At 39.9% G+C, this 72,089-nt stretch overlaps 1 non-coding gene and 1 pseudogene across 1 annotated transcript; both read left to right on the top strand.

Annotated features, from left to right (window-relative positions):
• Positions 1-33,392: 33,392 nt before the first annotated feature.
• LOC118652406 lies at positions 33,393-33,583 on the top strand. The gene has a single exon (XR_004966633.1). It is a non-coding gene; the product is annotated as a U2 spliceosomal RNA (small nuclear RNA).
• A 5,439-nt stretch (positions 33,584-39,022) lies between these two features.
• Positions 39,023-58,425, top strand: LOC118650495 (annotated as a pseudogene).
• Positions 58,426-72,089: the final 13,664 nt, after the last annotated feature.

Below are 72,089 nucleotides of genomic sequence, written 5' to 3' on the forward strand. Positions count from 1 at the left end.
GTGGACATTCCCCGAGGGCTCCCAGGTTGCCAGAGGGATGTCTGTCTGCCAGCTTAGGCCCTATCCTCTGAGGAGTGGGCCTAAGCCAGCAGATGGACATCCCCCGAGGGGTCCCAGACTGCGAGAGGGCTCAGGCCGGGCTGAACGACCCCCCTCCCGAGTGCACAAATTTTTGTACACCAAGCCTCTAGGTAAGCCAATATTCCTGATGAATGTAGATGTATCAATTCTCAGCAAAATAATAGCACATTAAATCACACATCATGACCACATGGAATTATCCCTGAGATTCAAAGATGGCCCAAACACACACATCAATGAATTAATCTGATATACCACATTAACAAAATAAAGAATAAAAATTATATGGTCATTTCAATAGATATAGATAAAGAGTTTAATAAAATTCATTACCCTTTCATGATAAAATTACTTAACTAATTAGAAATAGAAGGAAATTTCCCCAATGTAATAAAGGCTACACATGAAAAGCCCATAATTAATATTAAAATCAATGTTGAAAAACTGAAATGTTTTCTTCTATAATCAGGATCAAGGCAATGATGCTACTCTTGCCACTTCTTTAACATAATGGAAGTCTTAGCCAGAGCAATTACGCAAGAAAAATAAACAAAAGAAAGGAAGAAGTAAAATTGTCCCTGTTTGCAGATGATATAATCATACATATAGGAAAATCCTAAAGACTTTACTGAAGATTTGTTAGAATAAATAAAACATTTTAGTTAGAACTAATAAATTCACAAAAACTTGAGGGATACAAAATCAACAGGCAAAAGTCAGTCATGTTTTATTCACTGGTAATTAACTTTCTAATAAGGAAATTAGGAAAACAATTTCATTTACAGTAGTACTAAAAAAATAATTTACTTAGGAATAAATTTAAATAAGTAAAAGACTTGCACAATGATGTAAGAAATTAAAGAAGACAAACTAAAATGGAAGAACATCCTGTGTTCATGGATTGAATGAATTTATATTGTTAAAGTACTTATACCACCTTAAGCAATCTACATATTTGATGCAATCTCTATCAAAATCCCAAATACAGCTTTAACTGAAATTGAAATAAATCTATCATGCTTTCTGACTTAAAATATATTACAAAGATAAAGTAATTAAAACAGTACAATACTGGCATAAGTGCAGAAATATGGACAAATGAAGCACACAGAGAGCCCAGAGAAATAAAGTCACCAATATATGGTCAAGTAATCTTCAGCAAGGTGACATGACCCCATTGAGGAAGGAATAGTTTTTTGAACAAATCTTGTTGGGAAAACTGGATACTCACATGCAAAAGAATAGAATTTGATTCTTTGTACAATAAGAACAAAAATCAATCAAAATGAGTTCAACGTAAGTCCTGAAACTGTAAAACTCCTGGAAGACTTTTGTAACATTAGTCTTGGCAATGATTTCATGGACATAACATCAAAAGCATAGGCAATCAAAGTAAAAACAGACAAGTAGGAGTACATAAAATTAAAATGCTTCTGTACAGCAAAGGAAACAATCAACAGATTGAACAAGCAACCAGTAAAATGGAAAAAAATTTTGATAAGAAGTTAATTTTCAAAATATACAAAAAATTCCTACAACAACAAAATACTAATAACTTGATTTTAAAATGGGCTAAGAAAATGAAGAGTTGTTTCTCCAAAGGAAACATACAAATAGATGGCCCATAAACATGTTTCACATCACTAATCATCAGGGAAGTGGAAATCAAAACTATAATTAACTATCACCAGACACTTTTCTGATTGATAAGAAAAGAAAGAGCCTGGCCAGCATGGCTCAGTGGTTGAGCTTCGCCCTATGAACCAGGAAGTCATGGTTCAATTCCTGGTCAGGGCACCTGCCCAGGTTGCTGGCTTGATCCCCAGTAGCGGGTGTGTAGGGGGCAGTGAACCGATGATTCTCCTTTATCATTGATATTTCTATCTCTCTTCCTCTCCCTTCCTCTCTGAAATCAATAAAACTATATAAAAAGTTTAAAAAGAAAGAACAATAGAGGAGAGTGAGAGAAAGAAGAAAGAGAAGAAAAGAAAAGAAAAGAAAAGAAAAGAAAAGAAAAGAAAAGAAAAGAAAAGAAAAGAAAAGAAAAGAAAAGAAAAGTGTTAGTGAGAATGTGGAACAGTTGGAACCCTTGTATGCTATTGGTGGCAATGCAAAATGGTGCGGCTGCTGTGGAAAACTATATAAAGTTTCCTCATCAAATTAATAGTAGAACTACTATGTGATCCACCAATCCCACTTCTGCTTATTAATACAAAAGAATCAAAATCAAAACCTTAAAAAGAAATTGTGATATCAACATATCTATATATCTACAGTATATAGTTATAACCTTAACTTTGATAAAGTTAAACAAGTAAGACAGAAAAAACTAAGTTCTGAATGATCTCACTTATATGTAGAATGTAAAAATTTAAAAATCCAAACTCATAGAAGCAGAAGGTAGAATAGTACTTGCCAGGTGCTGGAGGTGGGGAGATGAATAAGTTCTGGCAATATAACGAACAACATGGTAACTATAGTTAACAATATTGCATTGTATATCTGAAAGCTTTAAAGAAAGAATATCTTAAAATGTTCTCATCACACACAAAACATTGCAATTTTGTTAGATGATGAATTGTTAACTATATTATGGTAATTATTTTGCAATATATACGTGCATCAAATATTCACATTGTACCCCTTAAGCTTACACAGTGTTATATGTCAATTACATCTCAAAACTTGGGGAGTGGTGAAAGGTTAAAAATGAAGATATATCAGTGTGAGGCAAATTATGTGTTAACTATCATAGCAGAATTTGTCATTTTGTTAATTAACTATTCCAACTCATTTGCTATAAAGGTCTCAACAGTCAACCAGCATGGTTGATCAGCCAGCCAAATATTTACTTTATGTCTGTATTTTATTAACTGAACTGTGAATAGTTATTATGAACAATGATATTTATGTCAAGGAGAGATATTATAAAGTCTCTAAAGAAACAAAAGGTGAAGGTGTGACAAATGTTTATATTTATATGTTCTTACTAGAGGCCCAGTGCACGAAATTCATGCATGGATAAGGTCCCTAGGCCTGGCCAGCGGTCAGGGCCAATCAGGGCTTTCTGGCTGCTTGCCGGGGCTTTTCTTCCCTGGCTGCTGGCTGCTAGCCTGGGACCTTCCTTCACTCCACACCGCCCCCTGGTGGTCAGTGCACATCATAGCGAGTGATAGAACTTCCGGTCTCTCCGTCAAACTCCTGCAAAGACACTTTGCATATTAGCCTTTTATATACAGTATATAGATGTCAACCATATGTGCCAACATTCAAGAAAATTACCCTAATTTTCTATTATTTTACATTTTCTGTTATAAATTTATATAATACATATAAATATTACATGAAGTACATAGGCATAGTACTATTTATATAGTGTCAATCCTATATAATAAAACCCTAATATGAAAATCGACTGAACAGAGGAACAACTGGAGGAACGACTGGTCTCTATGATGTGCACTGACCACCAGGGGGCAGATGCTCAAAGCAGGAGCTTCCCCCTGTGGTCAGTACACTCTCACAGGGGGAGTGCTACGCAGCCAGAAGCCAGGCTCATGGCTGGTGAGTGCAGTGGCAGTGGCAGGAGCCTCTCCCGCCTCCACTGCAGATGGACAGTAAGGAGAGAGGGGTCCTGGACTGTGAGAGCCCTGGACTGCAAGAGGGATGTCTGACTACTGGCAGTGGGACATCCCCCGAGGGGTCCTGGACTGCGAGAGGGCTCGGGCTGGTCTGAGAAACCCTCTCCCCCAAGTGCCCGAATTTTGTGCACTGGGCCTCTAGTGTTAAATAAAATATTGTTAATTAAAAAAATTGTTAATTATCAAATACTAGAGGCCTAGCCACAGTCTGGCCTCCCTCTGCAAGAGGCGACCAGGCGGGCCAATCAGGGGACAGCACTGGCCCGTGATTGGCTGGTCAAGCCCTCCCTATCACTCCTCCACCACCACTGATTGCTGCTGCCCCCTGATCACCATTCCCTCCCTCTGTCTGCTGGCATGTGCCTTGGCTGGCCTGGCACCACCTGCTCGCCGGCCCCACACCCTGCTGGCCAGTTGTTCCACTGTTTGGTTGATTTGCATATTATGCTTTTATTATATAGAATTAATTGAGAATTTACTATGTGCCAGTTCCTATATTAGGCTATTATAGGTGTTGAAGATACAACTTCTTATAGTCTTTTTCAAAGCCACCATCCTTATTATTGAGACCAATCATAATCAGAGACCATATTATTAGTAAAACTACAGGCCCATTGCAGGAAGATTCCTGCAAGAATAGGGCTTCCTGAGACCAGAGCGAAGCAGAGAAGGGAGCGAAGCCTGCCCAGGCTTCCTTCTCCACTGCCTCACTCCCTCCCTTCGCCGCTTCGCCCTCGGCTCCCTCCTATCTCTGCCTCCTCGGCTCCCTCCCATCTCTGCCACCTCGGCTCCCTCCCTTCTCCACTGCCTCAGCTCCCTCCCTTCTCCACTGCCTCACTCCCTCCCTTCTCTGCTACCTCACTCCCTTCCTTCTCCGACACCTCAGCTCCCTTCCTTCCCCACCTCCTTGGCTCCCTCCAATGTCCTCTGCTTCTCTTCCCTCCCATGTCCACTGCCTCGCTCCCTCCCTTCCCTGCCACTTCGCTCCCTACTGTGTCCACTGCCTCAGCTCCACTCCTGTCTCTGCTACCTCCAATATGTTCCCTTCTCCGCCCCTTGGCTCCCTTCTGCAGTGCTTGGCTTCCTTCTACACTGTCTTCAGTCTTCTCTGGGTGCCTGTGTATGCAAATTAACCACCATCTTTGTTGGGTTAATTTGCATACTTTTCTGATTGGGCGGTGGGCGTAGCGAAGGTATGGTCAATTAGCATCTTTGTCTTTTATTAGTGTAGATTCTTCATGTGAAGAGGAGGGGTGGCAAGAAAATGATAAAACAATTATATCAAGCTATATAAAGAGAGTGAGAGGAGGTTGGAGAGTTAATTGGAGAAATGTCACTAAAGTAGAACTTGAAATCCTACAATGGACCTGTCAGCATGCACACATGACAGTACAAGAAGGTATAGTTATAGCATTCAATGATTCTGTTTATGTGAAACTTTACATGGGTGTAAAACCAAGTCATCAGAGCCCCAAGCACTAACTTGGGTACACACATATTTAAGATATATATGTTCATTATCTTCTAGACATTACAACCAGGAATGGTGAGCTCTGAAACAGCCAGTTTCTTCAAGCATGTCTCCAGCTTGTCAGCCAGAATGTTGCTTTTGTTTTTTGCTGTTGACAATATACATAGATTCCCTTCTGTTACCAGAAAACAATGCCCAGTATAGAGCATTTTTTTTATATGCCTAAAGTCTGCCATTAAGTCAGCAAATAATTACATTAAAAATTCCAAAGTTTCAATATTTCAGATCCAGTGGCAGATAGTAATTAGAGATGCCTTGAATTTAGGAAATTGTTACCTGGGGGGTTAATACATCATCACCACTTGAAACAGTGGGAGTCCAACAACACAACTCCCACTCTAAATAAAAATTTACCACTGGAATATAGTTTATGGTTACCCTACATGGAAACCAAACCATTAGTATAGAATTAGGAAATGCTCTGGGAATGTGAATGGGTTTATATGTAAAGCCAAATTATTTTTTAATATTATGCCTATGAGTAAGATTTACTTTAAGAGCACCAAACAATTATCACCCAAGCAGGCAAATTAAAATTATGTTCTATTTTTTCATAAAGTTGACAAGGGGAGAATGTTTTTTCTGAGCTGTAGAATATGAACAAGAGCAGAATGGCTGTGATTACAGACCTCCTATCTTTTGAGGGACTGATATTATTGGCACTCATAAAAATCAAGTCTAAGAGGTGACATACACATGAATAAATCAGCATATCTTAATTTCTCTGAAAATCATTGCCCTTTAACCCCATTTTCCTATTGAAAAAACACACACTTAGATAATTTATTTGTATAGGTCCTAAATGTGATTATTCACTCAAAATCTAAAAGAGGTTGCTTGTTAAAGATTCAAATTTAGTTATAATGGAGAGGATTTTGCCTGTTTAACAAGCTCCAAGCAATGCTATAAGCAAAAAGATCTTTTATAGATGGTTTTTATTAGGGTGATAATAATGAGCTTTCTATTTTATTGATTAAAATAAAGAGCCAAACAAGTTAGCCAATATGAAGGTTATTATTTCTACACTGGGAAACATTTAGACTTTTCTATGGCATAATTAATATGTAGATGATTTCCACTTCTTTTCATACTCATGAATTTTGTCTTCAAAAATTTCTCATAAAGGTTAATGCTATTATTGACAACCAACTTATCTCTAAGAGAAAGTTAGCAGATTAATAAAATGTCTGTAAGTGTTCTGAGCCCTTCAGAAAGACTTTCTCTGAACTTGTAAATGTTACATGGGTTTACATTTCAAAAATGAGAAGATAAACTAATAGGCAAGGCTCACTTTCTTTTTTTTATCAATATATAATTCTTCTAAAAAATGTTTTTATTGATTTAAGAGAAGAAGGGAGAGAGATAGAAACATCAATGATGAGAGAGAATCATTGATTGGCTGCCTCCTGCATGCCCTCTACTGGGGATCGAGCCCGCTACCCAAGCAAGTGCCCTGACCCCTAATGGAGGAATTGAATGGTGACCTCCCAATTCATAGGTTGACCCTCAACCCAATGAGCCACCGTGGCTAGGCAATATATAATTCTTAAAGTCCAATAATATTAACTCATAATTCTAAAGACTTGGAATTGTTTGATTCTGTTGTTGATAGAGGCAAGGAGATTCATTCATTTGTGAATATTATTGGTGCAATATAATGGACTGAAGCACCAGAGTAAAAAAATTATATCACCATAGGCAACCAAAGACATTAAAGCAATGTGTTTTACTTGGATTCAAATCCTTTACAGAGGATTATCCTATATAATAAAAGCCTAATATGCTAAGTGTTCAGTCGATCGGTTAGCTGTTCAACCAATCAAAGCATAATATGCTAATGATATGCTAAAGCTGCTCAACTGCTCGCTATGATGTGCAATGACCACCAGGGGGCAGACAGTTGACTGGTCGACCAGTTACTATGATGTGCACTGACTACTAGGGGCAGACGCTCTAACTGGTAGGTTAGCTTGCTGCTGGGGCCTGGCCAATTGGGATTGAATGAGACAGGCTGGATATGCTCTGGAGCTCTTCCATGGTCCCTCCCTGACTGGTCAACCTCCAGCATCCCTCCCTAGACCCAATCATGCACTGGTGGGGTCCCTCAGCCTGGCCTGAGCTCTCTTGCAATCCAGGACCCCTGGGGGATGTCGGAGAGCTGGTTTCGGCCTGATCCCACAGGCTAGGCCAAGGGGCCCCACTGGTGCATGAATTCATGCACCAGGCCCTCTAGAATATAATAAAAGGCTAATATGCAAATTGTCCCCTCAACCGGGAGTTCAGCCGGGAGTTCGACAAGAGGGCAGGGCCAGCCGGCCAACTGCCTGGGGCCCCTTCCCCTGGCTGGCATGGCCCAATCAGCCTCAATCCAAGTGAGCCAGCTGTACTCCACCTGTGCACGAATTCATGCACTGGGCATCTAGTATGCTAATAACACATAGAACTTATCCTTGCATCACATAATACCATGTCATTAGTCTTATTCTACCCACTGAGAAGACAGGGATTGATTCTGCCATGTCACATAAAACTAAAGAGAATCGAATCAGCACTAGAATCAAGATGTCTTGCATTCCAATTTCAATTTGCTATGTTTGTGCCATATTCTAACTTCCTATAAATTTTGTTTTTACCCTTTTTAGGCTTTTGATATATACTAACTTTATGGCTGCTTCTAGAATTATACTATGTACTATGAATAATTCACTATATTTTCCAAAAGCTGAGCACATGACTGTGCATAAAAAGTTGTAATACTCTTCTCTCTATCTTGTTCCTAACAACCTTCTGAGCTAGGTACCACTGCATCTGCTCATTCTCAATTTCATATTTCAAATTTTTTCTTCTTCAGATTTTATTCATTGTATTTATATCTGACTCAAAGGAAATTATTGATCTTGGCAAAAAATAAACCTGGCCTTAGGTTGAAGAAGTTAGACATATGACCCATTAAGTCTTACTGGAAAAGAGATAGAAATAAAACAGATTAGACAAGATACTGAACATTTATTCTAGTTTGGTAGCTGAATTGAAAATCAAATTTAACCAGATTAAACAAGTACTTATGAAATATTTACAATGTTTCCAGTACTGTTCTAGGCTTTCTGAGAACTAGGAAAACAAAAACTATTCTTTAAAAAAATGAAAAATTTTTATAATCAAGACTTGACTACATATTAACAACAAAGACACCGCATAAGCAAGAGCTAAATTATATAGAACATACCACAGTGCTGTATCTTGAGAAAGTAACTTTCTGATCCATTACTGATAAAACCTCAGTCACAAAATGAAGACTATTAAAAACCAAAGTTGGCCATTCTTCACTGCATATAAATTTCCATTGTGGAATTTAAAAACCTAGAGCCAAAAAGAAGCCATTAAAGCAAATGGTGTAATTTCCTTTGAAGAAGCTCACAGCCATTTAGAGATCTTTTTATTTTTCTAAGCTATTTCTCTGAGGGAGAATTGAAGTATAACTCTAAATTAGTCATAATTTTTCTCAGTATGAATGAAAGAAAAATATTAATTGTGACTTTAAAAGTATTTGACAAAGTATAATTAAATATCAGTTTCATGGGCACAAGATTTGGAACATCATTACTTTCTTCCAGCCTGACTGAGTACCCATTGCATTCCAAGTAGAAACTGAAGGAAAACTGTCCCTATAGGAAATTCTTCCACTTTACCCAATCACAGACATGTAATTTTAGAAGAAATAAAAGCTAATACAGTGGTAGGCTACAAAAATTAGTGAAATAGACCGGCTTGTGTAGCTCAAGTGGTTGAGCGTTGACCTATGAACCACGAGGCCTGTGTTCAATTCCTGATTAGGGTACAAGGAAGGTTGTGGGCTCCATCCCCAGTGTGGGGTGTTCAGGAGGCAGCCAATTAAGGATTCTCTCTCATCATTGATGTTTCTATTTCTTTCTCCCTCTCCTTCCCTCTCTGAAATCAATAAAATATATTTTAAAAAATTAATGAAACACCAGATATATCCAGTGTCTAATATTTACTTTGCTGTTGCCTATCAGTGTGATCTCGGACACATTATATTATTTCCACATCTATAACTCTATGAGATCCATGTCTGGTAGTATAGCGGACTAAATTTAATGAAGACTCTTCCAAATAAAATGTTGGAATATATATATTTGAAATCCTAAAAAATGTATCCTGCTATTGACTAAGCAAGAAATCTTCTTAGGCAGAAAACAGGGTGAAAGATAACATTTTCCAGGGAGTCACCTGATGAACCTAGAGTTTTGAGTTTTGCTTTTAATTCTAGAAAAAGTCTAGAACAGGTAAGATAAACATAGGGCCCATCATAAGTGGGGAATCTCAAAATTAAAAACTGTATAAAAGTCTCATTGTCTTTATTCTGAGCCATAAAATATCTCAAATATTCAAAATATTAGTATCTTATGTTTACTTATAAAATTTAAAAAATCCATAATTTAACAGTTATCTATAGCAAATTTTAAATATACTTCCAAATAATTCATATATGGGTTGTCCATATAACCAACTTTGCCTAGAATTAACCTGGTTTGTGTCCATTGTGTTCATATAATAATGATACATCCTTATATTTGACTTGTCTATTTTGCTTTTGTTGCCTGTGCTTTTGGTGTCATATCCAAAAAATAATCATTGCTGAGACCAACCTTAAGGAGATTTTTTTCCTATGTTTTCTTCTAGGAGCTTTATGGCTTCATCTTACACTTAAGTTTTTAATTTGTTTTGATATAATTTTTGTGTATGTTCTAAGGGTCCAATTGTACTTTTCTGCATGTAGATATCCAGTTTTCCCAACATCATTTATTGAAAAGACTGTCTTTTACCATTATGTATTTTTAGCACCCTTGTCAAAGATTAGTTGACTGTATATGCATAAATTTATATTTGGTCTTTCTATCCTGTTCCATTGGTTTATATGTCTGTTCTTATGCCAGTAACATACTGTTATGATTAAGATAGCTTTGTAAATTATTTGATTAATCTCTTCCCATTTCCCCCCACTCCCCTACCCCATAGATATGTCAGTCTGTATACATATATGCATAACGAATGGACACAAACAATAGTGTGGTGAAGGCCTGGAATGGGGCAGGGGTTGGGAGGAGGAGGGAATTGGGGTACATCTGTAATACCGTCCACAACAAAAAAGAGATAGCTTTGGAATGTATTTTGAAATCAAGAAATTTTACCTCTTTTTTTAAAACATATTTTTATTTATTTCAGAAAAGAAGGGAGAGGAAGAGAGAGATAGAAACATCAATGATGAGCGGGAACCATTGATTGGCTGCCTCCTGCATGTTGGACTGAGCCGCAACCCAGGCATGTGCCCTTCACTGGAATTGAACCTGGGACCCTTTGGTCTGCAGGCCAATGCTCTATCCACTGAACAAAACCAGATAGGGCAGGAAATGTTTTCTCTTCATCTTTGTTCTTCTTGCTCAAAATTTCTTTGTCAGTGTTTCTCGTAGTTCCACATGATATTCTGGATTGTTTTTCTATTTCTGTAAACAGGCCTTTAAAATTTTGTTAGAAAATTTATTAGATCAATAGATAACTTTGGTTAGTATGCACATTGTAACAATGTTAATTCCTCCAATTCACAAACATTGGATATCTACTTATTTTTTATTTTTTTAAAAATATAATTTATTGAGTTTTTACAGAGAGGAGGGGAGAGGGATAGAGAGCCAGAAACCTCGCTGAGAGAGAAAAATCAATCAGCTCCCTCCTGCACACTCCCTACTGGGGATATGCCTGCAACCAAAGGTACATGCCCTTGACTGGAATTGAACCTAGGACCCATTAGTCCCCAGTCTGACTCTCTATCACTGAGCCAAACCAGCCAGGGCTGGATATCTATTTATTTGTGTCTTCTTCAATTTCTTTTAGCAATGTTTTATAGTTTTTAGTGTATAGAGCTTCACTTCCTTTGTTAAATCTGTTGCTAAGTATTTTATTCTTTTTAATGTTACTATAAAGGGAATTGTTTCCTTAATTTTAAAAAATAGTTTTATTTTAGTGCATAGAAGCAATATATGCTGTTTATTGATTTTATATCCTATAACTTCATTAAATTTGTTTATTAGTTCTAACCAAATTTAGAGGAGTCTTTATGTTTTTCAATATATAATATAATGTCAACAGGAGACAGATTTTTACTTCTTTCTTTTTAATCTGACTGTCCCTTATTATTTTTATTGCCCAGTTGCTCTAGCTAGAACTTCCTGTCTTGAATAGAACTTGTGAGAGTGTGCATTATTGTCTTGTTCTTGATCTTAGAGGAAACTCTTTGAGCTTTTTAACACTGAGTATGATGTTATCTGTGGCATTGTCATATATGGCCTTTATTATGTTGAGCTTTATTCCTTTTATACATAATTTGTTGACAGTTTTTATCCGGAAAAGATCTTGCATTTTTTAAATAGTTTTTCTACATCTATTGGGATGATCATGTGATTTTATATTTTATTTTGTTAATGTGGTATATTTCATTTATTGATTTATGTATGTTGAATTATCTGTATTCTGGGGATAAATCCCACTGATCATAGTGTGCACTCCTTTTTAAATGTGCTGTTCAATTCAGTTTGCTAGTATTTTATTGAAAATTTTTGCATTTATATTTATTAGGGATGTTGGCCTGTAATCTGTCTTTCTTTTTTTGTTTGTTTTGTTTTCTTTTGTTTTGTTTTGTAGAGGCCTTGTCTGGGTTTAGTATCACAGAATGCTGTGTGTTGTTTAATTTCCACATACTTATAATTTTTTCATTATTCTCCATGTTACTGGTTTCTGGTTTTATAGTTTTCCAACTGTGGTTGGAACATATATATAAAATTATTTTAATCTTCTTAAATTTGTTAAGACTTGGTTTTTACCTAATATATAATCTATCCTGTATAATCTTTTCAAAAATTTTCAATAAAATACTAGCAAACTGAATTGAGAAGATGTGCATATCCCATGTGCCTCTATCCTTACAAAAGCATAGACTCCCTTAATTTCAACATCATTCAACAGAATGGTAAATTTGTTACCAAGGATGAAACTACATTAAGACCATAGTTTAACTTAGAAGACCATAGTTTAACTTAGGATTCACTCTTTTTTGTGTGTGCATATTTTATGGTTTTGGACTAATACATAACATACTAGAGGCCCAGTGCACGGGTGGGGTCTGGTAAGCCTGGCCCCAATCAGGGCAGATCAGGGTCAAGCCTGTTGGGAGGAGGAGATGGCAGGAGGTTGGCCGGCCTGACCCAATCAGGGCCCGATCAGGGCCGGGCTGGCTGTGGGGAGGGGCCATGGACAATTGGCCATGGGTGATTGGCTGACTGGCCTTTCCCTCGATTGGGGTTGGGGGTCCGATTGGGGGTGGGGCCAGCAATGGGGAGGGGCTGTGGGTGGTGGGCCAGCTGGCCCTGCCCCCAAATGGGGTGGAGGGTGCCAATTGGGGGCCAGCCACCTGGGGGAGGGGCTATGGGTGGTTGACTGGCTGACCCTGCCCCTGATCAGGGTGGGGGGGTCAATCTTGGGTGGGGCCAGGTTGGGGGAGGGGCTGAGGGAGGTTGGCCAGCTGGCCTCACACCCTATTGGGGTGGGGAAGCCATTGGGGCAGGGCCAGCCAGGGGTAGAGGCTGCAGGCGTATAGTGGTGGGGCAGGTTGATCAGGGGCAGGGCTGGTGGGGGGGAAGGGTGAGGCGGAGGGTGTTTGGCCCACTGGCCCACCCTTGATCACGGTGGGAGAGTCCAATCAGGGACGGGCTGGCTGGGGGGAGGGGCTGTGAGAGGTGGGCCAGCTGGCACTGCCCCCAAATAGGGTAGAGAGGGCCAGCAGCCTGGGGGAGGGGCTATGGGTGGTTCACTGGCTGGCCTTTCCCCTGTTAAGGGTGGGGTGGGCCGATCTGGGGTGGGGCCAGGTGGGGGAGGGGCTGCAGGAGGTTGGCCAGCCGGCCCTTCACCCTATTGGGGTGGAGGGGCAATCATGGGTAAGGCCAGATGGAGGGAGGGGCTGAGGGCTGATCAAGGTGGTGGGGGCCCATGGAGGTGGGATCAACCAGCCCTCCTCCCTATTGGGTGGGGGGGTGATCAGGGACGGTGCCAGCCAGGGGGAGGGGCAGGAGAGTGGACGTTAACCCACTGGCCCACCCTTGATCAGGTGGGAGAGTCCAATCAGGGGCAGGCCAGCCGGGGGGAGGGACTGCAGGAGGTGGGCTGGCCAGCCCCACCCTCTGATTGGGATGGTTCCCTGGCCATAGTGGGTGTCATAGCAACTGGCCATTCTGGTCATTATGGTGTTATGATTGCTGGCTTTTTATATATATAGATATCCTTCATTAAAATATCATATAGAGTATTTTCACTGCCCTAAAAATCCACTGTGCTTTGTCTATTTGTGTTTCCCCAATCTCTACCCCTGGAAAATACTGATCTTTTGTTGTTGCTATAGTTTTGCCTTTCCCAGAATGTCATTTAATTCAAATTATACAGGATGTACCCTTTTCATGTGGGCTTTTTTCACTTAGTAACATATATTTTAGGTTTCTCCACATTTTTTCATGACTTGATAGTTAATTTATTTTTAGTGCTAGATAATACCACTGTTTATTTATCCATTCACCCACTAAAAAACATCTTAGCTGTTTCAAAATTTGGCAATCTAAATATAAAGAGCCAGGGGCCATCACAATCAAACAGACAACTGAACAGATGACCAAAAAGGCTGAGTGGGGCAACAAGGGCAGCAAGGGCCAGGGAGTGACGACCACATGACTGAGCAGCAGGCTGTGTGGGGTGACCAGGCTGGCAGGCAGAGGCTGTTAGGGGTGATCAGACTAGCAGGGGGGCCAATAGGGGTGATCAGGCAGGCAGGCAAGTGAGCAGTTTGGAGCCAGCAGTCCCAGATTGTGAGAGGGATGTCTGATTGCCAGTTTAGGCCTGATCCTGAGGATTGGGTCTAAACTGGCAGTCAGACATCCCCCGAGGGGTCCCAGATTTAAGAGGGTTCAAGCTGGTTTGAGGGGACCCCTCCCCCCGTGCATGAATTTTGTGCACCGGGCCTCTAGTTATGAATAAAGATGTTATAAACATCCATGTGTAGCTTTTGTTTTGTAGACAAAGATTTTCAACTCCTTTAGGTAAATACCAAGGAGCGCAATTGCTGAATCATATCATCAGAGTGTATTTACTTTTGTTTTTGAATTTTGACAATTATAATGGGTCTCAGTGGTTTCTCTTAATGTCTAACCTATTTGGGTTTGGGGGACATTATGGAACTGTACACTCATTTCCCTCCCATCTTTGGAAAGCTTCTATTGTTAATTTTTTAAAATAGCTTTTTGCCCCTTTCTCTTTCTCTGCTCCCTCTGGGGTGCCCACAATGCATATATTGTGTATTTGTTGTCATAATTTCCAAGAAGTTCCACAAGCTTTCTTTACTCTTTTTCATTCTTTTTGTGTTTTATTCCTCTAATTGGATAATTTTAAATGATCTCCAGTTTTCTGATTCTTTCTTCTTGTTGTTCAAGTCTGTTGTTAAAGCTCTGTTGTATTTTTCAGTTCAAACATTGTGTTCTTAACTCCAGAATTTCTATTTAGTTTCTTCTTATGGTTTCTCTTTGTTGAAATTTTCATTGTTTATATATTGTTTTCTTGATTTTTTAGTTTTATATGTATGCTTTTTTTAAAGCTCAGTTTCTTTAGGAAAATTATTTTTATTTCCTTGTCAAGTAGATTCTCTTTTCTTTGGGGTCAGCTACTGGGTCTTTATTTTGATCTTTTGATGGTGTTATTTTTCTTTGATTATGTATTTTGAAGTCTTGCATTGCTCTCTTCACATTCAAAGAAGTATTCCCTTCTGCCAGTCTTTACTGACTGGTTTTGGGAGAAAAAAACCTTTAACATTCAACCCAGAAAAGATTTGAGGACTTTCCTGATGATGTGCACACCCCAAACCTCTTGTTTCCTCTTAGAGGAATAGTTGTAGGAATGTGTGCCTTTTCTTGATCCCACAAAATCAGGCTGTTCTTAGACCCTTCCATTTATTTTTTGCAGTGCAATACCCTGGAGCATTTAAAGTTGTGTACCTTCTCCTCATCCTGCAGAATCAAGCCAGCTACTGATATCCGTATGCTATCTGGGGTGGTTTGCATGTGTCTTCTGGGGAAGGAAGTTTGCATTAGCTATCTATGAAAGATTGCATATGCCATCTGTCTGTGGAGGTTGTGTGCAATCTTATGGTAGGCATATTCTAATCTTCATTATTTCTATTCTTCTGCTGAATTTTGTTCTTATTTTTCTAGTTCTTTAAGATGTAATGTTAGGTTGTTGACTTGGGATATCTCTTGTTTCTTTTTTTTTTAATTGAAATTCTTTATTGTTTAAAGTATCATATAAGTCTCCTTTTTCCCCCATTGACCACTCCCTACACACCCCAACCCCCAGAACATGCCCTCACCCCACCCCATCTGGATCCATTGGTTATGCTCATATGCATGCATGCAAGTCCTTTGGTTGATGTCTTACCCCCTCACCCCCAACCTTCGCTCATAGGTTAGACAGTCTGTTCCATGCTTCTATGACTCTGGTTCTATTTTTGTTCATCAGTTTATGTTGTTCATTATATTCCACAAATGAGTGAGATCATGTGATATTTATCTCTCTCCAACTTGCTTATTTCTCTTAGCATAATGCTCTCCAGTTCCATCCATGCTGCTGCAACTGGTAAGAAGTCCTTTTTTACAGCATTGGAATATTCCATTGTATAGATGTACCTCCCGGCCCATGGAAGTGCCTGATACCTTCAGCTGCCTCCTTTCTCTGAGATGAGTTGGTCACCAACTCCTGCAAGACTGCCTCCAAGGCTGTGTGTGCTTTCCTCCCTTCTCACCTCTCCATTTATTCCCAGTTGTCCACCTTTAGATGCCTCAATGCACGGGTCTCTCAGGCTGTTTCTACATTGAGCAGGGATTCCTTTGTTGACTTAAATTGACTAACTTGTTGAAGTTTCAGGGGGAGAAGATGAGGGAATCTTCCATGCCACCTTTCTTCTGATATCACTTGAAAATCAATGTTTTTGTGAGGGCTGGAATCACCTATTCTGCCACCTTGCTGATATAATTGCTTAACAATTGGGACAGTATTTTATAATAAAATTGTCCCAGGTTTTTCAGGACCTATAATACTTTTGGTGCCTACTTCTAATTGCCAGCAGTGATCTCCATTTGTAACAACACAAAATATCAGATGTATTTCCACTGCCCCAGTTAACTCACTGTGAGAAAATATTGGACCTGTGGGCACAGAAGACTGTTGTACTAGGAGACTAACACAAAAAGTTTATTACAGCATTGTTTACCATAGCAAACTGATACCAAACTAAATGTTCATCAAACTTAAAATAGACAAATTGTGTTATATTCACAGAATTGGTTAGGATACATATTTGATAGCTATAACAAAGGCCAAATAATGGTGGCTTAATCAAATAGAACTTCATTTCTTCCTCATGCAACGATTGAATAGAGACAGCCCAGAAATTGTATGATGACTATATAGTGTTAGGCCTCTTTTATTGTAGCTCTTACATCTCTAAGGTGTTGACCTTTTCTCCATGGTTCAAAATCGCTCACCACTACATCCTTTTTATATCCAATGAAGTGAAAAGGGGGAAAGAGGAAACAGAGGGCATGCTATTGCTCATATCACCTTTTTTTTTGTTTTGTTTTTGTTTTTTACATCATATGCTATTGTATGAAGATGTTTTATATATATTGAAATGGTCACTTCAGTCAGTGACTCATTACTTTTTGAAGAATGTCTTTGGTTACTACATCTGTATTTTTATAGGGGTTTTGTGTTTCTCCAATGTGGCTTATAAATGCCTACTGCTAAAAACAGTTGGCATTTATAAGCCACTTTCCTGACTTAGGTTCCTCTTTCCTGACTTAGGTTTGCGATGTTGTACTGGTTTTTTAATGTATTCTAATCTCTCTTCACTTGTCCATTCTTTTTGTACTATTCTTTAGCTGGAAGAGTGGCTGTTATGAGAAGAGTAATACATGCCCCTCCTTCTAGTAGGAAAAGTAACTGCCTTACTGAGTGGAAGTGTCATGGGATAGTATGGGACATGAAGAGAAAAAGAAGTGCAACGAGTAGCAATTCTCTATAACTTTATCTTGGTAATGCTAACTCTTATTAGTCTTTCTGATGACAGGAAAACCCTCCCTTCTTGCCTCCCACACAAAAACTTGCACTTGAATGTTTATAATATCTGCTGGGAACTCCACCAACCTTTTTTCAAAACATGTGAATTCTTTAGGTCATGAGGAGAGTTTGAATCATTAAGCACAACGAGCTCTGGAGCAAGTGATCACAGTCTAGATGTCCATGCAAGCTACTGGTTTTGTATTCTTGGTCAAGTTTTTTGACCTTTATCTACAGCTCATGGTATTCATATGTATAATGAAAAAAATATTAGCATGTATTTCTTGATATTAGGATTAATAAAAAATAATACATATAAAACGTTTGGCATGTTCCTGGCCCATAATAAGTACTAAATATATTCCAGCTGCTATTATTATCAACCCCAATTTATACGTGGAGCTAAGGATAACTTGCCCAAGTTCTCACAGTGGCAGAGCAAATTTTGAACTGTGGTCTAACTTCAAAACTGTGTTATTTTAAAAATGTTGCACTGCCATATTCAATGTTCTGACTAGCTCCAGAACATTTGCTTTAACCATTTTACTGTGGAAACTTCACTAAGCCACCTTATTTCTTCTGTATTTTTTCAGAGAATTTCCAATCTTGTATTATATTTGTAGTCCCTTTGTCTATCCAAACAGTAAGCCAGATGAACCAACACTGGACCTGTGAGTATTTGAAAATTGCATAGTATATGCATTTGCTTAAGCTTAAAAAAAAACAAAACACACACACACACAGTTAGACATCTTCAATATCAAAATTGCTATTTAAATAATTGAGTATTATAAAAATATAAAAATAAAGTGAAAATGATACTATAAAAATGAAAAACTTTACATACACACGCACGCGTGCACACACACACACACACACACTCACAAATCTGTATTCTTGTTTTAAGCTTTACAATCTCTATAACACAGGATATCATATGAGTGTTTACCAGTGTTGGACTACTTGCCAAATTACCCAATGCAGAGTATAGTTTATATAATCTTTTTTTTTTTTTTTTGCTATTGTTAATGGTATATGCATAATGACAATGTTATTTTCTATTTGGTAAAATTATTTTGTATGTGTTAGTCTTACATCAATAAACTTGTTACTCACTATCATTATAAGAATACAGCATTTATTTTATTATTATTTCAAGTAATATATATATATATATATATATATATATATATATATATATTCATTTTCAGGCAGTTAAAGTCCATCACTTGAATTTTATGGTTTGCCCTGACCTTGCCAAATGTTGTTAATTTTGTCCATATTACATTTTAGATCCTCCATGTGATTCCAGAACTTAGTGGAAGTTAACAAATTTTTAATATAACTTTAACCCTTTCTTCCTCCTTGTTATACCAGATACTACACACAGGTTTGATTTAAATGGAATAATTATCTTCACCCTTCTGCAGTGTCTCCACAGCAGGCTTATTTTTAGTTCTCACTGCAATGTTCCTTAACCATTGTTTTACATGCTTTTCCTCACTACCAGACAATAAGCTCCTTGAGATTGACAGTTTAGCTTTACATGTAGATCTCTAGTATCTTACCACATAATCAGGCAATTGTGCTCCTAGCACTCAAGTGATTTGAAAATTCCCCCACAAAAACTTGCACCTGAATGTTTATAAATAGCTGTATTCATATTATTAAAAACTAGGAGCAATCAAGATGTCTTTCACAGGTATGTAGATGAACAATCTGTGGTACACATGGACTGCAGAACACTATTCATTGATTTTTTTTTTTTTTAAAAAAAGAGCTATATACACCATACATTAAAAAAAAAAAAACCTCAAAATGGATAAAGGACTTAAATGTAAGACAGGAAACCATAAGATTATTAGAGGAATCCACAGGTAGCAAAATCTCAGATATATGCTGAAGGAATTTCTTCACTGACACAGCTCCTAGGGCAATGGAAACTACAGGGAAAATAAACAAATGGGACTATATCAAAATAAAAAGCTTCTGCACGGCAAAAGAAACCATCAACAAAACAAGAAAACCCACTGCATGGGAGAACATATTTGCCAATGAAATCCCCAATAAAGGTTTAATCTCCAACATTTATAGGGAACTCATACAACTTAACAAAAGGAAGATAAACAACCCAATCAAAAAATGGGCAAAGGACCTAAATAGACACTTTTTGAAAGAGGACATACATAAGGCTGAGAAACATATGAGAACATGCTCAAAGTCACTAATCATCTGAGAGATGAAAATCAAAACGACAATGAGGTACCATCTCACACCCGTCAGAATGGCTATTATCAACAAATCAACAAATGACAAATGCTGGAGAGGATGCAGAGAAAAAGGAACCCTCATTCACTGCTGGTGGGAATGCAAACTGGTGCAGCCACTGTGAAGAATAGTATGGAGTTTCCTCAAAAAACTAAAAATGGAACTTCCGTTCGACCCAGTGATCCCACTTCTAGGAATATATCCCAAGAAACCAGAAACACCAATCAGAAAGGATATATGCATCCCTATGTTCATAGCAGCACAATTTACAATAGCTAAGATTTGGAATCAGCCTAAGTGCCCATCAGCAGATGAGTGGATTAAAAAACTTTGGCACATCTACACAATGGAATACTATGCTGCTGTAAAAAGGAAGGAACTCCTGCCATTTGAAACAGCATGGATGGAGCTGGAGAGCATTATGCTAAGTGAAATAAGTCAGTCAGAGAAAGATAAATATCACACGCTCTCACTCATTTGTGGATTATAATGAACAACGTAAACCAATGAACAAAAACAGATGTAGAGACAGAGAAGCATCGATCAGATGCTCAAAACTCGGAGGGAAAGCAGGGGAGGGTGGGGTGAGGGGGAAAGATCAACCAAAGGACTTGTATACATGCATATAAGCATAAGTGATGGATGTGGACAACAGGGATTGAGGGTGAGGGCAGGATTGGGGGGATGAGGGGGACATTGGGGGATAAGGACACATTTGTAATATCTTATTCAATGAAGGGAAAAAAAATAAAAAAAAAATAAAAAAGAGCTATACCTCTATACAATGATATAGATAAATTTTAAATGCATACTGTTAGTGAAATAAGCCAAACTGAAAAGGCTACGTAGTGAATGATTCCAATTACATGATATCCTGTCAAAAGGAAAAACTATAGAGATTGTAAACAGCAGTAGTTGCCAGGAGCCCAAGGTTGGGAGGGAGGGTTAAATAGGTAAAGTTCAAGGGATTATTTTAGGGGTGAAAGTATTCCACAGACAACTCTACTAGTGGATATATGACACAGCACATCAGTCAAAACCCAAAGAACTTTACAACACCCAGAGTGAACCTTAATAAAGAGAAATTTTAAAAAGTCATTCAGGAAGTTCAAGGAACTCAGGGTGTGAACAAAGAATCTAACTGTATTACACATGTGGGTAACAACTTCACTGAAGGGAGTGAAGGAAAAAGGTAGTGAAATAATTAATGTTGGAAATGAATGTATTCTTATAATAAGGGAAAAAAAGAAACTACATCATTACTATCTTTTGTAAAGTTATTTCTTGTGGTGATACAGTTTAACAATTTTGAAACCATTATACATGTACACTGGAATTAAACAATTAAGCAAATAGATGGTATGGAGGGAGCCAAATTTCTCACTGTTGGAGTGAAAATTATAAATAAGTAGGGGGAATAGATAAATATGGTAATGGATTAGAGTCCCAGAAAGTAGGCACTCATGTTTAGCTTAATATAAATACAGATGGTTACATATAGAAATATTTTAGATGTATGTATATACACTTGAGTTAATATCTATAATAATAAAAGTGTAATATGCTAATTAGGCTGGACGTCTTTCCAGAGGAAGCTGGGGCTGCAAAAGAAGCCCGGGACCTGGGTGCCAGAGGGAAGCCAGTGCTGGTAGCTGGGGGGAGGAAGGCCTATTCTTACATGAATTTCATACATTGGGCCTCTAGTAAACACATATATTTCCTTGTTATATCAATGAGAGAGCCTAAAAATGATATGTCAATAGCAACAAAACATATCTAGTGTTCAGATCTTGGTTTCTTAAGCCATTCTTTGAAAGTAAAAATGAAAACATGACTTCTTAGATAAATTACTGAATCTTTGAATTTAGATCTGGGGCAGGAAATACAGAAGATGATCCTGGAATATCTTGTAATATCACACGCACACACATACACACACACATACACACACAGTGATGAGAGTATGTCAAAGAGACAAAGAATTCCCAATGACCAAAGCTGGAATAATTTGAGCAACAAAATAAATAACTCAAAATAAACATCTATGGGTCCATACTGATGTAAATGAATGGATGAATGAATGAATGAATGAATGAACAGGGCATAAGATATAAATCTCTCATACAGAATAATTCCAAATATTTTATGTTGATAATCTACCTCAGAGGAGGTGAATAATAACTCCCCCTCTTTAAATGTGGGCAATGAATCGTGACTTCCTTTCAAAGACTACAATATGGATCTGGAAAAAAAAGAATAACTTTACAGTGGAAACCTGACAATCAGTACCTCATTCATTCAGATGCTTGATAAACTGTGACGAGAAGGTCACTTTACCTCTGTTTTCTTCTTCCCCCAAGCCCATAAATCCAATCTTCTCAAGAGGAAAATGCTAAACAAATTCCAAGTGAGGGACATTTTATTAACTACTTGACCAGTGCTCCTCAAAACTGTCAATGTCATCAAAAATTAGGAAAGTCTGAGAAACTATCACAGTCAAGAAAATATTTAGGAGACATAATGAGTAAATGTAATATGGTATTTTGGATAAGGCCAGAAAAAAGAGAAAGTACAGTAGGTTAAAAACTAAGAAAATCTGTATGAAGAATGAACTAAATTATAAATTTGTTAATAATATATCAATTTTGGTTTATTAATTGTGACATTACTATAATATGTTAATAATAGAGGAAACTGTGTAGAGTATATGGAATCCTCTATACTATTTTAATAATTATTAAGTAAATTCAAGATTATTCTAAAATAATTGGAATTTCTGGAGCAACAAAGTCGAACCTATTCCTATGCTCTCTTCTTTATGAGACAAGCTGTTATATAGACTTAGACAGTGTGAAAGTAAATAAGTAAATAAGTAAGTAAATAAATAAATAAATAAATAATTAAATAAATACCAATAGAGCATACTTGCATATTTTTAACTCCTCTGTAAGTATTATGAAAGTGAAGAATTTATCTTACCAGTGCATACTCAAAATAATTTCTAAAAAGTGCCTGGCATTTAGTGAATCCTCACTAAATACTTGCAGAATGAATACTTGAAAAAATTAATAATATTTGTAACATTTTAATTATCAATTATTGTGAAAATAATGACAATATCATGTTTACACTCTCCATTTCTTTCTCCTCTCAATATTTATTTGTTATACTATTAGTTTTTATTTTGTAAAGTTTTACACTCTGTTCTGTGGCCATAATTTTTAGAGTTGTTTATTTCTAATTATTTTTATCTTTTCTGTTTCTTTCTGTATCATCAGCTTTACATTGGTTCACAATCAAGTAGTTATTTTAAAAAATATTTCAAGTATTGTATATCCCAAGAGTTGCTTTCTTTTTTTTTTTTATTGCTTAAAGTATTACAAAGGGTATTACATATGTCTCCTTTTTTCCCGCTCCCTTGACAATCCCCTGGCGTCCCCTACCCCTCAGTGTCTTATGTCCATTGGTTATGCTTATATGCATGCATATGAGTCCTTTGGTTGATCTCTTACCCCCCACTTCTGCCCCCCTACCCTCCCCGGCCTTCCCGCTGCAGTTTGACAGTCTGTTTGAGGCAGCTCTGCCTCTGTATCTATTTTTGTTCATAAGTTTATAATGGTCTTTATTATCCATGGATGAGTGAGATCATGTGGTATTTTTCCTTCATTGTCTGGCTTATTTCACTTAGCATAATGCTCTCCAGTTCCATCCATGCCATTGCAAATGGTAAGAGTTCTTTCTTTTTTACAGCAGCATAGTATTCCATCGTGTAGATGTACCACAGTTTTCTAATCCATTCATCTACTGATGGGCACTTAGGCTGTTTCCAGATCTTAGCTATGGTGAATTGTGCAGCTATGAACATATGGGTGCATATATCCTTTCTGATTGGTGTTTCTGGTTTCCTGGGATATATTCCTAGAAGTGGGATCACAGGGTCAAATGGTAGTTCCATTTTCAGTTTTTTGAGGAAACTCCATACTGTCTTCCATAGTGGATGCACCAGTCTGCATTCCCACCAGCAGTGCACGAGTGTTCCTTTTTCTCCATATCCTCTCCAGCACTTGTCGTTTGTTGCTTTGTTGATGATAGCCATTCTGACGGGTGTGAGATGGTACCTCATTGTTGTTTTGATTTGCATCTCTCTGATGATTAGTGACTTTGAGCATGTTTTCATATGTCTCTTGGCTTTCTGAATGTCCTCTTTTGAAAGGTGTCTGTTTAGGTCCTTTGCCCATTTTTTGATTGGATTGTTTATCTTTTGTTAAGTTGTATGAGTTCTGAGAATGTCCACTGAAAGATATGTCACTGAATGTCACACTTCCTCAAAAGTTTGGAAAAAAAAAAACTTGACCCACTTTTCTAGCATTAAAAGTTTCTGTGGAGAAGACTGAGAATTTCCTGATTTTCCCCTTCTGAATTTTATATCTTCCCTTGCTGTCTGAAGAATTCATTTTATGTCCTTTTGTCTGTTTTGAATGTTCTGCCCAGCTTTTCTGGAGCACTGAATGCACTCTTAAATCTATAGGTTCTGTTCTTCTTTCATTTCAGTGAAATTTTATATATTTTCTTAGATTTCATTCTTCTTCCATTGAAGGCTTTTTATGTCAGAAGCCTTAGTTATCCATACATGTAGTTTTTACCATAGTTTTCCATAGTTGTGTTAGTTTTCTCTACTACTTTAATTTCATTCTTTTTAATCTATACTTTATGTAATATCTCAAGCCTTTCTTTTGTGTCATAAATTCATTAATAGCTATGTGTAAACTTATATTTTGTTCCTTGATGCTTATACTCTATTTATTGGTTCCAGAATAGAATATTTGAGTTCTTACTTGATTTCCTTAGTGCAGATATTTATCTTTTTTTCATCATATATTTTAAATTTTATTACATCATATCTGAACTCTCATTTTACTGAATTTGTCCTCAAGAGGTTTTCAGTCTAGTGGATGAGAAACATATGTGTACAGACACTTATAAGACAACATGAATATTCAGAAATAAAAGATATGAAGATAACTGTGGACTAACACACAATATTCATGTGTTTTAGGTGTGTAGTTGAAACAAGTTTTTGTTTTGTTTTGTTTTCATTTTTTAAACATTCTAAATTTTTAATTATAGTTGATATACAATATCATATTAATTTTACTTGTACAACTCAGTGGTTAGACATTTATATAACTTATTAATTGATCACCATGATAAATCTATTATCCACCTGGCATCATACATAAGTATTACAATACTAGAGGCCCAGTGCATGAAATTCATGCTTGGGTATGGTCCCAGGGCCTGGCCTGCAATCAGGGCCATCTTCCCCGACTGCCTGCAGCTGACCCCAACCCCTACCACCACCCACCCCTAGTTTCCCATTCGCCATCAGGTAATCAGAGCCTGCAAGCCAGGGGGAGGAACCAAGAGGTCAGCTGTTCTACCCATTCACTAGACTCACCACCTGTTGCCACCCACCACTGGTTCCCTGTTCACCATCAGGCATTCGGAGCCTGACGGCCAGGGAAGGGACCAAGAGGTCAGCTGTTTCTGCCTGCTTGCTGGCCCTGCCCCTGCCATGGGTCACCCTCTGCATGTGTAGGGACCGGCGTGGTGGGGACCTTGGCCTGGCACTGCCTGTGTGCCCCGCCACCTACCCTTGGTTCCCTGTTTGACATCAGGCAATTTGGAGCCTGCCGGCCAGGAAAAGGTACCAAGAGGTGTTCAGTGTGTCTCATAGTGACTGGTTGAGTGGTCATGCTGGTCGCTTTTCCATTAGGGTCAATTTGCATATTACCTTTTTATTATATAGGATAGAGGCCCAGTGCACTGGTGGGGGCTGGCCAACCCTAATGGGGGCCTTGGATCAGGGTCGGGGGGAGTCTCTGTTGGGGGGCAGGGTTGGCCAGGGAGAAGGGCTGAGGTCAATCTAGTCTCTGGTCGTTCTGGTCATTCCACCATTTCGGGCGTTGGGCTTTTATTATATAGGATTCCTATGCTGTACTTTATATCCCTGTGACTATTATTAACAAACAATTTGTGATTTTTAAAGCCTTCATTTTTTCATGCAGTCCTCCCATCTCCTTCTCACCTGGAAACTAACAAAATATTCTCTATATCTATGGGTCTCTTGCTGTTTTGTTTGTTTATTTCATTAGTTTTTTAGATTCTTCATATAGGTGAAATCATGTGGTATATCCCTTTCTCTGTCTGACTTATTTCATTCAGCACAATACCCTTTAGGTCCATCCATGTTGTTGCAGATGCCAATATTTCATTCTTCTTTATGACTGAGTAATATTCTGTTGTATATGTGTACCACATTTTTTTATTCATTTGTCTATTGATGGGCACTTAAGTTGCTCCAAATCTTGGCTACTGTAAATAGTGGTGCACTGAATATATAAGTGCAAATGTCATTTCAAATTAGTTTTTTGGATTTCATCAGATAAATACCCAGAAGTGGAATTGCTTGGTCCTTCTTTGCCTTTTGTTATAGCCTTTGTTTTAAAGTCTACTTTGTATACCCCAGATTTTTGTTTGTTTCCATTTTATAGTTAAACAGAAAGTTGGAACTATCTTTTTCCAGCCCTTTACTTTCTGTTTGAGTATGTCTTTCCATCTTGTGATTCACTTGTAGACAGCATATATATGGCTCTTGTTTTCATATCCATTCAGCCACCCTATGCCTTTTGATTGAAACATTTAATCCATTTGCATTTGAAGTAATTGTTAACAGACATGTATTTATTATCATTATATTATTCATACTAGTAGCCCGGTGCATGAAATTCGTGCACTGGGGTAGGGCGGGAAAGGGGCCCCTCAGTCTGGCCTTCACCCTCTCCAATCTGAGATCCCTCAGGGAATGTCCAACTACCTGTTTGTGCCCACACTTTTAATAGATAACAGCTCCATTGTTGTTTCTTTCTTATGCTTAAAACCATTGGAATTAGTAGGTATTCAAAGTGTGTATACATTTTGGGGGGACACCCTGTATATCTCTAATCAGCGGTGAAAGAAACCAACAGCAGATTTAGAACCCCCAGACAGGGAACCTCGCTCACTCACCACATGTCTCCCCACTTCACTTTCCACCTTCGTGGGCAGCAGGAGAATCAACGCTTTCTCTCATTAATTCGGAAAAGCATGTCCTGTCATCCGCTGCCTGGCAGGAGTGAGATGGCCCTAAGCAAGCGAGGCTCAGTCAGGGAAGCCTTCGCTCATGGGTGCTGGGACCCAAAGTGCACATTCCTCCTCTACAGTCACCCTGACTATCCAACTGTTTAACTGAGAGGACGGAATTCCTCTCCACCTCTGGGTTCTTTATCTTGAACGCTGACCGAAGGCACCTCAGCGAGGGTCGCCCATGCCCACCAGGAGTGTCTATCTGCACCTGCTCCTGCCTCAGCACCTGCATTAACCCCCCAGAGGTGATCTCATAGCTGCACTGGCGTCTGTGGGAACAGGCATCACCACTCCGCCCTCTCACTGTCATCTCACAGGCACCCACCCTCAGCACCCAGAACACCCAGACACTCTCCAAAGGACGTGAGAGCATCAGAGGGGATGTGTGCACATCCTGTGGGGGTGTTAGGCATGCTGGGTTGATGGAAGTGCGGTGGAGAGGCGGGGGGAACTTGTGCATGCCTTGGTTTGCAACTCTTGCAGGCGTGGGAGGGTGACAGTGTGCTGGGGGATGTTCGCACGCGGGGGGGGGGGGGGGGGGATGTGCACACCAGAGGCCTCTGGGTTGCAGATCCACAAACCCCCATGGTGCGGCCAGGAGGACGTCAGTCTGGCCCGCCATGGTGGCTGTCCCTGCGATCCTGCACCTTCTGGGTCAGGAGGCGGATCTTGCGCAGCCACTCCTGGGTGCTGATGGCCTGCAGGCGCTACTTCAGCTCAGCCTGCAGGCTCCGCTTGGCGTGCTCACAGCTGTCAACCCCGCCATGTGGGGAGTACAGGCCACTCTCAGCCGGCCTGTCTCCCCTGTCCAGAGGCTCTCTGCGCTGCTCACCTGCCCAGAGTGACTGGGGCTGGGCGGAAGCCAGCCGTCCTGCCCTGCCCAACCCCAGCCGATCTGCCCCTGTGCAAGCTGCCGCCCTGCTGGGAAGGTTCACGGATCCAGGTCCCAGGACCACGGACAGCCTCAAGTGCTGCCCCCTGCCCGGCAGGGTCACAGATCCGTGTTTTGGTCCCGTGGACAGCCTCAAGCACTGCCCCCCGCCCGCCAGGACATGTATCTGGTTCCCAGACCACGGACAGCCTCAAGCACTGCCCCCAGCCCAGCAGGGTCACAGATCCAGGTCCCAGGACAGCAGACAGCCTCAAGCATTGCACCCCGCCCGGCAGGGTCACAGATCCAGGTCCCAGACCGAAGACAGCCTCAAGCACTGCCCCCGCCCTGCAGGGTCACAGATCCAGTCCCGGACCGCGGACAGCCTTGCCCACTGCCGCCTGCCTTCAGTATGCAAATTAGCCACCATCTTGTTGCTTCAGGGTGGGGTCCCCACTGGAGTGCCTGGCTAGTCTGGGTGAGGGGCTGAGGGCTGTTTTCAGGCTGGCGGGCAACTGACGCTCCCAACCTCTCCTTCTTTTCTTTTTTTTTTTTTTTATTCTGGGATTTATTTACCTTCTATGGCTGTCACTGGAGCTGAGAGCCAGCTTTAGCTCTGAGGTTCGGCTCTAGCTCTGAGACCTCGGCTGCTGAAAGCAGGTACTTGGTTTGTTCTATAATTGAAACACTGTTGCGGTCCTGCTGGCTGAAGCCCGGCTGGCTGAAAGCAGGTTTCTTGAGTTTGTTTAGGTTCTATAATTGCAACATAGTTGCTTAGACTGCAGCTCAGAGGCCAGCAGTGGCAGGTGGGGAACCTTGGCTTCCTCCTTCACTGGAGCAAGCAAGCCTCCTGTTCGCTTCAGCTGCCTGGCTGCTGGCCGCCATCTTGGTTGGCAGTTAATTTGCATATCCTGCTGATTAGCCAATGGTAAGGGTGTCGGGGTTATGGTCAATTTGCATGTTTCTCTTTTATTAGATAGGATGATAGCTTTGCAAGTAGAGTAATATTGGTTGTAGGTCCTTGCTTTTCATTTCTTTGAATAGTTCATGCCAATTCCTTCTGGCCTGCAAAGTTTCAGTTGGAAAATCAACTGACAATCTTGTGGTAGCTTCCTTGTAAGCCTGTAGCACTTTTCTCTTGCTGTCTTTAAGATTCTTTCTTTGTCTTTAACCTTTGGCATTTTAATTATGATTTGTTTTTGTGTGGACTTCTTTGGGTTCATCTTATTTTGGACTCCCTGGACTTCCTGGTCTTGTTTGTCTATTTTCTTTGCCAAGGTAGGAAAATTTTCTGTCATTTAAAAAAAAACCAGGTTTTTAATTCATTATTCTTTCTCTTCTGCTTCCACACCATAATTCTGTGAATGTTGGTTCACTTGATGTTGTCCCAGAGACCCCTTAAACTATTTTCGTATTGTGTGTGTGTGTGTGTGTGTGTGTGTGTGTGTGCGCGCATTTCTTTTTGCTCCTGTGATTGGGTATTTTCTGCTACCTTATTTTCCAAATTGCTGATTTGATTTTCTGCTTCATTTAACCTGGATGGTTCCTTCTAGTGTATTCCTTTTTGTTATTGTTAATCCTCACCCAAATATATTTTTTCCATTGATTTTTTAGAGAGAATGGAAGGGTGGGAGAAGAGCGAGAGAGAGACATTGATGTGAGAGAGACAGATTGATGGTTTGCCTCCCACATGCACCCCTATTTGGGCTGAGGATCGAACCTGCAACCCAGGTACATGCCCTTCACTGAGAATCAAACCTGTGTCACTTCAGTGTGCAGGCCAATACTCTAACCACACTGGTCAGGGCCTTCTAGTGTATTCTTTATTTCAGCTATTGTATAATTCATTTCTGACTGGTTCTTTTTTATGTTTTCTAACTCAATTTTTATGGTTCCTTTCAGTTTGTTAAAGTTCTCACTGAGTTGTTCTCTTCTTCCCCTAAATCTGTTGAATATTATTATAACTAGTGTTTTGAACTCTGTATTTGGTATATTGTCTTCATTTTGTTTAGTTCTTTTTCTGATATTTTCTCCTGTGTTTGTTTTTATGTATTTGTTAAAACTGCTATGTCTCCCAGCCTTGGATACAATGGCCTTGTGTAGTAGGTGTCTTGTGGTACCCAGTGGCACAGTGTCTTCCATCACCACAGAGAGTCACTCTAGATGGGCCCCCTGCCATGTGGGCTGTGTGCAGCCTCCAACTATACTAGTAGTTGAACCTTGATTGCTGTTGGTACATCAATGAGAGGGATTGACCCTCAGCCTAATCAGCTTTGAAGACAAACCATGACTACCAGGAATAGCTGCTGTGCAGGGGCTAACTCCCTGGAGCAGGACATGTTTGAGAAAGGTGCTGGTGCTCACAGAGTCTGCTCCTTGAGTGTGTCACACAGGAGGTGGTTGGGTGGTGCCTTAGCGCATGGGTGTGCTGACTCTGAGTCCTTCCAGGAGGTATAGGCCAAGGTCAGCCACTACCTCTGCCCTACTCAGAACCACCTAGTATGAGATTCAGATAGCTGCCACTTTTGCTGGACTTGAAGGTGCCCACAAGAGATCAAGTTGCAAACTGAGGCCAGCTGTTGCTAATGCTAGGCTTGGGGGTTGCTTAGCAAGTTGTACAGGGCTTGCTTAGTCTTAGTCTAAATGCTACTTATTTGGGGTTTGTGAAGCTTTGAGAAATTTCAGGTAAGTCCACAGCATGAGATAAGGCAGTACATTTGTATGAAACATCACTGGAAGTGGCTTCTGTGAACCAGAAACTTAGGTGGGTGGAAGCTCAAGGAATAACCAGGGAAGGGAAAACAGTGTTATCCAGTTTTATGGAGATTCAGATGTGCTGCCCACCTGTTTATGCATGGGGAGGTCTCAGTAAAGGAACAATGGCCTCTCCCAGCACTTTTGTCTAGGAAAAAGCTGCCCCTCCAGCCCTAACCCTGAACCAGACAATTCAGTTTCTCCTCCTATGTCCATCCCTGGCACCCTTTGAGCTGCTGCCCCAGTGCTCAAGTTTAGAGAGTGTATGTGAGGCTAAGTAAGTTTATATGCATGCTCTTTTAGAGTAACATCTGGGACTCCTGCAGCTTTCTGTCTCACTCAGCTCCCATCTCTGCTGATTTTCACAACTAGAAGTTTTGAGAACTTCTCTTTCTGGCACTGGGGCCCTGGGCTGGGGATCTTGGTGTGGAGTTGGGATTCTTTGCTTGTTAGGGAGGGGGCTGTCCTCTACAGCCGATATATCTCCTAATTTATGTGTGAGGAACCTGATAATTCAGTATCTCTGCCTCTCTTACCAGTCTTCACTCTACCGCCTGCATATGCAAATTAACCGCCATCTTTGTTGGGTTAATTTGCAGAGTTGCTCTGATTGGCTGGTGGGTGTAGCGGAGTGACACCAATTTGCATGTTTCTCTTTTATTAGTGTAGATGTGTATATTACATATTCTAAGTGAAAAACAACAGATGGCATGAATAAGATTAACAGATTCTGAAGTACTCAAGATGAGAGCTACAGACTAGACCACCACTGAAACATAAGTTTGACTAAAGGTTTTTCACACATTTCTGGCAAAAAGTAATTGAAAAGTTTGTAACACAGTACATATTTTTATTAAATTTATGTATATAATTATGCTCAAATTAAGCATATTTTTCTTATATAGATTGAATTTTCTTATTCTCAACTATAATAGCTGACATTTCTTGAGTATTTCTTTTATTTCAGATAGTGCCATTCATTTTCATTGTCTCAATTTTCAAAGCTCCCGAACTATTATTCAAGTGTATATCTAGAAAATAAAAGAAGTAGGATTTAAACTTAGGTATGTTCTACATTAAATATCTAGCCCTTTCTACTACTCTATGTTGCTGCATTTAACATTTTTTGTGGTCTTCATCAAGAGCTGGATTAAGAATTTTTCAGATATTGTTATAAATATTTAGGCTGGATATATCCCAATTACTCATGAAATAAAAATGCCAGTGCCCAGAGTAGACAATGCAGGTAAAAAATGCTTCTTATAAAAGTTTAACTCTAGAATTAGTTCCTATTACAAAGGTTTTGGTCTATTTCTCTAAATTCATCTTCCATTTGCCCTATATTAATATTCTGCTGCAGTTTTGCTGCCTAGATGACATTCCTTAAATACTTTTATTTAATCTATAATTTTGCTCATGTTTTCCTCCTTATCCGCAGTGCTCATTATCCTGAATTCTTTTTGTTCATCTCTTACATAGAAGTCCTTCTCTGCCACTCAGAGACACAATGATCATGTATTTAGGGCACTATTCATCAGCATTGCCCACCTGGTAGAAAACATATATGCCTTTTGTTTAGTACTTGCCCTTTTATATATACACTAGTGGCCGGTGCATGAAATTTGTGCGGAGGGAGGGGGCTCCCTCAACCCAGCCTGCACCCTCTCCAATCAGACATCCCTCTTGCAATCTAGGACCGCTGGCTCCTAACTGCTCACCTGCCTGCCTGCCTGATTGCCCCTAACTGCCTCTGCCTACCTGATCACCCCTAACTGCCCTCCCCTGCCAGCCTGATCTCGCCTCAACTGCCCTCCCCTTCTGGCCTGATCTTGCCCCCAAATTCCCTCCTCTGCTGGCCTGATTGCCCCTAACTGCCTCTGCCTTGGCCCCCACTAAGCAGTTAGGGGCAATCAGGCAGGCAGGCAGGCGAGCAGTCCTGGATTGTGAGAGGGATGTCCAACTGCCCCTTTGAGGGGTCCCAGTTTGGAGAGGGTGCAGGCTGGGCTGAGGGACACACACTCTCCCTGCCCTCTCCCTGCCCCCCCGCCGCCCCATGTATGAATTTCATGAACTGGGCCTCTAGTAAATAATGAAATGTCAATAAATGCATATCTATCAATAATCATTTTAAATGAAATGGATTAAATGATTAAATCAAAGGACACAGTGTAGCTGAATGGGTAAGAACACAAGACACACATATATGCTGTCTACAAGACACTCAGTTTGGATCAAAAGACACACAGAGACTGAAAATAAAGAAATGGAACAAGCCCTAACCGGTTTGGCTCAGCGAATGGAGAATCGGCCTGCGGACTGAAGGGTCCCGGGTTCAAGTCCAGTCAAGAAGCATGTACCTTTGTTGCAGGCACATCCCCGGTGGGGGGTGTGCAGGAGGCAGCTGATCAATGTTTCTCTCTTATCGATGTTTCTAACTCTCTATCCCTCTCCCTTCCTCTCTATAAAAAATCAATAAAATATATATTTTTAAAAAGAAATGGAACAAGATATTTTATGAAAATGGAAACAAACAAACGAACCAAAAGCTAGGTAGCAATCAGACAAAATTGCAAAACAAAAGCCATAATAAGAAACAAAGAGGACATTAGATCAGGATAACAGGATCAATCCAACAAGAGAATATAATCATTGTAAACATCTGAGTGCCCTAAATGGAAGCAACTAAATATGTAAAGCAAATACTGATGGACAAAAGGGGAAAGATAGACAGTAATGCAGTCATAGTAGGGGATTTTACCACTCCAAGTTATCAATGGATAGCTTTTCCAGGCACACACAAAAAATTAACAAGAAAATGTGGCCTTAAATGACACATTACATCACTTCTCAGCCTTTTGGCTAAGATCAAGTGTAGTATCTGTTCTTATCAGTGCAATATCTGATATGTCTTCTATCTGAGAATAATATATTAAATGGATTTTTGGAGCAGGGAGATGGAATAGAAGCTTGCTTCATCCACTCCATGCATCAACCCAGTATTGCAGTACCTCTGGGGATGGTGAATCAAAAAAAAAAAAAATGACACATTAGGCCAGACATTTTTAGAGCATTTCACCCCAAAGCAGCAAAATATATATTCTTTTCAACTGCACATAAAACATTTTCCAGGATAAACAACATGTTAGGACACAAACAAGTGTCAATAAATTAAGAAGATTGAAGTGACAAGACCAGAATGATTTTAAACTAGAAATCAATTACAAGAGAAAATTAAAAACACACAGAGACTAAATAACACATTACTAAACATGAAGGGGTTAACAAGATCAAGAAAGAAATCAAAAGTTACTGGAAGACAAATGAAAATGAAAATACAACAACCCAAAATCTATGAAACACAGTGAAAGCAGTTCAAAGAGAGAAATTATTAACAATATAACCTCAAGACACAAGAAAAGCCTCAAATAAAGAATCTAACCTTACACCTAAAGGAACTAGAAGAACAATAAAAAACAAAGCTTAAATTGACTGGAAGGAAGGAAATAAAGATCAGAGAGGAAATAAAACAGTCTTAAAAAAAATTAATGAAACCAAGATCTGGGTCTTTGAAAAGATAAAGATTCACCAACCTTTAGTCAGACTTCTCAAGAAATCTGCTTCTTTGAGAAGATTCAACAATGTTTAACCAGATTTATGAGAGAGAGAGAGAGAGAGAGAGAGAGAGAGAGAGAGAGAGAGAGAGAGAGAGAATTAAAATAAATGAAATCACTGAGCCACACCAGCTGGGCTCAGTAAAAAAAATGACAATGAGGTATCAACTCACACTTCTTAGAATAGCTACCATCAACAAATGACAAGTACTGGTGAGGACATGGAGAAAAGGGAACCCTAGTACACTGCTGGTGGGAATGCAGACTGATGCAGCTATTATGGAAAACAGTATTGAGTTTCCTCAAAAAATTAAATATGGAACTTCCATTTCACCCAGTAATCCCACTTCTAGGGACATATCCTAAGAAACCCAAAATACCAATCAGAAAGAATATTTGCACCCTATTTTCATAGCAGCGTTATTTACAATAGCTAAGATTTGGAAACAGCCCAAGTGCCCATCAGTAAATGAGTGGATAAAAATGCTATGGTATATTTACACCATGGAACACTATGCAGCAATAAAAAATAAGGCTCTCTTAGCCTTTGAGACAGCATGGAATGACCTGGAGAGTGTTATGCTAAGCAAAATATCACATGATTTGACTCATATGTGGAATCTAATAAACAAAATAAACTGATGAACAAAATTGATCCAGAGGCATAGAAGCATGGAACAGACTGTCAAATCTCAGAGAGAAGATGCGGGTGGGTGAGTGGGTGGGTGGGAAGAGATCAACCAATGAACTTATATGCATACATTCAAAACCCATGGACACAGATAATAGTATGGCAAAGGACTGGGATTAGCCAGAAGAGGTCAAAGGGGATAAAAGAAAATATGTAATATTTTAAAGAACAAAGATTTTTTAAAAATAAATAAAATCAGAAATGAAAGAGAAGTGGCAATTGAGACTATGGCAATACAAAGAATTATATAAAAATACTCCAAATAATTATATTCCAACAAATTGGACAATCTGGAACAAATTGATAAATTTCTAGAAACATGATCTTCCAAGACTGAACGAAGAAGAAACAGAAAAATCAATCTCTACCAATGAAATGGAAACAAATACAAAAAACTTCCAACAAACAAAAGTCTTAGACTGAATGAATTCATTGATGAATTTTACAAAACATTTACAGAAGAATTAACATTTATGTTTCTCATACTGTTCCAAATATTTGAAAAGCTGGAAAGGCTCCCAAATTCACTTTCTGAGGCCCACATTATCCTGATTCCAAAATCAGACAAAGACATTATAATAAAAATTATAGGACAAAATTTCTGATGAACATATATGCAGAAATCCTCAACAACATATTAGCAAAGAGAATTCAGTAATATATTAAAAATATCATGCACCATGATCAAGAAGGATTTATTCCTGAGAAGCAAGTTTGGTTCAATATCCACAAATCTATTAATGTGACACCACATAAACCAAATGAAGGATAAAAATTATATAATCATGCCGAAGCCGGTTTGGCTCAGTGGATAGAGCGTCGGCCTGCGGACTGGGGGGTCCCGGGTTCGATTCCGGTCTAGGGCATGTACTTGGGTTGCGGGCACATCCCCAGTGGGAGATGTGCAGGAGGCAGCTGATCGATGTTTCTCTCTCATCGATGTTTCTGACTCTCTATCTCTCTCCCTTCCTCTCTGTAAAAAATCAATAAAAATATTTAAAAAAATGTGTTAAAAAATTATATAATCATATCAATAAGTTCTCAAAATAATTTAACAAAATCCAACTCCCATTTATGACAAAGACACTCAGTAAAGTGGAAATAGAGGGAACACACCTCTGTATAATAAAGGCTATATATGACAAACCCACAATTATATCATACTCAATGAAGAAAAGCTAAAATCATTTTTCTTAATATCAGGAACAAAACAAGGATGTACACACCACTTTTATTCAACATAATATTGGAAGTCCTGTAGTCCTAGCTATAGCATTCAGGCAAGGGAAATAAATAAAAGTCATCTAAATTAGAATGGAAGAAGTAAAACTTCATTATTTTCAGATGACGTGGTACTGAATAGAAAACTCCAAAAAGATACCACTAAAAAACTACTAGAACTAATAAATAAATTTAGTAAAGTAGCAAGATACAAAATTAATATTTAAAAATTGATTGCATTTTAACAGCAGTAATGAACTTTTAGAAAGAAAATTTAAGAAAAAAAATACCAATTACAATTACATGAAAAACAAAATAAAATCCCTAGGAAGATATTCAATCAAGGAGGTAAAAGACCTGTACTTGGACCTACACGGTTTGGCTCAGTGGATAGAGTGTCGGCCTGCAGACTGAAGGGTCCCAGGTTCGATTCCGGTCAAGGGCATGTACCTTGGTTGTGGGCACATCCCCAGTAGGGGGTGTGCAGGAGGCAGCTGATAGATGTTTCTCTCTCATCGATGTTTCTAACTCTCTATCCCTCTTCCTTCCTCTCTGTAAAAAATCAATAAAATATATTTGGGAAAAAAAAGACCTGTACTTGGAAAATTATGACATTAAAGAAAGAAACTGAAGAAGACACAAATAAGTGGGGAAAAAACACACGTATGAATAAGATGATTAACATTGTTAAAATGTCCATAGCATCCAATGCAGTCTATAGATTCAATGTGTTATCTATCAAAATACCAATGGCATTTTCCACAGAACTAGAATACTCCAAAAATTTATATGGAACCACAAAAGACCTCAAATACAGAAATCTTGAGAGGAAAAAACACACACACACAAAGTTAGAGGTAACATGTTACCTGATATCTATACTAATAATAGACAAATATGGAAATTGACTGTCCATCCGCAATGCCCACAGCCAATCAGGAGTGAGTATGCAAATTAATCCGACAAAGATGGCGGGCCTGTGGGCAGTGCACATGCGAGCAAGCACCGAGTGGCCGGGGGTGAGGTGGGATGCCTGCCCCAATGTGGTGGGCAACCATGGGACCCCATCCGTTCTGAGCCTGTGGCCAATGTGTGCGTGCGTCAGCACAGAGTGGCCAGTGTCCCGGGGATGCCACTGGAGTGTCTGGTCCTGTCAGCTGGGCCTGGAGGTAGCTAGAGTTGCCAGTCCTTTTAAATTCTGCAGCCCCTGGACTGGAAAAGGAAACCAAGAGCATGGGGAGCACCAGGAATTCTGGGAATCATAGTTCTGGTGGCAGACACATTGTGGGATATCCTAGACACTAGAGCAAAGTGAGCGTGGAGCAATTTACTGTTGCGGATGGGGGATGGAGGGAAATCAAAGGTAAGAGACATAAGTAAAGTCAGAGTGTTGAGAAAAAATTAAAAGAAAGATATCCTACAACTTCTAGGAAATCTCCACCAATGGAGCAAAGAAAAAAAAAGCCTCTATTATTCAGTGAGCACCAAACCAAACTTGGTTGGGGTCTCAGACAATTCGCTCCTATGATTGCAAAGACAGACAGAAACTCCTGGATTGGAGAGGGCTCTCCTGAGGGCTTCCAGATTGGAGAAGGTGCAGGTCAGACTGAGGGACCCACCCCCCATGCACGGATTTTGTGCACTGGGCCCCTAGTCAAACTATAATACAACACTGTAATAATCAAAACAATATGGTTCTACAGAAAAACAGACACACAGGCCAATGGACGAGAATAGAGAGCCCAGAAATATAGTCATACTTATATGCTCAATTAATATATGACATAGAAGGCAAGAACATACAATAGGTTAAAGACAGTCTATTCAATAAGTAGTGGTGGGAAAATTGAAAAGATACAAGAAAAAAATAAAACCAGACCAAACCCCCTGATCACCCTGCGGCTCTGTGTGTGACAGGGGGCAGGGCCACAACCTCCCTATCCGCCCTGCTCTGTTCGTGACAGGGGAAGGCGCGCCAACCCCCTGATCAGCCCTGCTCTGTGCCTGATAGGGGGGAGCTCCCCAACCTCCTGATCGCCCTGTGGCTCTGTGTGTGACAGGGTGCAGCGCCCCAACCCCCTGATCGGCCCTGCTCTGTGTGTGATAGGGTGCAGCACTCCCCCTCCCCACGGGCCCTGCTCTGTGTGTGACAGGGTAGAGCCATAACCTCCCCATCGGCCCTGCCCTGAGTGTGACAGTGGCGGCACCCTAACCCCATGATAGGCCCTGCTCTGTAGGTGATAGGGGGCGATGCCCCAACCGCCCCCCAAGGGCCCTGCTCTGAGTGTGACAGGATGCGGCACCCCAACCCCCTGATCCACCCTGCCTTGAGTGTGACAGGAGGTGGTGCCCTAACCCCCAATCAGCCCTACCCTGAGCGTGACTGAGGGTGGCATCACAACCTCCTGATCCACCCTGCTCTGTGCATGACAGGGGCGGCACCCCAACTCCCCAATCAGCCCTGCTCTGAGCCCGACCAGGGGCTGCACCTAGGGATTGGGCCTGCCCTCTGCCACCCGGGAGCAGGCCTAAGCCAGCAGGTTGTTATCTCCTGAGGGGTCCCAGACTGCGAGAGGGCACAGGCCGGGCTGAGGGACCCACCCCTTCCCCCCCGAGTGCACAAATTTTTGTGCACCAGGCCTCTAGTTAAAAATAAAATTAAAAAAATAAAGAATAAAAGAACTGGGTTTCTGGTAATGTAATTTAAATAAATCAAAATTAATTTTAAAACCAAAAATTGACACAGTTTCTGTACCAAAGAATGGAAAAAACAACCCTTCAAATAATTAGTAATTAATGTGTAAGTACAGTAATTATAATATGTAAAGTTGTTTTTAAGATCACAAAGAAAGTACATGTAACCCGTTGCATTTAAAGTGGGAAGTGTAAGAAGTGAGAGGCTATTACAGGCCTCCACTTCCTCCCCTGCAGTCTCTTCTTTGTGCAATGGATGGCATTGTCCCAGACAAAGCAATTGGTACAAAGCAGAAATTGGATAAGCTCTTCTCTGGCTGCATCACTGACGGATCCTTTATCTGAGCAGTAGCAACTCAGTCTCTGCAGCAAATGGAAATGACAACAAGAAGTTCAAAGGTGACAACAGAAGTGCAGGCTTGTCTTCCAGAGTGATTCGCATCTGGAAGCTTCCCAATGATGTCACCGAGGGCGAGGTCATTTCCCTGGGACTGCCCTTTGGGAAGGTCACCATTTCCTGATGCTGAAAGGGAAAAACAGGTCTTCATTAAGAAAAACATGGAGGAGGCAGCCAACACCATGGTGAACTACACCTTGGTGACACCCAAGCATCTTGGCCAGCCAATCTATATCCAGTTCTCCAACAACAAGGAGCTGAAGATGCACAGCTCACCCAACCAGGTACAGGCCCAGGCAGCCTTGCAGGTGGTGAACTGTGATCAGTCCGGAACTTGGCACTTGCTGCCTCGGTCCTGGCTGTGGATGCTGGGATGGCGATGGCTGGCCAGAGAATGGTGCTCAGGATCATTGTGGAGCCCTTCTTCTACTCAATAACCCTGGACGTGCTTCACCAGATCTTCTCCAAGTTTGGCATGGTTCTGAAAATCATCACTCTCACCAAGAACAACCAGTTCCAGGCACTGCTGCAGTATGCCAAACCATGAGTGTCCAGAAGGCTAAGCTGTCACAGGACAGATAGGACATCTACAATGCTTGCACACACTCCATATATACTTTTCTCTGCTCACCAGCCTCAATGTCAATCAAGTACAACAATGACAAGATCCGAGTCTACACCACTCCTACCCTGCCCTCTAGTGACAGCCATGCCTCACTGGATAAGACCATGGCTCCGGCCATGGGCCTTCCGTGCACCTGCTATCATGTCAGTTTTTCCATTGGCAGGAGCTGGTTCCCCTCTCACCTTTGCAATTTCTCATGCTGCAGGCCTTTCTTTTCCCAATGTGCACGGGGCCCTGGTCCCTCTGGCCACACCTTCAGTGGCAGCAGCTGGCCCGATCGCCATCCCAGGCCTGTCAGGGGCTGGAAATTCTGTTATGCTGGTCAGCAACCTTATCCCCCAGAAGTCACACCCTACAGCCTCTTTATTCTTTTCAGTGTGTATGGCTATGTGCAGTGGGTGAAGATTTTGTTCAATAAGATGGAGAATGTTCTGGTGCAGACGCCGGAGGGAAGCCAGGCCTAGCTGGCAATGAACCCCTCAAAGAGCACAAGCTGCAGGGAAACCCTGTGCACATCATGCTCTCCAACCATGAGAACATGCGGCTGCCCCGTGAGGGCCAGAGGGACCAGGACCTCACCAAGAACTATAGGAACTCACTTCTGTGCGGCTTTAAGAAGCCAGACACCAAAAACTTATAGTATTTCTTCCCACCCTCAACCAACCTGCACCTTTCCAAGATCTCGCCTTCCATATCCGAGGACAACCTCAAGATCCTCTTCTCCAGCAACAGCGGAATTGTCTAAGGGTTCACATTCTTCCAGAAGGATTACAAGATGGTGCTGATCTAGATGGGTTCAGTGCAGGAGGCCATCCAGGCACTCATCCACCCGCACAACCACGACCTGTGAGAGAACAGCCACCTGGGAGGACAAGGGCTCTTAAGCTTTCAAGGTTTTTTTCCCCTGCAAATTATAGACCAGAGGTTTTTTTTTTTGTTTGTTTGTTTTTTTGTCTGCCTTTAAGGCTGGCACACATTAAGGTGGCACAACAGCTCTTGAGTCTTAACTGTCTCCTTTACCTTGTGTAGTCCTGCACTCAGGGGTCCCAGGGGCTTCCCTGTGCACAGACCTTGTGCTGGTTGACCCCTCTTCCTGGGGGCTGGACTACTGAGTGTTCATGTTTGCATGGGGACAAGGGTTTAAATATAATTTTTGTACCTGTTGTAAGACATGAGGGGCAACAAGCACTGTTTTTTATGGTGTCACATGTATATTTTGATGTCAGCAATTATAGGCTCAGTATTGTAATGTGGAGCATTGCACATTCCATTGCCTGCCTTATGGCTTGTAATGTTGAGAAAACTGAATTAAAGTGATTTTATAACAAACCTTCCCTTTTCTGCCGGCTTTCTGTTCACACTGTAGAAGGCAGTTTGGCCATCCTGTACTGGAGTTAAATAAATTCTCTCTATCCTGGTAAGAAAAAAAAAGAAGTGAGAAAGGCAAGAAAGGCCCCATACCTGAGGCAACAGTTAAACTTAGTAGGTTGTGTAGAAGGTAATCAGAGGTATGAAAAACTTATTCAAATTAAGAATGTTCCATTCTATCCCTAGTATTTCTGATGGTATTTAAATTATAGATAATTATTGAAATTTATAAAATTACTTTGCTATAACTTTTGAGACAATGATACAATGATCCCTTTTAGTCAAGTAATGTGATTGATTTCATTGATAAATTTTCCACTATTGAACCATTCTTAAATTCCTGGAATAAACTTATTTGATCATGGTTTATTTCTTTAAATTCACAGTAGATATACTTGCATACAATTTTATATAGACTTTTGAAATCTATGTTTATAAGTAAAGTAGGCCTATATTTTCTTATGTGTTGTGCTGTTTTTCATGGCTGTTGAAATCAAGTTAACACAAACTTCAAAAAATAAATTGGCAGCTCCTTTTCTTTTTTCCATAAACAACTCTATTATTGGTTATTTTTCCATGAGCATATCCTATTTTGTGAATGTGTTTCTTTCCTGTTATTATTATTGCTGTTGTTGCTATTATTTCTCTGGTTCCCAGGCCAGGTTGCAGGTGGAGTTAATATATATATATTAACTTCAGGCCAAATTCCTCTGCCAGGGACTAAACCTCCTTGGACGCCACGTAGTGGACGAAGAAGATATGAGAAGTCATCTATACTAATAAAAGGGTAGTATGCTAATTAGATGTCTTCTGGACGACCTTCCAGACGTCCTTCCCAACAAAGCCGCGGTGGCTATGAAGCCCAGAGAGAGGTGGCTTGGCAGCTGCCATGGCTCCAAGGCCCAGAGAGAGCCACGGGGAGCCAGAAGTCCCTCTTCTGTGTGTGAGCTGCACAGGAAACACCTTTTGCCTTCAATACTGTGGTGACTCTTCTTGGCATTGACTCCACAATGTGTTGAAAGGTGATGCGAGGAATCTGACACCATGCCTGATGAATAGCACTTTCCAGTTCTGTGAGATTTGATGATTGTGGAACCAGCTGCCTGATGGCTCTTTTAACTTTGTCCCACAAATGCTCAATTGGATTGAGATCTGGTGATTGTGGGGGCCACCTAAGCAAGGTAAAGTCTCCTTCACGTTCTTAAAACCACTCCTGCACAATACGAGCACCATGGCATGGCGCATTGTCTTGTTGGAAGAAGCCATCTCCATTGGGATACGCCATCAACATGATAGGATGAACTTGATCAGCAACGATACTTAGGTATGTTGTGCTATTCAGACGTTGTTCCACATGAATTAAAGGGCCCAAATCATGCCAGGAAAACATGCCCCAAACCATAACACTGCCCCCACCAGCTTGAAGAGTTGTACTGATGCATGTGGGGTGCATGCTTTCATGCTGTTTCTGTCAAATTCTCACTCTGCCATCTGCATGATGTAACTGGAAACATGATTCATCGGATCACATGACTTTTTTCCAATGCTCGACTGTCCAATCCTTGTGTTCCTGTGCGAATTGGAGATGTTTTATCTTGGTAACTGCAGACAGCAAAAGTGTTTGAACAGGCCTTTGGCTTCCATATCCCATACAATGCAGTGTATGGCTAATTTGCCTACAAACGTCAGGTGGTCATAATAATCTGGCCACTGAGTATATATATTAGTTACCTTATTATATTACTTACTAGTAGCCCAGTGCACGAAATTGGTGCACTGGGGGTGTCCCTCAGCCCAGCCTGCACTTTCTCCAATCTGGGACCCCTCGTGGGATGTCCAACTGCCGGTTTAGGCCTGATCTCACAGGCAGTCAGACATCCCTCTCACAATCTGGGACTGCTGGCTCCCAACTGCTCTCCTGCCTGCCTGCCTGATTGCCTCTAACCACTTCTGCCTGACAGCCTGATCACCCCCTAGCTACTCCCCTGCCAGCCTGATTGATGCCTAATTGCTCCCCTGCAGGCCTGGTTGCCTCCAACTGCCCTCCCCTGCTGTCCTGGTCACCCCTAACTGCCCTCCGCTGCTGGCCATCTTGTGGCCACATGGGGGTGGCCATCTTGTGTGAGGATGTGGCGGTCAATTTTCATATTACCTCTTTATTATATAGGATTATATAGGATGCATTCTATATATTTATTGTTTTGTTCACATGATCCACTTTGGACTTAGAAAACTGAATTAAAGCATCCTACTTCTAGTCTATGCTATAGACTAGACCAGAATTACTAGGATAGAAAAAAAAAGCCTTTCTTTTTCTTCACTGTGGCCTTCCACAATTTATAAGAAGCACCTGATAAATTAAACCTCAAGATTGTTAGCTCCTCTGATTCAAGCAGCCCCTCTTTCAAACTGCAAGACAAGTTACTCTCAAGGCTACATTCTTGCAAACCTCTCCTACCAGTTGTTTTTTACAACTCTGGGATAGTTAATAAAAAGTTTCCTACCTTCTTTCTCTTCAAACAAGATTCTTTTGAACTCTTCAAAACCTTTACTCTAAGAATGTTTTGCAGGCTTGGGAAAAATACTGATAAGACACCTCCCTAGGACATCTGCCTGAATTGTTTCCTGAAGAACCAGCAAACTTTTCAAGGACAACCCCCTGATGTCTGGTCAACTCCAACCTCAAAATCCTGCTCCCTTCCTTATCACCTAGCAATAGCAGCCAAGGCTTTAAAAGGGGGAGCAGCTTTTGTTCTTTGCCCTTGTATTGATTAGTAATACACTGGCCCTCTCCCTTCCAGAAAAGTAAAAATAAGCTTTCTCTCTGCATCTATCTATCTATCTATCTCTTCTTTTAGTTCTGCATTCACAGGCTGTATCACCAGCTAAAAACCCTAACAAAAAAATCTTCTGCAAATTCTGCTTCATACCTAGCCCCGCCTCCTTATACCTGTACGTGCACAATTAAGTTAGTATCTCTGAAGTAGAGATAAAGCATTATTTTTAAAGCAATAATTTGCTGTCATGTTAATGGCTGCCCAGTCTTTAGTGCTCCAAATCCTTCATCTGTACATTATTTAATTGTTTTAAGCTAATTTTAAAAACGTTTCAATCTTTTTGTTTCAATTGCATCTCATGTATATGGTATTCAGAAACATTCCTTCCCTAGGAGGGTTAAGTTGAAAATAATTCTCACTATTTCCTTTTACTCACCTCTCTGCTCTCTGCTTTCTCATTCACACCCACTTTCCACATTCAGTCTGACAGCAAGCTATTATGGCAAAACTCTCAAATCCACTATTTCTCTCACTCCCAACACCTTAGTCTAGGGCAGTGGTCGGCAAACGGAGGCTCACGAGCCACATGTGGCTCTTTGGCCCCTTGAGTGTGGCTCTTCCACAAAATACCACATGTGGGCATGCATGTACAGTGCGATTGAAACTTCGTGGCCCATGCGCAGAAGTTGGTTTTCAGCCTGGGCGACTCTATTTTGAAGAAGTGGCGTTAGAAGAAGTGGGGGGTGTTGGTCGTTCAGGCAACAGGAGATGCGGTGCAGGCAGGCCAAGGGATATTCAGCACGGGGGAGGTGCATGATTCATGCAGGAGTGGAGTGAGCCAGTCAGTCAGCAGTCTCATTGTGCAGTGGTTAGTGCTAGTCGCGTCCGCAAATCGTGCGCAGGTGACAAAAGTACCTACTTAAAGCATAAAGTTACCTGTATTTTTCCAACCAGCTGCAAATCCTGCAGGTATTCAATTTTATCAATAAATAATATCGTTATTAAGTATGATATCAAGTTTTATTCAATGTACCTATAGTTTAACTAAGACTTAAAACTTTAAGTAAAAATTTATTAAGTTAATTTTAGTGAACGTTGTGGAGTGAAAGAAGATGTAGGATTGAGAAAGGTATGTTGGACATATAGAGAGGATGAACGAAAGGAGATAGACAAAACAAGTATACAAGACGAGTGTGGATGGGAGAGTTGGAAGGGATCGACCTCAGCGAATGTACCTCAATCAGCTTAGGAGTACCCTAATTAAGTTAATAACAATGTACCTACCTATATAGTTTAAGTTTAAAAAATTTGGCTCTCAAAAGAAATTTCAATCATTGTACTGTTAATATTTTGCTCTGTTGACTAATGAGTTTGCCGACCTCTGGTCTAGGGCAGTGGTTGGCAAACTGCGGCTCGTGAGCCACATGCAGCTCTTTGGCCCTTTGAGTGTGGCCACGAAGTTTCAATCACACTGTACATGAGCACCCGCATGTGGTATTTTGTGGAAAAGCCACATTCAAGGGGCCTCAGTTTGCCAACCACTGGTCTAGGGTAACATCACTGGTTGTCCAATTTTCTTCAGGAGTCTCCAACCTTGCATCTTCTCTCCCTCCTTTTTCCCTTACCAATCACTTTTTCTCATGGAAGTCAAAATAATCTTTTTTATATTTAAAAAAACTTTATTGTTGAAAGTATTACATATGTCCCCATATTCCTCCCCATTGACCGCTCAGAATATTCTTTTTAAATACTTGATTCGATTTTGTCACACCTCTGCATAACATTATAAAATCCAAACTCTTAAGGGAGTCTATGTGGGCCTACATGGCCTTTTCTCTAACTAATTCCAGCCTTATTTCATGACGCCATCTTCTAAGTGCCAAATATTCTGGTTCCTCCAACACACTGTAATTTCCATTCTGAAATTTTATTTATGTTGCTCATTCTACTTGAAACTACCCTAGCTTCTCCCTTCATCTAATTAGCTTCTACTCACCTCCCAAGTTTCTGTTCAAATGTTACTTTCTCAAGAGACCATACGTGACTACCACATTTAGATTAACTCCTTCCTGTTATTTTTAGAAAACCATTCTTTTCCTTCATTACACTTATATAATTTGTACTTAGATAGTTACATGTATGCTAGTTATGTGTGTGCTGGTCATTTCTCCCTGACTAGTGCCCTATTCCATTAGGAAAGGGACTTGTGTAGTTCCAGGCAAGTAGTAGGTTTGTCAAGTTGTAAATGTTTTAGTTATATGTGAGAAAATTGTCTCTGAGAAGTTATATAACTTTGCAAATGCATTAAAACTTTGAGATAATCCTGCTGTGTTTTAGTTTTAGTTGAATCCTACAAGAATTTTGAGAACTTTTCATTATACACAATTCAATATAGGTTAAAATAAAATCAAAGGTTTATAATATTACTAGAGATCCATTGCACGAAGAGATTCATACAATAGGCCTTCCTTCCCCTGGCTGCCGGCACCCAGGCCTTCGCTCCGGCCGCAGCAGAGAAGCCAAGCCTCTTCAGTCTTCAGTCTTCTTTAGTCTTCAGTCTTCAGTCATCTTCAGTCTTCGTTCTGCCATCTTTGTTGGGTTAATTTTCATACCCATCCTTGTATTAATTAGTAATACACTGGCCCTCTCCCTTCCAGAAAAGTAAAAATAATTTGCATACCCATCCTGGTGGGCTTATGGAGTGACACCAATTTGCATGTTTCTCTTTTATTAGTGTAGATACAGCTGAATACTGGCCTTGCGAACATTGACTGCCTTAGCCCTTGTTCTATGTGTCTCCATTCCTACATGCAAGCTGGGCAACTGTGGTCAACCCTGCCCCAGGACTGTTGGGTACTTAGGCCTTATAGCATTAGACATACTTAGAGGGGATCCATCACTATCTCCACCAATACTGCCATTAGACTTCATCTTTGAGACAGAATCTATTGACCCTAAGAAGGTAACAGGGAATATTCTTTTATCATGTGAAACTTTAAAATATTAACATGAACAAACATCATTGTTATTTTACCATGAGGTTCTCTAGGAGACAGAGACATTTAAAAAGCTCAAACAAAACCCAGCATTTAAAAATGTCCTCTCTCTCTCTCTCTCTCTCTCTCTCTCTCTCTCTCTCTCTCTCTCTCTCTTCTTTTCTTTTTTAACAAGTAGGACAGCAGGAAACTATAAAAGAAGTTAAAAGAGCAGACTTTCAAATTATTTTTCATCTTGATGGGAATGAAAAAAATACCTGGTAGCTTTTCCAATGTAGAAAGTTTGGATATTCTTGACCTAATTCCTGTCTAGCACTCTTTGCACTGTTCTTCTCTCTACCACACCTCCCCCAGCTTCTCTGCTAAGGAGTGCTCATTTGCATAATTAAACTGCTTAACAGGGATGCTGAAAGAGTAGAACAAACCATGCTTGGAGCCAAATATTCTTCAAGTGCCATTTTTACCCACACCCCCATTGCGGGAGAGAAACCATTGGAAGAAAAAGTGGAAGCTGCATAGTGATATATTAAAAATGCCCATGGAATATAGTTTATAAAATTGAGAAGTTTAGCATGGGTCTATTAGCCTGAAGGCAGAAAGAAATGAGACATAGACAAGGAGGAAATATGAGGATCTGTGAGAACTGAGTTGGGAAAATTTAAATGCATTTTACAGCTTTTGGAACTAGCTTGTCAAGGCTGAATCCATATATATGAGGAGTTAACTCTCCCCATTGTAGTAAGTGTGAAATACCACATAGAACTCCAGTTATTAGAGTCACTAGTTTGGGTAAATTACCTTCAGGAAACTCCTCCTAAAATGCACATAGTTTTTTTGTTTGGTTTTAATTTGTTTGTTTGTTTTCTTGCTTCTTTTGCTCAGAATACAGGGATAAGACAAAACAAAGGGCTAATTTTGTATAAGGATGAATTCTGGACCATAAAAGAAAGCCTCAAGCTGGTTAAGTTTGATCTGAAATGACATTGCAACATAATGCCTAAAACACAAAGCTTGATGTGGGAAGGAAATAAGAACTTTGCCTTTCCTTTAGCTTTGCCTTAGAATAGTTCTTTAGATGCTTTTTATCAAGATATGTTTATTCATAATGTTAGCAGGAAAAATCAGTTAAAACACTTGTATGTTGAAACATCTGTGATTTTTAATATGTCTTAGCTAATGACAATAGAGATAATGGCCAGAACCCAAGGCAATAGAGTTCTTCTGAGTAGAGGTAACTGGGCCTTCTTCACAGCTCAGACTCAACCCCAACCATTGCCTGCATCTCTCCTGAGCAACATCTGTTGGCTAGTGATACCTCATTCCATTTTCCCATGGGGTTTAACATTAGTCACATTATGGAAGGTGACTAATGTTAAATGTCAGCATCCCATGAGCCATTAGTCCAAGCTAATGCCCCTCCTGTAGAATATAAGCTACATGATAGATGATGCTTTGTCTGAGTTGCTCATAAATGTATTCACAGTACCTAAACCAGTGCCTGTACCATGGTAGGCACAAAATAAATATTGAAACAACAAGTGAAAGAATGAGCAAACAAGAAGTTAAAGCAGAAGCTCAGTAGAGTGATCAAGTCATCTGGTTTTAAAACTGAAAATTCTGTATCCCAGAAACCTCAGTCTTAGATAAAGCAGATGGTCAATAACCTAATGTCCAATCATATAAGTGAAACCCAAAATGTGGGCATTAGAGGTTATCCATTCAACGAATGTTTTTTTTGAGTATCTAGTAGGTTTCAGACACTAATCCAGGCACTAAGATTGGGGTAGTGTGCAAGACACAAAAACACCAAATGTAGCTTACATTCTGGTGCAGCAGTCATTAAATACGCAGACCATCAGACACATTGCATAAAATCAGGCAGTAAGACGTTCAGTGAAGAATAAGGAAGCAACAAAAATGATAACGAGTGATGTGGGAGGGGAGCTGTTTTGAACGTGATAAGTCAGTAAGTGTCTGCTGATGTGATCAATGTTCTGAATGAAGTGAGGGAGTAAACTTTGAGGATGTGTGGGAATGAGTGTGCTGAAAAGAGAAAAGCAGATGCACAGGCCCTGTAGCAGGAGTATGCTAGGCTTATCTATACATATATAAAAGCCTAATATGCAAATTGTCCCTCCTGGGAGTTCGACCAGGAGACCGATCACTCACTTTGATGTGCACTGACCACCAGGGGATGGCATGGAATAAAGGAAGGCCCCAGCCAGAAGACAGAAGGCCCCAATTGGGCCTGATTGCCAGCCAGGCCTAGGGACCCTACCCAGGGACAAATTTCATGCACCAGGCTTCTAATTGGAGAATCAAACTTTGCTATTGTTTGACCTACCTCCTGAAGTTTAGGCCTACAGGAAAACAAGCCTGTATATGATCACTTTTTTAATCTTTGCATTCCCTTATTCATTCATGTATCTCAATAACATATTTTTAGGTGCCTACTATGTGCCAGGGACTATGCCATATATTGACATATAAAGACAACATTGGCTCACTCTTGTCCATCCTTTCTCTAAAGGAACAAGAACTCTCCCCAGTATTCTTCAGAGGTTTATGAGGTTATATTCTGAACAGACTAAAATTGTTAACCAGCCCTGCAGCCTAACTAGCTTAAACTTCTACCATTGCCATATCCTGGGACATCCTGCTCTACGTCACACCCATGAGGCTTATCTCTGCATCAATTACACACTTAGATAATTGAAAGCACTTAACAAAACTCTATAGCAGTGATTCTCAACCTTCCAAATGCCGCGACCCTTTAATACAGTTCCTCATATTGTGGTGACCCCAACCATAAAATTATTTTCATTGCTCCTTCATAACTGTAATTTTGCTACTGTTATGAATCATAATGTAAATATCTGATATGCAGGATGTATTTTCATTGTTACAAATTGAACATAATTAAAGCATAGTGATTAATCACAAAAACAATATGTAATTATATATGTGTTTTCCAATGGTCTTAGGCGACCCCTGTGAAAGGGTCGTTCTACCCCCAAAGGGGTCACAACCCACAGGTTGAGAACCGCTGCTCTATAGGATGTGCTTTTCCAGGCTTTAATAAAGATAAGGACATGTTACAGCAGGAAAAGGAAAGCACAAGCAAACATCAAAAGAGTTCTGAGACTTCCAGGTCCAGTCCCCAGGCTGTGTTTCATCTTTAGATTGATTGTTAACCCCATAGACATGTTGGTCTCGGGATTCAAGGCTCAAGTTTATAAAGGGTCTTTTATGTGCCACTCATCATGTGGCTAAAAGCAAGCTTCATAATTGGTTAAATCAGTGCCAAACCATCAAGCAATACATTTCAGTAAACAATGTGGAGATGGTAATACATGGTGCATCTAAAGGCATTTTGGACCTTCATCGGCGCATTATATATCATTCGCTATTACCAGTAATTTTCATCCGTAACTTGACTGAAGATTTCCAGTTACTTTTGCTGCTGTGACTGATGCTGCCTTAGCACTAAACTGCAAAAACTTCATCTGTGCCCATTTTCTTCTTTCCCTTTCTGCTCATCTTATCTCTACCCAGAAATTTGAAACACATTTATCACCTGATGAAACCTGAATTAAGCTTTTGCCCATTTATCCATCACCACACTTAATCACTGCTTAATAGCCAGTAGGCAGCCCTAACTTAATATGTTCTAAATAAAACTATTATTTTTTTCCCAACCCCCTCCCTCTCCCGGGCATCCCAGTGTGTGGAATAAAAACTCATCCAATTATACATCCCCCAACTAAGGAGATATATATCCTTTTCTTTGAATTTATCAAAACAATCATCTGATCAGTTTTTTCTGCCTTTGAATAGAGGAGTTTTGTTTTGTTTTGTTTTGTTTTTTAATGCAGTACATATAGTACAAAGACATTGGAGATTACACATACAGTATCTTAAAGTCAGGTTTGCTGATATATAATTGACAAACAATATATCACATACTTCTGAGTGTACAGAGAGGATATAGTCTTGATTTTTATCATTCATTTTTCTTTACAATTCACATTCTAACATCAAGCAAATTCATTAGCTTTATTTTCTGAAAGATTCCCATTTGACATCAACATGCTGAAGGCTACAGCTATACTTACTGAACATGCAATCAGGGCAAATGTGTGTGTGTGGCGGTGGGGGGGGGGGGGGGCGGCGCAGGATGGTCTTAGGTATAGCTGACAACTTCCTCTCCTGGGAGAGAAAGAAGGAGATGAGGCTACAACTTGCAATGCTCTGAAAAAGAACTCAAAGTGATTCCGATGGGCATTTAGGGATCAGCAAGCACACTGAACCTGAATATTAAAAGAAAGTATTCTAAAGCACTAAGAAAACTTTAAAATTAAAGCTGATCCTGCTTGAGATAGGGAATTTGTGACACTTTCTGCCAGGAAAAGGAACAGTACAGAATAAGTCCAACTAAGGACTAAAAGAAGGAAGGGAAATCAACCTACCTCAGATGGGATTGTGTATAAGGGGGATTCTGATATAGAAGGAGAGTAGGTGTGGTAAGGTGGGGAATGTCCAGTCAAAAATAAAGTTAGTTACTTAATGCCTAAAATGACAGCTAATAATACTTACAGGCCAACTCAAAGAAAAGCTTAGGTTTTAAAAGAGTCTTCAGAATGTAAAAAGTTTTGCTGAATTTGACTTTTTAGTATAAAACCAAATAAAACCAAAAATGTATGGAAACCCAAATATGCTTGCTTTAGAAGTCATAATTGACATAGATAAAGTAACTTTCTCACACACAAAAATAAGATTTATGAAAGTACTAGAGGCCCAGTGCACGAATTCGTGGATAGGTGGGGTCCAGCTGGCCTGGCCCCAATTAGGGCCAGGCCTGTAGGAAGGAGGAGATGGCGGGAGATTGGCCGGCTGGCCGGCCCACCCTGATCAGGGCCCAATTAGGGTCGGGCAGGCTGGGGGGAGGGGCCATGGGCAATTGGCCAGCAGACCCAGCCCCCGAGTGGGGTTGGGGTGCCGATCAAAGACAGAGCTGGCTGGGGGGAGGGGCCACAGGCAGATCAGGTCGTGGGGAGCTGATAGAGGGCCAGTGGCCTGTGGGAGGGGCCATAGGTGGTTGGCTGGCCAGCCCTGCCCCTGATTCGAGTGAGGGGGGGCCAATCATTGGCGGGGCAGGCCTCAGGGAGGGGCTGTGGGCCGATCAGGGTGGTGGAGGCCCACTGGGGTGGGGCTGGTTGGAGGGAGGGGCTGCAGGAGGTCAGCCGGCCAGCCCTGCCCCTTATGGCTTTAGAGCCGGCGGATCGGGACAGGGCCAGCGGGGATGAAGGGCCGTGGGGAGTGTTGGCCGGCCGGCCCCACCCCCTGATTGGGCTGGTTCGCTGGCCACAGTGGGCGTCATAGCGACTGGTCATTCTGGTAGTTATGGCATTACAATTGCTGGCTTTTTATAGAGAGAGATTATTGCTAAATAGGGTCTTGGCATCCTTTTTTAAAATTTTTACTTGTTGATTGTAGTTTGCATTCAACACTTTTTTGTCTTAGTTTCAGGTGGATAGCACAGCAGATAGATATTCATATAGGTTTCAGTGTTTCCTTCCATAGTCAAGTGTCCACCTGGCACTAGAGTTACTAGAATTTTGTTAACTATATTACCTATGCTTTACCTTATATCCCCTTGCCTATTTTGTAAATACCTATTAGTACTTAATCCCATAACCTTTTTTAACTTAATCTTCCAATGTCCCTCTTCTCTGACCTTGTCTGTTGTCTGTGTTTATAAGACTATTTCTAATTTGTTTGGTCCTTTATTTTGTTCTTTAGATTTCACATATAAGTGAAATCATATGGTATTTGTATTTCTCTGCCTGTCTTATTTCACTTATATAATAACATCTAGGTCTATCCAGCTATTGCAAATGATATTTCATTATTTGTTATGGCCAAGTAATATTCTATTGTACATATGCACCAATTTTTTTTTAATCCATCCATCTATTGATGTACATTTGGGTAGCTTCCATATTTTGGCTATTATAATAATGAGCCAGTGAACATTGGTGTTTTGAGTTTCTTTGGCATCTCATATGTTAAAAAGAACTCACAAACCCTCCCTCGTGCACTGTTGATGGGAATGTAGATTGGCACAGCCACTGTGAAAAGCAGTATGGAATTACTTAAAAAAAATAAAAATGGAACTGCCTTATACCCAGTGATTCCACTTCTGTGTATATATCTGAAGAAACCTGAAACACTAATTCAAAAAAATGTATGTACCCCTATGTTCATTGCAGCTTTATTTACAATAGCCAAAATTTGGAAGCAGCCCAAGTGTCCATGGGTAGATGAGTGGATAAAAAAGCTATGGTACATTTATATAATGGCATATTACTCAGTTGTAAAACAGAAGGAAATCTTACCCTTTGTGACTGCATGGGTGGACTTGAAGAGTATTATATGAAGTGAAATAAGCCAGTCAGTGAAAGACAAGTACCATATGATTTCACTTATACAAGTATGTTAATCTAATGAACAAAATAAACGAACAAAATAGAAAAAGACTCATATCAGTAGATACAGAAAACAGACTGACAGCTGTCAGAGGAGAGGGGAGTTGGGGAGCTGGTGAAAAAGATAAAGGGTAATAAAAAAAAACTTCATAAACACAGACAACAGTATGGTAATTACAAGAGGAAAAGGGGAGTGGTGGGAGGTAGAAGAGGGTAAGATGGGGATATGGTGATGAAAGGAGACTTGACTTGGGGTGGTCAACATACAATGCAATATACAGATGATGCATTATAGAATTTATACCTGAAACCTATATGATGTTATTATTGTCATTCCAATAAATTCACTAAATAAAATAAATAAATTGATAAATAAATAAATAAATAAGAAGTCATTTTAGTTTGTTCTTAGAATTGCTAAGAGCAGTACTATTTGTAATGGTACCCACAAAGATAGGACATAGTTTATTGCCATCACAATTGAGAAGAGAAAGTTCACTTTACTAATGAGGACAGTAAAGCAAGAGTGGGCACAGCAAAAAGGGGGACCAGCTACAGCATCAAGATTCACACCCTGGAAGAATCTCATTTTTTTTAAAAAAACAACACTAGCTAACAGCACTCACTGAAGAAGCAGTTGTTGATTTTATTTTCAGCTTATAAGAAAGTGGCCTTGGAAGTTTTCATTTGCATCATATGTAAACATGACTTTTGCAATAGAAAAGAGAAGAGTTACACATTATCAAATATAAATAAACAAAAATAAAACAACTTTAAAAGTTGACTATGTTGACCTTAAAAATAAGCTCACCAATGTGTGATTTACTAACTAGCATAGTAAGTTAATATTTAAGAAAGAGGATATAGTGACAAAATATAACTTGATTACATTTACATTTTAAAATGATTGGAGTAGTATAAAATATAGGCATTTTTAGATATGTGAGCTTATTATGTAAATGGTAATAAACACACAGCTATAATAAACTTCTGCATGAGTGGGTGGATTAGTGAGGAAAAAAGAAAAAACTGCCAAATTAAAAAAATCTGTGCTGAGATAAAAAAAAACTATATATATATATATATATATATATATATATATATATATATATAGTTTATATATATATATATATTTGTATTACAAATATATATATATTTGTATTACAAATATATATATATATTTGTATTACTGATTTGTGTAAAAGTTAATATTAATTGGTAAGGTAATCCACTAAACCAAACCTAATATGATGAATCAAAAAGACTAAATTACACTGCATTTACATGCAACTTTATTATATACATGATTTCTTTTTCTCAGATATTAATTAAAATATAGTCAGATTATTTGTAAGAACTTTAGCTATATAAGAGACTAAAATGTATGATGACACCACAACTGAAAATGAAAAATACTGTGTCCCCAAGACATGAGACAGGCCTTAGTGCTGAAGTAAGTCATTTCAGATCCATTCTGGAATATTTTTCTGCCCCAGGGAAGAACACTACAAGCAGAGGATAAAGTTGGAAAAGGCAACAGCCAACCCAGTTTAAAGATTATTTTCCATGTAATTTTTTCCAACTTTCCTATGTTTTAGCCTTAAGTGGCCCCTCTACTGTGTATAAAAAAACTTAAACAGTATTCAATGTATATTAAAAAGAATAAAACAGGCTTATTTAAATTCATAAGCAAAGTGGGGATTTTTAAATTAAAAACTAATTGATATGTCCCTTGGCCTTCCTTCTGTCTTCTTTCAAAAAGTATTTATTTAGTTCCATTGACCATTTTTTGATTGGGTTGTTTAACTTCCTTTTGTTAAGTTGTATGAGTTCCCTGTAAATGTTGGAGATTAAACCCTTATTGGTGATAACATTGGCAAATATGTTTTCCCATGCACTGGGCTTTCTTGTTTTGTTGATGGTTTCTTTTGTTGTGCAAAAGCTTTTTATTGTGACGTAGTCCATTTGTTTATTTTCTCTTCAGTTTCCATTGCCCTAGGACAGGGGTGGGCAACCTTTTTGTGAGTGCGTGCCAAAACAAGCAAAATCTCTGACTGAAAATTCTTCTGCGTGCCAACCCTAATTTTTTGAGAACATGTTATGCCTACTTGATATCTCTTAAGGTGTATGTATGTGAAGAACCTTGAACAAATAATAAAATTCATTTGAGCAACAAAAACATAGTATATGATGATGAAAAATACATTTATTTTTTAATGTATACATGTACACTGATATTGCAACAGAAAACTTTATGACTCTGTTTGATATTAACAGTGAAACTTTGGCTGCTGCATCACTGATGCCAGAGATTTTACATCAGGTTTATATTTCGTGACCTTCAGAGATATGCAGGAGCTACTACTTTCATCCGTCAGGCTACTCCTATTACGAGACTTAACAAAATTCATCACTGAGAACAAAGATTCACAAGCGTATGTGGATGAAACCAAAACACTGGTCGGATCTAGGAAGGCAGGGAGAGTTAAGGCAGAGGCATAGAAATTGCTCTTCCCCTCTCTCGTCAATCCATGTCTATGGTCTTTTAGATCACTTGTTATGTAAAATTATTTATTTATCTAAGATGCACCTACACTGAATTTATCTGAAAAATAAAAGTCGATATTAAGAAAAAAATTGTAAATGGAAGATTATAAGAAAGGGTTTCCCGTGCCAGCAAAAGTTACTGGCGTGCCATTTTTGGCACACGTGCCAGGGGTTCCCCACCCCTGCCCTAGGAGCTATTTTGGTGAAGAAATTGCTTCAGCATATGTCTGAGATTTTGCTGCTTGTGGATTCCTCTAGTATTTTTATGGTTTCCTGTCTGATGTTTAAGTCCTTTTTCCATTTTAAGTTTTGTTTGTTTGTTTTTTTCTGTGTGTGTGTGTGTGTGTGTGTGTGTGTGGTGTAAGTTGGTGGTCTAATTTCATTTTTTGGCATGTATCTGTCCAATTTTCCCAGCACCATTTATTGAAGAGAATGTCTTGACTCCATTTTATGTTCTTGCCTCCTTTGTCAAATATTAATTGAACATAGTGGTTTGGGTTGATTTCTGGGTTCTCAATTCTATTCCAATGATCTATATGTCTGTTCTTGTGCCAGTACTGGACAGTTTTGAGAACAGTGGCTTTGTAATACAGCTTCATATCTGGTATTGAGATCGCAGTTACTTTGTTCTTCTTTCTCAGGATTGCTGCAGCTATTCGACAATGCAATACCATCTCACACTTATCAGAACAGCTATCATCAACAAGTTAACAAATGACAAGTGCTGGCGAGGATGTGGAGAAAAAGGAACCCTCGTGTACTGCTGGTGGGAATGTAGACTGATGCAGCCACTGTGGAGAACAGTATGGAGTTTCCTCAAAAAACTAAATATGGAACTCCCATTTGACCCAGTGATCCCACTTCTAGGAATATATCCCAAGAAACTAGAAACACCAATCAGAAAGGATATATGAACCCCCATGTTCATAGCAGCACAATTTACAATAGCTAAGATTTGGAAACTGCCTAAGTGCCCATCAGCACATGAGTGGATTAAAAAACTGTGGTACAACTACACAATGGAATACTACGCTGTGGTAAAAAAGAAGGAATTCGACCTGGCTGGTTTGGCTCAGTGGATGGAGCGTCTGCCTGGGGACTGAATGGTCCCAGGTTCGATTCTGGTCAAGGGCATGTACCTTGGTTGCGGGCACATCCCCAGTGGGAGGCATGCAGGAAGCAGCTGATCAATGTTTCTCATCGATGTTTCTAACTCTCTATCCCTCTCCCTTCCTCTCTGTAAAAAATCAATAAAATATATTTTAAAAAAAGAAGGAATTCTTACCATTTGCAACAGTATGGATGGAACTGGAGAGCATTATGCTAAGCAAAATAAGGCAGCCAGAGAAAGATAAATATAACAGGATCTCACTCATTTATGGAAAATAATGAACAACATGAACTGATGAACAAAAACAGATCCAGAGACAGAGAAGCATTTTTCAAACCATCAAACCTCAGAGGGAAGGTAGGGGAGGGTGGGGATAAGGGAGAGATATCAACCAAAGGACTTGTATGCATGCATATGAGCCTAATCAATGGACACAGACAACAGGGGGGTGAGGGCATGAGTTGGGGGGTGGAGGTTGGGGGGCAATGGGAAGATAAAAACACATATGTAACAACTTAATTAAAAACTTTTTTTTAAAAAAAGGAAGGAACTGTGAGCCATGAGGCTGCAGTGGGCACAGGGGCAGGTCTCAGCCTATCCTCTGCACCCCTGCCTGGCTCCTCACGCCATGGCCCCCTGTCCGCTGGCAGACTTGCTCCTGCTGCCACCACTCCCAGGTGTTGACAGTGTGTCCTGGCTTGCACCCATAGAGGGTGCGAAGCGATTGGGGCCGGTGCCAGCAGCAGGAGTGAGCAACTGCTGACCCTATAGCCCCTCAGGAGCAAGGGGAGGTGGAGAAGCCCTCAGGGGCAATCAGGGACGGCAGTGGCCACTCGCACCCACTGACAGCACTGAGCAATTGGGACTGGCACCAGGAGCTGGCAGTGGGTGCAAGCAGTGGCTCCGGTGTCGGCAGCAGGTGTGAGCGCCTGGCAGGACCACAGTGCACGGGATCAAAGAATTTTCAATAACCACCAGAGCTCGCCCAGATGACAGTGACCGGCTCCCTGCCTTGGTCTGGCACCCCCACTCACCTTCTCCATCATCCCGCTGCAGCCAATGCCGCCATGCTCTGCACTCTGCTGCCTGCTGCCAATGCTCACCATGTTTCGCACATACCCCCTGGTGGTCAGCGCACGTCATAGTGACTGGTTGTTCAGTTGTTCAGTTGTTCCGCCATGTGGTCTATTTGCATATTAGGGTTTTATATATATAGATTGGCTAACACAGAACTCTCTGATATTGGGCCATTATGTTCTGAAGTCACTGTCCTGCTTGATGCCATGGAGCAAGATGATGTACAACTTCAGGATGTTTGTGGATCTCAGGATGCCTTCGTCCAATGACTTCCAAAATTGAGAATAGCACATTGCATTTCCAAGTACTTGAGATGGGTTCCTTTCTTGGTCTAAAGCAGGGGTCCTCAAACTTTTTAAACAGGGGGCCAGTTCACTGTCCCTCAGACCGTTGGAGGGCCGGACTATAGTTTTTTTTAAAAAAAAAAACTATGAACAAATTCCTATGCACACTGCACATATCTTATTTTGAAGTAAAAAAACAAAACGGGAACAAGTACAATATTTGTATTTGCACGTGGCCCGCGGGTATTTGCATTGAGGACCTCTGGTCTAAAGATACATAACCTAGTACTTTAATGAAGTAGTGAATGGAAAAGAAGCATAACTAGCTCTCAGTCCAGCATAGAATAAAGGATTGTCAAGAAAAAGTCCAGAAGAGCCTTCTGAGAAGCAACAAAGCTTTATTCATATATGTTTTGCAAACCAGGGAGATATGAAAAGCATGCTCCACAGAGTGCTGGGTAGGTGGTTAGGGCAGAATTTTAAAGACAAATTTGAAGAAGCGAACTTTTAAGGGGATTGGCTGGAAAGGAAGTATACATTTTCTGATTGGTTGGGGCAATAGGATTATCCAGCATCAGCTAAATTAGCAGAGAAATACCAGAAGGTAGTGTTATAAGATATGGGAAACATCTTAGTACCTGTAAGGCTTGATAAAAACAAGATATTGTTAAGGTCCCAGCTTCCTTAGATCCTGCAAAAATTTTTGTTATTAAACAAACAATACAGTGAGTTCTGTTTGTCACATTGGCAAAATCAGAGTCCAAATTGCAAAGAAATCTGAATATCTGACCAAAAAATTGTATTCTGATGTTAAAATCCATAGATGCACAAGACATGTGGCATGGCATCTCTAACTTCATTTTCAAGTGGCTCCATTTTTATTATTGTTCACAGAATGATGACGAATTATTGAGAAAATTCATAATCATAGAAAAATGAAACCAACTTATTGTGTTGGGTTCTTGCCACCCCTCTTCATCCATGAAGGGGGCAGGTTGATCCTTCTTTAATATTCCATGCTCAGTGGTTTTATTGTGTGTGAACTCTTACAATTCATGATACATATATGTAACAGAACGGTTAAATGGGATTCGGATGTATCAATTTCCATTGGGATGCCAATTTGACAGATATCAGGATACTAAACTGAATGTACATGTGGAGATTAACTGAAGAAATGTCCCCAAGAATCTTCTCAATGACTCCTGGTTCCTCTGCCTGACCAGGAATTGAAAAAGGCTTCAGAAAGGATGGATAGGCAATTTGCTAAAAGATTTGTTTGAAGATAGCTATTGTCAAGCTGTGAGTCACTGCTACCCCTTTTGCAAGGTGGCACTTTCTTCTAACCATAAGCTAGTGACAGGGGCTTCAATGGGAACTCTCAGAGCTCTTCGACATGGCTCCATCCTGGGAAATCTAGGGGCTGGAGAAGCCTTGTGGGCAGAACCAGAAGACGCTGCAGTGTTGGCATCAGCGTGCACCTTACTGATTATGAAAGCAAGTAATATGTGGGTGTTTTCCTGAACCAGAAGTGGGTCTTGCTGGAGAGAGACCCATGAGAGGATGTTTTGAGTCCTGCTCAAAATAATCACTTAAAAAGAAGGGTAATTCTCAGGGAAAAGAAACTGTAAGTTTACACTGAACACTCGGGGCTGAGGGTGTAACATTAGTGACTGACGAAAGTAGAGAAACATCCTCTCAGGTCATAAGACTATAGCAGGAAGGGTCCCAGTAAGGAATCTCTAAAGAGCCCATGAAAGCATCACATAAATAAAGATTTAGTTATCAGCCAGGTCCTCCCAGGTCTAAGTAAGCAGAAAACTACCCAGCCAGGTAGGAATTGCTTCATCCTTTCACCTCTACTCTCTGACCAAGTTTAGGAGTTTACACCTTGGAAAAGTCCTTCAAAAAAGTGCATGGGATGGAGGTAAACAGGAAAGAGGAGAGAACAGGAGGGAAAGTCCATCTTCCCTACCTGCAAGGTTATAGCTATACAGAAGGTCCAAACTGGAGGAGGGAGATATATAACTCGAAGTTATGTTTAGAGCTTTGGTTATTATGTGCAGTTGGATATTTACTGTAATTATAAATTGAGGTTGTGTTTGTCATTTAAAGTAATTTCCAAAACTCTCACTGGGCAGAGGAAAGTTATCCTCATTGAAGAAACTTTAAAGGGATAAGTTTTAAAAAGTAGGTTAAGAAAAAAAGGCATATATTGATGGCATCCCATGAGTTGTACTTGTTGTATATTCAGCTTATAAATAAATGTGGAAAGTTTAGGAGTGTTTCTTAATATGAGTTTTATGTTAGTGTGCCAAAAGGAAATACCCCAAAATACACATGCTCAGACTTACCCTGTATATCCTGAGTGTCAGTTTGTGGTGGAGTTCTAGCAGATGCATTTTTTTGGGGGGGGGAATTTTCCAGAGAATTCTGATGCTCACCACTCCTGATAAACAATTTACTTACATGAATCCATGGGTTATAGTTCAAAAATTACAGTTATGGCATTGAAACAAAACAGATTTGGGGAGGAATGTGATTAACACTTTGAATTGGAATTAATTTTGAGTTGGATTGGCCACATTGTTTATAATATGTAATATTTCTCATATTATGTGAGGATTGGTAGCTAATGCCAAAAGAATAGCAGTTAATGCTCTGAAAAGCATGCACTAACTGGAAGCAGGAGGCAGTTGATATGAGGACATTGTATTGTTTGTTGGATGCAGAGAGCAGCTGAAGAAGGTGGCAGTCAAGGAGCATTCATGGAGAAGAATGCAGTTTTGAACATGCATGAGAATTATGGCTGGGGGACGCGTTCAAACATCATCTCTGAGTTTCTGAAACTCTTCTCATACTCGCAACATCTTAAAGTGGAAGAAATGCTAAGCAACTGGAAGTGTGTAAAATCTTAAGCAGTCTTTAGTTCAAGTTCAATGATATAGAAAATTGTAGTTAAGGAAGTTCAGAGGGAAAAATCTATGTTTATATTTTATGGAACCACTATAATTAGTTTGCTTCTTTCAAAACATCTTTTGAGCCGAAACCGGTTTGGCTCAGTGGATAGAGCGTCGGCCTGCGGACTGAAAGGTCCCAGGTTCGATTCCGGTCAAGGGCATGTACCTGGGTTGTGAGCACATCCCCAGTGGGAGATGTGCAGGAGGCAGCTGATCGATGTTTCTCTCTCATCGATGTTTCTAACTCTCTATCTCTCTCCCTTCCTCTCTGTAAAAAAAATCAATAAAATATATTTAAAAAAAAAATCTTTTGAGTTCATGCTTATTTTGCCAAGAGGTTGACAATCTGTAACAACATTCAGTGGATCCTGTACACATGACAAAATCAGCTCCTTAAAGTTGTAGTAAGAGAGACAGAATCTACTAGATATAACTGATACTTTTTTTTCACTGCTTAAAATTATAGTTGAGTTCCTTTAATTAAAAAACAACCACAATAATTTGTTCAGTGTTTTATACTTTCCAAAATATTCTCCCTGATAACATACCTTTTTTCTGTTTTACTCATAACAAGTCAAAAAAGAACGCATGACAAGTACTAAAATTGAGGCAAATATCCTAAAAAAAAAAAATGAAAATAGCTAAAACCTCTAAATGATTAAGTCCACCTTTTACTTTTCTCCTAGACTCTGAATACAAATAGTAACTATGAACAGCTCCAAGGGTTACGTGTTCAACTTGATTGGAAGCTTTTTGACATAAAAAAAATCTGGCTAATGCAGTGCCTTTTCAGAGGCTGACATTATCCAAACTTGTGTGAGGTGTGGAAAGTTGACCCAGTTACTATAACGAAGTGGCTCTAGACCTCAAAAACCAGGACCATCTCAGACCTCTCCATCCAGTTTCCTCAATTTGTGTGTCACTTTCAGTCAATGAAGGGTGCAAGGTCTTTCTATTAAGACTTGTCATCATTTGTTTTTAGCTCAACAGCTGAGTCATCAAGGATGAAAACACTTCTGAATATTCAAAGAAATCAGTCTTCTTCATAATTAACAAGAACCAACTCTCATAGGTGAGGATGGGATGTGGAAAGGGCAAAATTGAAAAGTCTGAAGCAAACATCTCAAATCTCACTTATTTAATCATAAGTTGCATGACTCTGGAGTTTTCAATGAGAGCCCTAAAGAAAATATCTATAAGATCAAATAGATCAAATTTAAAACATCATGCAAGGCCATATAAGGTCAAATGAGTAAAACTCCTGAAACTCATTTGTCTGCAATCTTTATGAAAATGTTTTGTAGGCTATTCCAGGCACAGCTCTGGGTTCTACATAAGAAAACTGCATCTGGTTTGACTCCAATATAGCTGTGTTGCCTTCCTTGGTCAAAGTCACTTAACTGCTCCTCACCATCCTTTTGACATTTGTAAAATTAGGATACTACAAGCTAGCTAGCTACCTTGCTCAACTTTGGGTCTATTAAGATCAAATGGGATAAGATAAGTGAAATTATTTCATGAACTCAGACCACTATACAAATGGAAGTTTTCTGTTTCTGTAAAATGCACTTTCCGTCTAGGTAGCACATAAAACACATGATCTCACTCATTTGTGGAATATAGAGAACAACATAGACTGATGAACAGGGACAGATCCAGAGACAGAGAAGCAGCGATCAGACTGTCAATCCCCAGAGGGAAAGTAGGGGAGGGTGAGGGTAAGGGGGAGAGATCAACCAAAGGACTTATATGCATACATATAAGCCAAACCAATGGACACAGACAACAGGGGATGAGAGCATGAGTGGGGGGTGGGGGGCATTGGAGGCTAATGGGGGGATGAGGACACATTTGTAATACCTTAACCAATAAAGAAATTAAAGATTAAAGAAAAACACATTTTGACCTTCATAGTTGCTATTTGAGCACTTTTCCCAGAGTCTCTCACCTCTCCCACTATTTCCCACTACATTCTACTCCTTTTTGTGTCAATTTAGCCCTCAACCTTCTAGGTGTTGTTTTATGTGCTGATCTTGACTCAGTCACAGAGTTGACTTATCTGTGTTGACTCTCAGAAAACATCCTATCTGACCAATTCCTAGTTTCCAGAACTCCATCCTAATATAAGCAGGTCTGTCTCTAGTGGCTCTCCTAGGATCTGCCCGCAAAGGAAAAAGGGTACATATTCCTTTCTCTTACCTCCCTACTCCATGCCCATTTCCTATGTGCTTGCAAAGTGACTTTATATGAAAACAAAGGACAATTCTGTGAGACACAGCTAAGAATGAAAAGGAGCTGGTATGCTCTTCACAAGGGTTAACACTGGGGCAAGCAGGAATCAGAAGGTTGTGGAGGCATGTGGGACCGTGTTATCCCTGACTGTTCTAGGTCTGGCCCGGGATTCATTCCCGGATGCTTTGAGAGTCAGGGGGCAGAGAACCTCCTTTCCCTTATTTATTCAGAGTAGATCACCTTCCTATGGACAGGAAAAAGAATACAGCCACAATCCTGTGAATTCTGATATTTGTGCTAATGAGCTCCTTAGCAAAAATAAGTATCACAAAAGAGCTTAGAGAGACTCAGACTGTTTTTTTGATCCCACTTTAAGGCAAAGATTCAGAGTTACTAGTACACTGTTAGTCACAACACACTGGAAAAATCCTTGACAAAGCTCTTGAACCTCTGCACAGTGAGATTTAAAACATTCTCATAAGAAATGGAATGAAAGAAAATATTGACATATGTGCCTCATGTGCCAGGTACTGTGGAGGATGCTTTGCAATGTGACTGCCTCTCATATTTACATGTTTTACAAGACAGGTGATTGACATCTATCATTTGCAACCACACAATATGTTATGAAAACCCTCTTTCCATTTTTATAATTTTCCATTTTATCAACTCTGCCTTCCAATGGCATGATAATTCAAGGAAACTGGCCACTCCAGCCTCCCTTCCAACTACGTTGCACACAGGAGACCTCAGTCAAGCCCCCCAATCAAATGCAGCTGCATGAGATTTCAATTTGGAAGTAAGCGATATGAGAGTGAAGGCTTGTCAGGACATTTGTATTGTTGATATGGGTGACAGCAGAAGGGTCCAGTTTGGGGAATAGTAAGAAGGGTTGCAGAATAATCAAATTCCTGCAATGTATAGCATTGCAGTTAAGTTGGGTTCTTGCAGGCAGATCGAGGAGCAGCAGGGGACTCCTAATAAGGTCTCTTTCATAGCATGGTATTAATTATTGTTTGTGAAAGCTTAGCCTCAATTCTGTTTTCTTAGCCCTCCCAGCAATTCTGAACTACCTAAAGCACCTTCATAAATTCCCTCTTTAAACATGAGAAAACTGACTCACAGAGGCTAAACAACTTCCCAAAGGTCACACAGCTAGTTAGAGATAAGATGAAAATAGAAAAGCTGTGTCATCTCCATAAGATGGGGAACTGTCTACTGAAACATGTTGATCTCATTTACCCTTCTCTTATGTACTGTAATATTTAGCTTATTGAATCAGCCTCTTTGCTCTAGGCTAGAACTTTCAAACTGCAAATGTGACCATCAAAACTTAATAATCCTTGAGGTACAGAGTTTTGCAAAGAATTACAGAGACTATTCTTAGCACAAGTATTTAAGTGTTACAACAGCTTTCAACTGAAATGACCTTCATGACTCAGACGTGTTTCTCCAGTGGTGGGTAAGCACTCTATGACTCTCTCTGAGTCATTTCAAGGTGAGCATATGTCACTGAACAGAACCCTCAGCTCTTTATCAGACAGAAACACATTGCTGAGAATTATCAGAGGATGCAAGAGCCCATGGACTTCTAATGACTCAGAAGGGAGTCAGGAGGGTGGAAGTGAGACATTTTACAATGTCTGTTCTTCTGCTCCTGTGTGGTTTTCACAGCTGTCTTTTTGTACTTTTCAACACCAACATCTCAATGTGATGATGAAGCAAGTGGTCCTTTTGGGAACACACACTGAGAGGAATAAAGGGATATGCAAGCAATAGATAGACTGTCAGAAAAGAAACAGTCCCCAGAGGGAAGTATGTTCCTTGTGACTAGGCATATGGAGGAACTGCTGAATCCCAGCCTATCTGATGGTATGTTCAAAATATGGAATTGGCTTTGATGTCCTTCTAAGGAACAACATTGGGAAGAAAATCTGTTGAACAAAAAATCATTACAAAGTAAATATTTTTAAATTATCAGCTTCTCCCCATTGTCTGTTTCTTCCATTGTACATGCTGCATGGATCTCAGTACAAGTGTGTTTTAATAGTAGGTCTGAAATACATTATTTACTAACTGTCTTTCTTACCTGCCTCATTATAATATCCCTCACAAGCAATTACATTTGTATTTTATTTTGATTCTAAGCTACTGCAATTACAGCTAGATTTTATTTATTTATTTATGTATTTAATTATTTTTAAATATATTTTATTGATTTTTTTAATTTTTTATTTTTTTATTGCTTAAAGTATTACAAAGGGTATTACATATGTGTCTTTTTTTTTCCCCACCCTTGACTATCCCCTGGCCTCCCCCACCCCCCAGCGTCCCATGTCCATTGGTTATGCATATATGCATGCATACAAGTCCTTCGGTTGATCTCTTACACCCCTCCCTCCTGCCCCCCAACTTTCCCCGGCCTTCCCACTGCAGTTTGACAATCTGTTTGAGGCAGCTCTGCCTCTGTATCTATTACTGTTAAAAAGTTTATAATGGTCTCTATTATCCATGAATGAGTGAGATCTTGTGGTATTTTTCCTTCATTGACTGGCTTATTTCACTTAGCATAATGCTCTCCAGTTCCATCCATGCCATTGCAAATGGTAGGAGTTCCTTCTTTTTTACAGCAGCATAGTACTCCATCCTGTAGATGTACCACAGTTTTCTAATCCATTCATCTACTGATGGGCACTTAGGCTGTTTCCAGATCTTAGCTATGGTGAATGGTGCAGCTATGAACATATGGGTGCATATATCCTTTCTGATTGGTGTTTCTGGTTTCCTGGGATATATTCCTAGAAGTGGGATCACAGGGTCAAATGGTAGTTCCATTTTTAGTTTTTTGAGGAAACTCCATACTGTCTTCCATAGTGGCTGCACCAGTCTGCATTCCCACCAGCAGTGCACAAGTGTTCCTTTTTCTCCACATCCTCTCCAGCACTTGTCGTTTTTTGATTTGTTGATGATAGCCATTCTGACAGGTGTGAGATGATACCTCATTGTTGTTTTGATTTGCATCTCTCGGATGATTAGTGACTTTGAGCATGTTTTCATATGTCTCTTGGCTTTCTGAATGTCCTCTTTTGAAAGGTGTCTATTTAGGTCCTTTGCCCATTTTTTGATTGGATTGTTTATCTTCCTTTTGTTAAGTTGTATGAGTTCCCTATAAATTTTGGAGATTAGGCCCTTATCAGATATGACATTGGCAAATATGTTTTCCCACACAGTGGGTTTTCTTGTTGTTTTGTTGATGGTTTCTTTTGCTGTGCAGAAGCTTTTTATTTTGATGTAGTCCCATTTGTTCATTTTCTCTTTAGTTTCAAGTGCCCTAGGAGCTGTATCAGTGAAGAAATTGCTACGGCATATGTCTGAGATTTTGTTGCCTTTGGATTCTTCTAGAATTTTTATGGTTTCCTGTCATACATTTAAGTCCTTTATCCATTTTGAGTTTATTTTTGTGTATGGTGTAAGTTGGTGGTCTAGTTTCATTTTCTTGCATGTATCTGTCCAATTTTCCCAACACCATTTATTGAAGAGACTATCCTGACTCCATTGTGTGTTCTTGCCTCCTTTGTCAAATATTAACTGAGCATATTGGTTCGGGCCAATTTCTGGGCTCTCTATTCTATTCCATTGATCTACATGTCTGTTCTTGTGCCAGTCCCAGGCCATTTTGAGAACAGTGGCTTTGTAATACAGCTTGATATCTGGTATTGCGATCCCACCTACTTTGTTCTTTCTCAGGATTGCTGCAGCTATTCGGGGTCTTTTTTTATTCCAGATGAATTTTTGGAGAGTTCATTCTAGATCTGTGAAGTATGCCGTTGGTATTTTAATGGGAAGTGCGTTGAATTTATAGATTGCTTTGGGTAGTATGGACATTTTAATGATGTTGATCCTACCAATCCATGAACACGGAATGTTCTTCCATTTGTTTATGTCTTCCTCTATCTCTTTTTTCAACGTCCTGTAATTTTCTGAGTAGAGGTCTTTTACCTCTTTAGTTAAGTTTATTCCTAGGTAGCTTAATTTCTTTGGTGCGATGGTAAATGGGATTGTTTTTTTAGTCTCTCTTTCTGAAAGTTCACTATTGGTGTATAGAAATGCCTCAGATTTCTTGGGGTTAATTTTGTATCCTGCTACATTGCCAAATTCATGTATTAAGTCTAGTAGTTTTTTGATGGAGTCTCTAGGGTTTTGTATGTATAATATCATGTCGTCTGCAAATAAGGACAGTTTTACTTCCTCTTTTCCAATTTGGATGCCTTTTATTTCTTCTTTTTGCCTATTTGCAATGGCTAACACTTCCAGTACTATGTTGAACATGAGTGGTGAGAGCGGGCATTCCTGTCTTGTTCCTGTTCCTAGGGGAAATGGTGTTAGTTTTTGTCCATTGAGTATGATGTTGGTTGTGGGCCTGTCATATATGGCTTTTATTATGTTGAGTTATGATCCTTCTACTCCCACCTTGTTGAGAGTTTTTATCAAAAATGGGTGTTGGATTTTGTCAAACGCTTTTTCTGCATCAATTGATATGACCACGTGGTTTTTTTCTTTCAATTTGTTTATGTGATGTATCACGTTTATTGATTTGCAGATATTGTACCATCCTTGCATCCCTGGGATGAATCCTACTTGGTCATGGTGTATGATCTTTCTGAGGTACTGCTGGATCCGATTTGCTAAGATTTTGTTGAGGATTTTGGCATCTATGTTCATGAGCGATATTGGCCTGTAATTCTCTTTCATTGTGTTGTCTTTACCGGGTTTTGGTATTAGGGTGATGCTGGCTTCATAGAATGAGCTTGGAAGTGTTCCTTCCTCTTGAATTTTTTTGTAGTAGTCTGAGGAGGATAGGTTTTAGTTCTTCCTTGAATGTTTGGTAAAATTCCCCTGTGAAGCCGTCTGGTCCTGGGCTTTTGTTTGATGGAAGCTTTTTGATGACTGCTTCAATTTCTTCCATAGTTATTGGCCTGTTGAGATTTTTAGATTCCTCCTGATTGAGTTTTGGAATGTTGTATTTTTCTAGGAATTTGTCCATTTCTTCCAGGTTGTCTAGTTTGTTGGAGTAGAGCTGTCCATAGTATTTTTTAACAATCATTTGTATTTCTGTGGGGTCTGTTGTTATTTCGCCTCTATCGTTTCTGATTTTGTTTATTTGGGTCCTCTCTCTTTGCTTCTTGGTGAGCATGGCTAGAGGTTTGTCAATCTTGTTTATCCTTTCGAAGAACCAGCTCTTGGTTTCATTGATTTTTTGTATTATTTTTTTGGTCTCTATGTCATTTATTTCTGCTTTAATCTTTATTATCTCCTTCCTTCTGCTCACTCTGGGGTTTCTTTGTTGTTCTCTTTCTAATTCTTTGAGTTGTAGAGTTAGATGATTTACTACCATTTTTTCTTGTTTTTTGAGATAGGCCTGTAGAGCTATAAACTTCCCTCTCAGGACTGCTTTCATTGTGTCCCATAGGTTTTGGATTGTTGTGTTTTCATTGTCATTAGTTTCCAGGATGTTTTTAATTTCTTCTTTGATCTCATTGGTAACCAAATCAATATTTAATAACATGCTTTTCAGCTTCCAAGTGTTTGAGTATTTTGGGTTGTTTTTATTGTAGTTTATTTCTAATATTATGCCATCGTGGTCTGAGAAGATGCTTGGTATGATTTCAAAATTCTTGAATTTGGGGAGACTTTGTTTGTGACCCAATATGTGGTTTATTTTTGAATCTGTCCTATGAGCACTTGAGAAGAATGTATATTCCGTGGCTGTGGGGTGAAGTGTTCTGAAGATGTCAATTAAGTCCATCTGATTTAGTGAGTCATTTAGGATTGCTGTTTCTTTGCTGATTGTTTGTCTAGAGGATTTATCCAGTGATGACAGTGGTGTATTAAAGTCCCCTACTATGATTGTATTGTTGTCGCTCTCTCCTTTGATATCTTCCAGGAGATTTTTTATGTATTTGGGTGCTCCTGCATTGGGTGCATATATGTTTATCAGGGTTATATCTTCTTGTTGTATTGATCCCTTTAGTATTGTGAAGTGGCCTTCCTTATCTCTTGTTATGGCCTTCACTTTGAGGTCTATTTTGTCCGATGTAAGTATTGCTACCCCAGCTTTCTTTTCTTTTCCATTAGCCTGAAAGATATTTTTCCTTCCCTTCACTTTCAGTCTGTGTGAGTCCTTTCTAATGAGGTGGGTCTCTTGTAGACAGCAAATGTATGGGTCATGATTTTTTATCCATTCAGCCACTCGATATCTTTTGTTTGGAGCATTTAGCCCATTTACATTTAAAGTTATTATTGAAAGGTGCTTTTTTTGTAGCCATTTCTTTTTGTGTGTGTGGCTTTCTTTCTGGGATTTTTATTTCTTCTTTTTACACCAGTCCCTTTAGCATTTCTTGCATGGCTGGCTTGGTGGTGATAAACTCCCTTAGCCTTTTTTGTCTGTGAAGCTTCTTATTTCCCCTTCAAGTTTGAATGATAGCCTTGCTGGATAGAGTATTCTTGGATTCAGTCCTTTGCTTTGCATCACTTTGTAAATTTCCGTCCATTCTTTTCTGGCCTGATGTGTTTCTGTTGAGAAATCATTTGATAATCTAATGGGAGATCCCTTGTATGTAACTTTCCGTCTCTCTCTTGCAGCCTGTAAGATTCTCTCTTTGTCCTGAATATTTGCCATGGTAATTATGATGTGTCTTGGTGTGGGTCTTTTTGGGTTCACCTTGTTTGGGACTCTCTGGGCTTGTGTGACTTTTTTCTTCCCCACCTCAGGGAAGTTTTCTGATATTATTTCTTCCAATAGTTTTTCTAATCCTTGTTCCTCTTTCTGTTGTTCTGGAACCCCTATTATTCGTATGTTGTTTCGTTTCATGTTGTCCCTAAGGTCCCTTAGGCTCTCCTCCTGTCTTTTAATTTTTTTCTCCAACTGAAGTACAGTTTGGGTGTGTTTTGCTTCCCTGTCTTCTAATTCACTAATTCGGTCTTCCGCTTCTCCTAGTCTACTGTTGATACTTTCAATGGTGTTCTTTATTGCAGCTATATCACACTTCATTTCTTCTTGGGTCTTACTTAAGTTGTTGATTTTTTCATCTGTTTCTTCTTGCTTCTTGCATAAGTTGTCGATTTTTTCCTCCATCCGGTGTATGCACTCTAGGACCCTTATTCTGAATTCTTTTTCTGTCATGTTGTATGCCTCTGTATCACTTAGCTGCTTTTCTGGTGAGTCCTCCTTTTCTTTCCTTTGGGGATTTCTTTGTCTACCCATGTTTGATCTCACTGACGTATATAGATATTGAGTCGTTCAGTGGCTGCTCCCTAGGTGGCAGTGGCTCCTTGGGCTGTGGTTGCTCCTTGGGCGGTTGTGGTAGCAGTTGCTCCTCTGTTGGTAGCGGGTCTTCTGGTGGGTGCTGTTCACAGCTGTTGTGGCTCTTCTGGCTGGTGGAGGGAGGCTTCACACACAGCAGCTGTTCCTCAGACAGAGCGTGTGGAGATCAGGAGGCCGCTGTTACTTGGATCTGCTGCATTGATTTAAAGGCACAAAATACAACACTACAAGGCACAATGTACCAGGCACTGAACACAAATGAATTACAGTATTAATAACCCCAAATAAAGATGGCTACCCGAGCTAAGAGAGTTGGGGGGTAAGGAAGAAAGAAGAGAAAAAGATAGAGAGGAAAACAGAAAAAAGAGAAAAGAAAGAAAAAAGAAAAGGAAAAAAAAGAAAGAAAAGAAAAAGATAATGAAGTAGAAGAGGGAAGGAGACTATTCATATGAGGAGAAAACTCTGATAGAACCACCACTAATCCCAACAAATTCCAGCAACAGATCCCTGGAGTGAATACAAACTACAAACAGCCAATAATATCAAGTGAGGCAAGGGAAAACAGAAGCACAAAAATAACTGGCCCGGGGGGGGGGGGGGGGAATGGGAGACAGAAAAAGAAAAAGCAGAACAACCTCACAAACAATCTTTAAAGAAAAGAAAAGAAAAAAAAAACCAATATACTCAACAATCGAGCAAGCAACAACAAAACAATAGAGAAAAGGAGAGAATAAAAATTTGGATAGTGAAGAAAGATAAGGGAGAGGTGGATAAGGATTTAGAGCAGGTGATTGGAAAAGGGATATATAAGTAGGGTGAAATTTAGACAGGGGGTATGAAGAATAGGGAAAATCTAAAGCAGGAATAGGGTAAGAGAAACAGGACAGCAAAAGGGGAAAAGTGGGGAAGAGGGTTTTAGCACAGCAACACAATTGAGGTAGAGGAAAATGATGCTAAAGGAACGATGAAAATAGAATGGAGAACCTTAGTCCCAAAATAAAATAAAGAGAAAATAAAATGACACTTTAAAAAAAAATGGTAAAATGGCAGCAGTAATAATACTGGTTAAAAATAAAAATGTAGTAATTAAAAGGGTAAAATCAGGTGATGAAAAAAAGAAAATAAATGGTTTC

This window comes from Myotis myotis, unplaced genomic scaffold (genome assembly GCF_014108235.1).
Source record: "Myotis myotis isolate mMyoMyo1 unplaced genomic scaffold, mMyoMyo1.p scaffold_m19_p_3, whole genome shotgun sequence".
NCBI lineage: Eukaryota > Metazoa > Chordata > Mammalia > Chiroptera > Vespertilionidae > Myotis > Myotis myotis.